The 64,735-nt window shown below is 50.7% G+C and overlaps 2 protein-coding genes and 1 pseudogene across 7 annotated transcripts; all 3 read left to right on the top strand.

The window, feature by feature from the left end:
- Positions 1 to 9,193: 9,193 nt before the first annotated feature.
- Positions 9,194 to 9,657, top strand: LOC139010750 (large ribosomal subunit protein mL42 pseudogene; annotated as a pseudogene).
- A 6,643-nt stretch (positions 9,658 to 16,300) lies between these two features.
- On the top strand, positions 16,301 to 33,790 carry SPMAP2 (sperm microtubule associated protein 2). The gene is made up of 8 exons (XM_070415584.1): positions 16,301 to 16,593; positions 17,648 to 17,764; positions 18,008 to 18,079; positions 18,477 to 18,538; positions 19,695 to 19,764; positions 24,757 to 24,874; positions 29,053 to 29,212; positions 33,552 to 33,790. The coding sequence occupies exons 1-8, from the start codon at positions 16,301 to 16,303 to the stop codon at positions 33,788 to 33,790; spliced, it is 1,131 nt and encodes a 376-aa protein (XP_070271685.1).
- Positions 33,791 to 35,035: 1,245 nt separating this feature from the next.
- Positions 35,036 to 61,914, top strand: MIER2 (MIER family member 2). Of its 6 annotated transcripts, XM_070415563.1 has the most exons (14): positions 35,036 to 35,065; positions 42,336 to 42,426; positions 43,858 to 43,997; positions 47,959 to 48,084; positions 48,706 to 48,829; positions 49,335 to 49,426; positions 49,872 to 49,941; positions 55,192 to 55,343; positions 55,937 to 56,018; positions 56,100 to 56,194; positions 58,063 to 58,187; positions 58,308 to 58,435; positions 60,075 to 60,504; positions 60,905 to 61,914. In XM_070415563.1, the coding sequence occupies exons 1-14, from the start codon at positions 35,057 to 35,059 to the stop codon at positions 60,924 to 60,926; spliced, it is 1,686 nt and encodes a 561-aa protein (XP_070271664.1). In that variant the 5' UTR covers positions 35,036 to 35,056; the 3' UTR covers positions 60,927 to 61,914. The 6 variants fall into 6 exon arrangements, with proteins under 6 accessions (XP_070271664.1, XP_070271669.1, XP_070271665.1 ...); XM_070415564.1 differs by lacking the exon at positions 35,036 to 35,065 and having other exon boundaries at positions 42,419 to 42,482; XM_070415565.1 differs by lacking the exons at positions 35,036 to 35,065; positions 42,336 to 42,426 and adding an exon at positions 42,908 to 42,938.
- The last annotated feature ends 2,821 nt before the right edge of the window (positions 61,915 to 64,735 follow it).

Below are 64,735 nucleotides of genomic sequence, written 5' to 3'. Positions count from 1 at the left end.
TCTCTGACCCTGACCTCCCCACCCCCCTGCTTTCCCTCTGGGGTCTCCCATTTTCATATGCCCTGTGCACTGTTTCATACCTTTGTGTTCGAAGTTGACAGTGGGTAAGCCTTTATGACACCCTTCCCAAGTGTGTTTGTTTATAAATGCTGTTTTTAGTGCAATAAAGGTGTTTCAGGAATGCGGGGGTGGAGATTTGCCTTCTTTGCTGTTTAATAACAAGAGAGGAATCTTGAATTCCGAGGGGGATGGCAGGTGCCTTCACGGACAGTGAAGTCCTCAGCCCTTTCAGACCCTCTGCTTGGGGTGGAGGCAAGGAAGCAAGGTTGCCCAGGGCGATGCCTTGGCCTCCCTCCCCACCCCCAGGCCCTGTTATAACAGCAGCTGACATTTGCTCAGCAGGTGTCTGTGGGCACTGCTCTTACTCTCCATCTACACCAGCAGTTCTCAACCTGTGGGTCGCGACCCCTTTGGGGGTCGAACGACCCTTTCACAGGGGTCGCCTAAGACCATCGGAAAACATATATATAATTACATATTGTTTTTGTGATTAATCACTATGCTTTAATTATGTTCAATTTGTAACAATGAAAATGCATCCTGCATATCAGATATTTACATTACGATTCATGGCAGTAGCAACATTACAGTTATGAAGTAGCAACGAAAATAATTTTATGGTTGGAGGTCACCACAACATGAGGGACTGTATTTAAAGGGTTTCGGCATTAGGAAGGTTGAGAACCACTGTTCTACACGAATGGCCTTCACAGCAGCCCCTGAGAAGGCTGTCCACAACCTCATCTTGCGGGTTTGGTAACCTGTCAAGGCAGCCTCGTCAATGGGAGCCAGGACTCGAACTCGCGCCCCCACTGTGGCCACCACGGAGAGAATTGGCAGGATTTGCCCCTTCCGGGTTCTGTTTCTTGGGGACAGAGACTGGACATGTGGTGCCATCATTAATGGGGACCCTCTTGGATCCCATCAGCTGCCAACACAGGAGCACCCCCACTGACCTAGCCTCATCCTCATCTGGTCTGCCCAAGTCCCTGCGATCAGACAGGAATCAGAAAGCAAGTATGTCAGCCAGGAGGCCAGCCCCTCCCTTCTGTCCCTCTCACACACCCTAGGTCAGGCTGTATCTATCCCCACAGAGCCCCCAGTTCAGGGCCCTGTTTCCTGCCCTGACCCCAGGCCTGCTTCTTCCTCTCTCCAGGGGTCCAGGCTGTCAGGGCTGTCACAAAGCCACCAGGAGCCTTTGTGTGGGGTTGGGGTCCTAAACAGCCCTCCACTGGCTGACAACTGCCAGATGAGCCGCGCTAACAAGGCCTGGTCGGGACCCAGGATGTGTTGCCAGGGCAACCGGGCGCCTTCTCTCCTTTTTCCCACCAGCCACTCATCACTGGGCAGCCTGTGTGTGTGCATGTGGGATTGCGTGTCTCTGTGTGTGTCTGTGTGGACCGTCTGTGTGTGCATGCACACAACAGTGGGCTTCTGCACATGTGTAACTACACGTATACCTTATGCACATGTATGCATGTGCATGTTAGTGTAGTGACGTGCATGTGCGAGTGCAGTTGTGTTTGTGCACAGGTGTCAGTGTGGGCATAATCATGTGAGTGCAGAATGCACATAAGTGTAGCCATGTGTGTCAGCAAGTGTGTGTGTGTGTGTATGTGTGTGTGTGCTTGCATTTCCATGTGGGCTGTGCACATGTTTTTCTGTGTGTACCCGTGTACATGTATGTAACCTTGTGAGTGTGCATAAGTACTACTATGTAACAGCGCACATGTGTGTCACCATGTGTGTGCTTGTGTGTGTGTGCTGTGGCCGCCTTCTGCCTCACAATGTCCAAAAGGACATAATCGGACCAGTGGCTCCAGAAGGCCCCCTCCCTCCTCTCTCCATGCTGGTTCCTCACTGGGGACACCCTCACCTATGTCCTCTTACTCAGACTTCAGGTCTCAACCCACTGCCTCTCCCTCAGGGCAGCCCCCACCCTGACAAAGTCAGACCCTTTCTTAGATTCCTTGTTAGTGTAACACACTGGCTTGTACTATCGATCTGATCAGAATGACCTGTTATTTGCACCTGCAGTGTCCCAGTGCTCAGCCCATGGTGTAAACACGGGTGACATTTGCACTCTCCTTCCAGGCCGGCTGTCATCTGGGGCTTCCTACTGTCAGAAGGGCCATGGGCATCCGGGGCCACCACTAACAGTAGGCACCTCATTTGGTGCAATCACAGAATGGTGCCCCTTTCCCAAAGTGGAGCCAGCACAGTGGACAGGAGAGCCAAAAGATGAGGAGTTAGATGCCTGGAGACCTTGTGGGCACCTGGATCCGGCTGTACCTGAAGTCCATAACTGCTCACCATTTCAGTTCAGAGAAGCAATAAAGTCCTTTTAAAAAATACATATTTTAAAAATTGATTCCAGAGAGGAAGCGAGAGAGATAGATAGAAACATCAATGATGGGAGAGAATCATTGATTGGCTGCCTCCTGCGTGCCCCCTACTGGAGGTGGGAGAAGATCGAGCCTAAAACCCGGGTATGTGCCCTTGGCTGAAATCAAACCTGGGACCCTTTAGTCCGCAGGCCAATACCCTATCCACTGAGCCAAACCGGCCAGGGCTAACGTCCTTTCCTAGCTTGACTTTTTATTTATTTATTTGCAGCCAAGGAGCACTGATACAGAGAGTCTCCAGTACGAGGAAGGAGGAAATGCACCAAGCGAGGTGCCCCAGTCTGATAGGAAGGAAGGCAGTATCCTAGTACCTGGGATTTGTCCTAGAGAGCTGGGGAATGTGGGCCTGGGGAGAGGGAGTGAGCATTAATCAAGGAAGGGTTTGCAGAAGGAACAGAACCTGAAATAGGGAAGAAGCATTAGGGTAGCAGGCACATTCCAGAGGTAAAGGGAAGGGGCTCAGGAGTCCAGCCCACTGGGGCCTCCATCCCACTCCCCCTCAGCCTTGGCCGCAGTGCCTGCCCCAATCTGTCCATTGCCTTCTCCTGCTGTCCAGCTTGGAAACCTCCCATGGCTCATCATGGCCCCCCACCCTGTGCATGCCCCACAGGGAAGCCCACGCACCCTTCCTGGAGCCTTTGCTTGTGTGGTGCCCATCTCCCCAGCACACCTGAACCCTGACCGTGCCCGGTGAGCATTCCATGGTGGAATTCCAGCCCGGGACTTTCCACTCTGCAGCACAGTGTGGCCGTGGGCGAGTCATGTGACTTGTGTGGGTCTCAGGCTCCCCACGAGCAACGCTTCAGCCCTGGTGATGAGGCTCAAGCTCATGTGTGGAAAGAGCTCATGTTCTGTGGAAGCAGGCACAATATAGCAATAACATAATCACATTAGGGTGATAATTATAGGCTGCCAGCAGACCCACTGAGGTCAGTGGCTTCCCTGGTCCTCCTGCGCTGGGGGCCTTTCCCCACTGCACCTGCCCCTCTGTCCAGCTGCTTGCACCCCCTTCCTCCAGTGTGGGATTCAATTAAGCTTTTGTTTTCTTCTCAGCTCTTCTGAGAGTGGGAAGGAGGGGCTGTCTGCAGCTGGGTCTGCTGACAGGAGGAGAAAAAATGACTCCAATAAAAAGGAGCCACTGCAGAGGGAGGCCTGCATGTGCATGCCCTCCCTCCCACCAGGAGGAAGCCCAGGCCCTCACGGAGGTCAGGAGCATGGGGCGGGTGTCCAGTGTTGACCTGGAGAAAGAAGATGCCTACCAAGAAGGGCTCCTGGTGGCTCAAATGTAAAAACAGAGCCTAGCAACCATTGCTAAACCCGGACCTCTCCGACAGGCTGCCCTTCAGGGAGAAGCCTGCATTGGCCTGCCTGCCTGCTGGCTGAGCCCACTCTTATACAGGAGTTGCTGGCATTGTATTTCAACCAGTAGGAGGTTTTCCCCTTCCAATTATAGCTGCACAGCTCTATGTCACTAGCATCTTCACTGACCAGAGTGGCTCTATTCCAACCAATCAGGACAGTGCTTTTAGGACCAATCAAACTGTGAGATTTGAAGTCCTTATTTGCATAAGGATGGACCAATCTGGAACCAGGGGCCAGGCTTCTGTCTATATAAGTCAGCTTCCCGATGGCTAGCCTGGGAGCATACTTTCACTTGAGGGCTGTGTTTCCTTGGTTGAGGCTGAACCACCAAGGGTCTGGATGAAGCAGAGCTGTCTAACTGGACAGCGACCTTGCTGGATGGCCACCGTACTCTGGTGCTGTCCAGCTATTGAGCTGTTACACTACAGAGCTGTTGGCATTGAATAAAGTTTCCTTCAATACACCCCAACGAGGGGGTTCCTGTTGGTATTGAATTGCACCAATGACCATGGGTTGACACCAGTTGCAAAAGCGCCAGCTCTGGGCCCACTGCTCACAGCGGGCTGCCTGGCCTCCCCCTGGTGAATGGAGACATTACAGGCACTTCTCCAGGGTTCTGTAAGGTATGTACACACACTGCAGGACCCGCACTGGTGAGAGGATGACCCACTGCATCTGCGTCAGGACTCTGCAGGTTGTGGGCTCAATCCCCAGCGTGGGGTGTGCCAGAGGCAGCCGATCCATGATTCTCTCCCATCATTGCTGTTTCTCTCTCTCTCTCTCTCTCCCTCTCCCTTCCTCTCTGAAATCAACAAAATATATTGTTAAAAATGTGTATGTATTTTTAAAAAAGAGTGAAGCACTGACACTTGTTACAACATGAATTAACCTCGAAACATATGCTCAGTGGGAGAAGCCAGACGCAAAAGACCACGCGGTGTGCGATTCTGTGACATGTCTGGGACAGGCACGTCCACAGAGACGGGAAGTGGGTTAGTGGTTGTCAGGAGTGGGAGGGAGAAGGGGAGCTACTATTGACGAGGACGGGGCTTCTTTTGGGGATGATGAGCATGTCCTGGAATTAGATAGTGGTGCTGGTTACACATTGTGAATGTGGTAAAGAGCACTTGAGTTACTCACTTTAAAATGTTTAATTTTCTGACTCCTTCAATTTTTTTTTTTTTAAATTAAATCTTTATTGTTCAGATTATTACATTTGTTCCTCTTTTTTCCCCCCATAACTCCCCTCCTTCCAGCTCCCACCCCACCCTCCCCCCTCATTCCCCACCCACTGTGTTCATCCATAGGTGCATGATTTTTGTCCAGTCACTTCCCGCATCTCCCACACCCCTTTTTCCCCCAAGAATAGTCAGTCTATTCCCTTTCTATGTCCCTGATTCTATTATAATCACCAGTTCATTCTGTACATCAGGTTATTTATTCACTTGATTCTTAGATTCATTTGTTGATAGATGCATGTTTGTTGTTCATAATTTGTATCTTTACCTTTTTCTTCTTCTTCCTCTTCTTAAAGGATACCTTTCAGCATTTCATATAATACTGGTTTGGCGGTGATGAACTCCTTTAGCTTTTCCTTATCTGTGAAGCTCTTTATCTGACTTTCAATTCTGAATGATAGCTTTGCTGGATAAAGTAATCTTGGTTGTAGGTTCTTGGTATTCAGCACTTTGAATATTTCTTGCCATTCCCTTCTGGCCTGCAAAGTTTCTGTTGAGAAATCAGCTGACAGTCGTATGGGTATTCCCTTGTAGGTAATTGAGTCTCTTTCTCTTGCTGCTTTTAAGATTTTCTCTTTGTCTTTTGCTCTTGGCATTTTAATGATGATGTGTCTTGGTGTGGTCCTCTTTGGATTCCTTTTGTTTGGGGTTCTCTGCGCTTCTTGGACCTGTAAGTCCATTTCTTTCTCCAGGTGGGGGAAGTTTTCTGCCATTATTTCTTGAAATAGGTTTTCAATATCTTGCTGTCTCTCATCTTCTGGCACTCCAATGACTCTGATATTAGTCCGCTTAAAGCTGTCCCAGAGGCTCCTTACACTATCTTCACACTTTCGGATTCTTTTTTCATTTTGCTTTTCCAATTGGGTGTTTTTTGTCGAATCTTTGGTTTGATTATTGTACTCCTCTGGTCTGCTATTGGGTATAATATTCTTTATTTCAGTCCGTGTATGCTTACTTTCTAATTTCTTTATCGTAGCATCGAGGGTCTCATTAGTTTTCGTGAGGCTCTGCACAAATTTATGGCAAGCCCTCAAAATTGCGATTCTTAGCTCCATATCCTCCATTTCTGTCATGTTTCTTTGTCTCCGCATCTTTTATGCTTTCTTGGTGCACCCCCTTGTGGTCTCTGTGCGCAGTCTTGTTCTAGCCAAGCCTTAATTGTTGTAGTTAACACTAGAGGGATTTGACCCCCAGGCCGGCTGGCTATAGGAATCAGCTGTACGGAAAACGTCTGCCTTCTGGGGAGGCGCTAATCCAGCCTTTGCCTGAGGCGATCGGCAAATGGCTGTGCGCAGGCTTTGGGCGGGGCGGGATCAACAGGGCGGGCGGAGGGAGCAGTTATGGCCACGCTCAGTCCCGTTCCCAGAGGCTCTGCTTCTCAGAACCCCGGCAGCTGCTGCAAACCTCGGAGAGAAAGTTGCCCTCAGGTTCCAACTGATGCCGGATAATCCCGCTTCTCCCGTTTGAGTCTGGGTCCCTAGAGACTCGCCCGGATCTGGAGCCCAGAGTCTGAGACTCACTCCCGACAGAAAACGACAACCGCGCCCTCAGCCACCAGCCCGCTTTGCGCGCACACCTCGGTACCTTTGTATTTTCCACACTGCGCCGCCTCTGAGCCTCGATTTGCTGTTCTCTTTCCTTCTAGTTGTAGAGTCTCTCTTCAGCCAGCCTTCCTGTGGTTCTGGGTGATGTCCGTTCAGTCTTTTAGTTGTATTTTTGAAATGGTTGTTTGCGGCAGCGGTCTCCGGTGTTTACCTACGCCGCCATCTTGGTCTCCTCCCTTGTTTCGACTCCTTCAATTTTTAAAAAAAGTTCACTGTGCTTGATACACTTAAGATTTGTACACTTTACTATAAATTATATATTTTTAAAAAGGATATAAACATTTCCCAGAACCTGCCTGCTTCTCCCCGCTTTTCGGTCCCTGCTGGGATTGGGCCCAACTACCTGCCCCCACCATCCCTCCGGGACCAGCGCAGTACCCTCCACCCCGGTGTCCTGTCCTGGTGCGGTCTACAGTCTGTTCTCCCGGTAGCCACCAGAGGGCGCTGGGAGCACCTAAGTCAGGTTTGGCGTTGGACCCCACTGCCTAGCCTACTGTCAGTAGATACAAGAGGGCGACAGTGAGCACTGAATCCGCCCGGTCCTGCTTTGCCCACTGCCCTCCATGGCTCCCATGTCCCTTGGAGTAAAAGCCCAAGTCGTCTCAAGCCCACGGGACCCTGGACATCCTGCCCTGTCACCTCCTTGCCCTCACCTCCTCCGTCTCTCCCTCACTCATTCCACTCCAGCCACACAGGTTTTCTGCAGTTCCTTCAACACACCCAGCACTGTCCACCTTCATGGCCTTTCCACGGGCTGTATTCTCCTCCGGGTGCTCCCTTCCCCAGACTTCCATAGTACCCTCACCTTCCCTGGGTATCCCTCCAAAATGCCCCTCACACCCCTTTCCTTCCCACCCTTCTTTATTTCCTTCCTAGCACTCCAGGAGAGACATTCTAGTCCCAGGACTAGAACGGTGCTTGGCACATAGCAGGTGCTTGACAAATATTTGCTGAATGAATGACCCAGTGAATGATGATCAAGAAGCTAAGGCGTGCCCTGGCTGATGTAGCTCAGTGGATAGAGCGTCAGCCTGTGGACTAAAGGGTCCCAGGTTCGATTCCGGTCAAGGGCACATGCTTGGGTTGTGGGCTTGATCCCCAGTAGGGGACATGCAGGAGGCAGCCAATCAATCATTCTCTCTCATTACTGATATTTCTATCTCTCTTTCCCTCTCCCTTCTTCTCTGAAATCAACAAAGATATATTTTAAAAAAGAAGAAGAAGCTAAGGTGTGCCCTGGCCGATGTGGCTCAGTGGTAGAGTGGAAGAGTCTCAGGTTCCATTCCCTGTCAAGGGCACATACCTGGGTTGCAGGTCCATCCCCTGCCCCAGTCAGGGTGCGTGTGGGAGGCAACTGATCGATGTGTCTCTCTCACATCGATGTTTCTCCCTCTTTCTCTGTCTCTCTCCCTTCCACTCTCTCTCTCTCAAAAAGAAAAAAAATCAATGGAAAAAATACCTTCGGTCGAGAAGAGTTAACAAAAAAGAAGCTGAGATGATGCCTTTTCCCGAGAAGTCGGTAAGGGTAGGGAGGGGCAGAGGTGGGGCTCCTCCCACCTGCAGAGGCAGCTGCAGACCCTCCACGTACACTCACACTCTCAGGCTCTCTCTCTGGATGACTGGGAAGGGCTATTTTTTACTGCTTGATGGTCCACCTGAGTGTTTTAGCTGCACAATAATAAAGGATGAGCTGATGGGTGAGCCAACAAAAAGTCACACGGCCAAGCAGCAGCTCTGTGGGTGCCTGCTCAGCCCACATGGTCCTTCACATGTTCCCCCTTGTGTCAGCTAGGACTAGGGTCCCAAGGTCAGGGCAGTTCTAAATGTTATTACTCAATGTTATTCTTGCTAAATGTTAGAATGTAGTGCAGTATTTTGCAGACCAGCTGTAAACAGAATGAGCTGACCGGGCCTCACTGGGATGAAAGTAGCCAACTACAAAGAAGAAAGCAACTTGTAATTGACCAAATAGCATCTATAAGCAATGGCTAAGCCTCCCTTCTGGGAGACAGAGCTTTGGATATAAGTCCCTGTCTTCTTTACTCGCTGCAAGTAAATAAAGCGGCAACCCCCCTGAATTCCATAACACTCGCAACGCCCCCTCTGCAGGCCAGGGCAGGTGTCCGCCTGGTAGGGGCATCCACCCACACACGGGGTGGCAGGCGGGTCCTGTAAAATCACAGCTGCAATACAATGGGGTCTCTTATGCCCTCCTCCCCAACCTCCTCACGCCACTCTGGCCTCACTGTTCTCAGGAGGGCCCTCCAGACTTCAACACCCCTCACCTTTGGGCCTTTACTCTGTCTGTGCCTCCTGCCAGTGCTCTGTCCCCCGGACCCCAGAGCTTCCTCCCTCCCTGTCATGGTCAGGCCCCCATGACAGCCTTATGTACCTGCACCCATGCCACCCTTCATCCCTGCTGGCCTTCTCTCCTCCTGTCACGCTCTCCTTGTGTGTGTGTGGTCATCTTCCTGTTAAGAAATCAGCTCCAGGTCCTAGGACCCAGCTGGAGGAAGATGGCGGGCTCGCAGTGAGCAGACATCAAACATCTTGATTCACCATGACCGTATCGGCAGTGAAATGGGCGATATCAAACAGAACTATTTTGAAACATTTATTTCCAATCCAAAAGGGAGCTTTATACTGTGTTTGTCATAAATCCACATACTCTTCTCTTCCAGGTGACTATAATTGCAAAGTAGAACTTGCTTTGACATCTGATGGCAGGACGATCGTTTGCTACCATCCTTCTGTGGATATTCCGTATGAACACACCAAGCTATCCCTCGGCCAGGTCCTGTGCATGATTATGAAGAAACACAGGATCGAATACTGAAAACCAGATTAGAAGTAAAAAATGAACACTTGGAGCAAGGACCCGCGATAGAACAACTTAGCAAGATGTTCTTTACTACTAAGCACCGTTGGTATCTTTATGGACAGTATCATACACTTCCTAGGAAACTGAATCCTCCAAAAGACAGATGATACTGAGGCTTTCAGTAAAATGCTGTCCTGTTCTCACTTGCCATTTGAGAAAATGCAATCAGATATATTCACCACTATGTTATATAGTAAAATAATGATAAAATGTCTTTCATCTAAAGAAAGAAAGGAAGAAAGAAAGAAAGAAAGGAAGAAAGAAAGAAAGAAAGAAAGAAAGAAAGAAAGAAAAAAAGAAAGAAGTCAGCTCCAGGGCAGAGATTTTGATCAGTTTTGTTCACTGCTGTGTCCGCCCTCTGCCAGTGTGCACAGGGTAGGTACCCAGTGTATGCTTAAAGCGGATGGAATGAATGACCCAATGTATGCTTAAAGCGGATGGAATGAATGACTGTCCAGGGCCACGGCCAGCTCTTTCTGGAAGTGTCTGGATCTGGCCAGTGCTCCCCAGTGGGCTGAGTGGGACCCTAGGGGGTGAGGGAGCCCCGCCACTGCCTCCCTGCCCGGAATGTCCTCTGTGCTCAGCTCCCGGGTGGCCGTCCCAAATGCCTGCACCCTGGGTGGCTTAAACAGCAGAAACCCTCACGGCTCTGGAGGCCAGAGGTCTGAGATCAAAGTGTTGGCAGGGCTGTTCCTTCTGGGGGGCGTGGGGGACCATCTATTCCAGGTCCCCTCCGGCTTCTGGCATCTCTCGGCTCCAGTCTCCACCTCTGTCTCCCATGACCTTTTCCTCCGTGTGTGTGTGTGTGTCTGTGTCCATATTTCCCCTTCTTAGGAGGACACCCGTCATTGCATTTAGGGGCCACCTGACTCCAGGATGATCTCACCTTGATTTGATTACATTTGAAAATTTCCTGTTTTCAAATAAGGTCACAGTCACAGAATTGGGACTTGAACATATCTGTTTGGGGAACACAAACACTGCGGTCCTCAGCTGCTGGTTAAATCGGACCCTAGACCTGCTTAGACCTGCAGACTCGAGTCCCTGGGGGTCCAGAAGTCTGCCCTTTGGTTGCTGTTTTCACAACTTTAAATTTTGATATAATTTCAAACACACAGAAAAGTTCACAGTAAGTACCACAAACTCCTGTCAATTCTGTCCAGGTTCCCCCATTGGCTGCGTTACGCCCTATTTGCTTGGGTATATTCTGCATCTACATTTACCTACACCTGGATTTCCATCCATCCGTTAGCTATGTGCGTATACCTATATTGATATGCATTTCCTGAGCCACTTAAGATGATGTTGGAGGTGCTACGTCCCTTCATCCATAAACACAGAACCACATATTTTCTGGGGGAAAAAAGATTTTCTTTTCTAACCTGGTGCAGTTATTAAGATTAGGAAATTTCACATAGAAACAGTATTCATATCTGACCCAATGACTAGAGGGACCTTGGTACAGAGCAGGTTGCCACGACAACAGACGGTGGCAGCCAGGCCAGCAGGCAACAGCTCAGAGGAGGGAGCCCAGCGGGAATGGGGCGAGCACCCCCCACCGAGCTGTGGGAAAGTCAGGGTTAATAGAGCCTTGGAGACCACAAAGAGTGAAGTTCCCCCTGGTCCTCTTAGATCAGTGAGGGGGAGAGGTGTTAGGACTTAAAACATGTGTTTCTGGGGAGAAACAATTCAAGCCAATCCAAGCAGCCTAAATTCCTGGGGCCACGGGGCTTGGATATTAGCCGCGACACTGTAGGGCTCGGCCGTGGGCATCTGGTCTGCAGTTATGCTAGTAATCAGTCCATATCAGGCATCTTCAAGCTGCCCTGCGTCCTGCAGGCCCCCCATGGCTGCTCCACGCACGCGATGACACCTCCCTTTGCTTCATCCCTCGTGCTTCTAGGGTCATTGTCTGCCCACCAGCCTCTGCTTTCCCTGTGGACAGAGCTTGGATACTGTTTGGGTGTCCACTCGCCATCCTGTGTGACTCAGGTTAACCCATCCTACCTGGGTGCTGCTGAGAATCCTCAGTGGGGTCCTACCCCTTTGCTGGAGATTCATTTATGTGTGGACATGTGACTCCCTTCTGGCCAATGAGATGTGAGTGAGGTCAGGGGAGCAGCTGCTAGAGATCACTGCATCCCGATGCATCCTGAGGCTCCTGACCCCTTCAACAACGCGGACTCGTTCCTCGTGCTATTGTCTCTTCTCTTTCTTCTGCATCCTTCCACGTAGAAAGGCCCTCACGTTACACTGAGACCATCTAGATCAGTGGTTCTCAACCTTCTGGCCCTTTAAATACAGTTCCTCATGTTATGACCCCAACATAAAAGTATTTTCGTTGCTACTTCATAACTGTAATGTTGCTACTGTTATGAATCGTAATGTAAATATCTGATATGCAGGATGGTCTTAGGCGACCCCTATGAAAGGGTCGTTCGACCGCCAAAGGGGTCGCGGCCCACAGGTTGAGAACCGCTGGGCTAGATAATCCAGGATCATCTCCCATCTCAAGGTCAGTGGATTAGCAACCTTAATTCCATCTGCAACCTTGATTCCCCTTTGATGTGCAACAGGACAGATTGCCAGGTTCTCGGGAGTTAGGTGTGGACACCTTTGGGGGTTGTTAACCTGCAGGCCACAGAAGGTGTCCTTGGTCCCGAGAGGGAGGCCCAAGAAAGTGGTCCCTTTCTGCCTGTGGCCATTGCAGCTTCGTGAGGAGATGTCTGGAGCAGCTGCAGCCATATTGATGCCCATCTGAGGACGAAGACAATGTAAAAGGAGGCAGAGCCACAACAAGCACAGAGCAGCAGAGTGGAGTCCAGCAGCCTCTTTTAGGAGGAGATAACACGCTGCTTCTCTACTTAAGCCCATCAGAGGCAGGCGTTTTGGTTGCCTGCTGTCAGAGGTATCTACAGAGCAGAATGCCAGCTGCCCTGGAAATAGAACTCCAGCCTGTGTGTGTGTGTGCGTGTGTGTGCATGTGTGTGTGTGTGTGTGTGTGTGTGTGTGTAAAAAAGACTACATTTCCTAGCCTCCTTTGCAACCAAGCATGGCCCTGTGACTAAGTTCCAGCCCATGGGATGTGAGCAAGAGTGGCTGTGCCTTCCAAAGTCAGGAGCTCACAAGACCTGGAAACCCAAGTTCCTCTGAACAGCGAAATGGACAAAAAAGTCATGGTGTAGCCATTCAACTCAGTGGAATGCCCCCTAGCGGTGACAATGAACATGGATGAATCTCACATAGTTTTGAGCTTAAGAAGCCAAAACTTTGATTGCTATCAAGTCAAAATCAGACACAACGAATCAATGCTTTGAGAAGTCAGAACAGTGGATATCCTTTCAGGGAGCAAGAGGGGGAGATAGAGGGTCTGGGGGCGTTGGGGCTGTTACATGGCTGCGGTCTGTTGTGAAAAGGCCTACACTTAGGATACGTGGTATTGGACACCCAAAAGGAAAAATGTTCCCAGAGGACGGGGCCCAGCCTCGTCTCCCCTTCTGTCTTGAGCTGGGCAGGCATGGACTGCAGGTACCCCGACTGTGGGGAGGAAGAAATTCTCCTGGGTCTTTGCTGCAGCCACGAAACCGCCTGCCTCTGTGGGAGAAAAGTAGACTCTCCTCATCAGGGTCCGAGTACTCGAACCCAAGCGTAGTGCCCCTTTTGGAGTGGAAGCTTCTTCAATATGAGTGAGAGATGTTCTGCTATTTTAGACAAGAGCCGATGGAGTGCATTTCATCCCACAGTTACTCAGCGGACGGACCACAGCAGGCCATAACCCTGGTGCATTGTTCTCGCTCAGGGACACTGGGTTACGTCGGGGACATCTGTGCTGTCATGCCTGGGGGTGCTCTTGGCATCCGGTGGGTGGGGCTGGGGGCGCCGCTCCACCTTCCATAGTGCCCAGGATGCCCCCCGCCCCAGAGAACTACACAACCATCCACAATGCCTGTAGGAGGAACCCTGCTATACACTAAGGAACATGTGGCAGCGGGAAAGGCCCCCCGCCGCCTCCAGGGCTCTTCTAAGAAGCAAGGCACCATCCACGCCCCTCGCAGACCCCACGGGCCTTGCTGGGCCCTTCTGTGTCTTCCCTCCCCGAGTGGGGGGCAGGTGACCGTCCCCGGCCCCTTTCCCAGGTCCCCCATGAGGACTCACTCCCAACTCATTTGCCCCTTGCATTTGGGGAGAATGAATTCAGTCTCCAGCGAAGAGCAGGGCCGGGAAGCTTCACAGCGTGGCCTCCACGCCCTGCATCTCCGCAGGAACTGGGCTGGGCTTGACATTCAGCCGGAGGGTTCGGTACTGAGTCCTTGTTTCTGCCTCCGCTGGAGCGTCCCCGCCCCAGAGGCAGGAAGGGCACTGGATCCCTCAGCTTCTGTCACACACACACACAAATGCCCTTTGGTCAAGGGCCTTTCCACCATGACTGCATTTTGCAAATATCGAGATTCGCAAAAGCTGGAAGCCCCGCCAGAGGCAGCCTAAGGCTCCGTGCTGTGCAGTCTTGGGCAATCACTTGGCCTTTCTGGGCAACACAGGGATGACGATACTGACATCCATCTCGGAGGACTGCTGGTGCGGGAGGCTTCTAGGAGCCCACAAACCCTTGAGCGGAGCGCCCTCTGTTGGCCGCCCTGCGGTACTGCTGTTCCTCCCTGGCGCCGGCGGAAGATCAAATTCAAGGCAGTTATTGAAACTCCGCGGGGGGCGCGCCTGTTCCGGGTGTGGGGTGTCCAGGCGGAGGCAAGACAGGCACGGTTCCCGCCCAATTCGAGCCCACATACTCTAGTGGGGGCAAAAAGACAGTCACAAATGCAATACAGAGTAAGCTCATGATAAATGCTGGGAGACACCACCGAAAAGGTAGGAAAACACTCTACTTGAGGGAAGGGTTTTTGGAGGAGGTGATGTTTAAGGTGAACCTCGGAGGACTCAGCCACATGAAAATCGAGGGATGAGCTCACTGCACGGTGATGAGAGATGAGACTGGTGGGCATGTGGGGTTTGAACAGGCCAACAGGAGCGGGGGCCAGGGTAGCAGATGGCAGGTGCTCTCCCTCCCCAGGCAGGAGCCTGTCAGGGACCGTGCAGGGCCCCCGGGCTGCCTTGACACATCACTCAGGACGGGATTGCTGCATAACAGACCGCCCCAAGTTAGTGGCTTAAAACCATGAAGATGCTCTGCTTCCCACGATCCCGCATCCATGGGACACTCATTCCATGTAGTGTCTGTTGAGGCTGGGACCCTGAGGGTGGCCTCTTCCCTCACTGTCTGGGGATCCCCCCCTCCCCCCACTGCACACACACACATAGAAGTCTCCAGGGTTGCCAAGTTCATAGGCTCGGCAATGCCACCAAAGACCCATCCTCAGCTCACGATCCTCAGACTAGCAGGTGTCATGGTCACAAGCGAGCGGCCCGAGCTCTAGCCACCACAGGCAGTCTCAAAAGTAACCACGGAGAAGAGACAAGGCGTTTGCTTCCTGTGCTTCCTTTCACTCCGCAGGAAGCCATCTCTAGAAGCCCCTTGCAGGTTCCCCTCAGGCCTCATTCCTAAGTCAGTCCTGGGAAGAACCCCCGGTCAGCTGTGACCACCAGCATTGGCTTCCTCCATCTGAGCACAAGTGGAGTCTTTTTTTAAAAAAATATATTTTATTGTTTTCTTACAGAGAGGAAGAGAGAGGGATAGAGAGTTAGAAACATCCATGAGAGAGAAACATCAATCAGCTGCCTCCTGCACACCCCCTACTGGGGATATGTCTGCAACCAAGGTACATGCCCTTGACCGGAATCGAACCTGGGACCCTTCAGTCTGCAGGCCGACGCTCTATCCACTGAGCCAAACCGGTTAGGGCACAAGTGGAGTCTCTTATGAAGAAGAAATGTAGGCCGTGGCCAGTGTAGCTCAGTTGGTTGAGCATCATCCCATGCACCAAAGGACCTACAGAGTCGATTCCTGGGCAGGGTACCTGCCCGGGTTGTGGGCTCAATCCCCAGGAGGGGGCTTGCAGGAGGGGGCCAACCAATGTCTCTCTCTCACTCTTTTTCTCTCTCCCCCTCCCTCTTCCTCTCTCTCTCTCATCAATAAAAACACATTTTTTTTTTTTTTTAAAAAAGAGAAGGAATGTAGGATAGAGTCGGATCTGCTCCAGCACTGAGCCAAGCTCCCAATCTAACCATTCATGCAACAGCCCTTTCTGAGAGCCTTCTGTGGGCCCTGCCATTCTAGGTACCAGGATGTGTAGGATGGGGCACTTTCAAGCCATCATCTGAAGAGGTGACTTCTACAAAGCACAGGAGAAAATAAGTGAGTCAACAATGTCATTTTAGGTGATGACAAATGCCTCGGAGAAGTAAAACAAAATGCTGGGATGCAGAGGGACCCAGGACTGGGGCTGCCTTCCCGAGTAGGAGCTGGCCTGGGACTCGTGTGGGCAGGAGATTGCAGGCAGAGGGACCAGCAGTGCAAAGGCCCTGCAGAGGGGTGCACATCTGGCATGTTCATGGAGAAGGAAGGCGGAGTGACAGGAGGGGGCAAATGCGGGGCGGAGGTTGGAGGAGCGAGTGGGCCCCACACAGGACCTAGGGAGGGGCACTGGGAGGAGCTTCAGCAATACCCAGTGATGAGCACCTGTAGAGTGGAATGTGGATGCTGAGAATGTGGGCAGGCCATTCTCCTGTTGCCAGGTGACCATAGATACATTGGGTGTGTTGGGAGTAAGGTTGAAGGGCTGGCGGAGGGCCCCGTTCATGGGGGACTATCGGCAAAGTTTGCTCAACCCTTACCATACCTTGGAGGCTGAGGGAAAGGGACAGAAAGATGATCCTCTGGGCCTCCAGAACCCTGTGTATGAGGGCCTACGACGGTCCACGGACCTCAAATACAAAGACCTAGATGATGGGAAACTGGGGTTCGAAGACCAGGAAGAGGAAACTCCCCCTGAGGAGGTGACCGAGGAAGAACTTACAGATGCCCGGGAGCCAGGAGAGGCGGCGGAGAGGGCCCTGGAGAAAGATGAGGAGGAGGGTGTGACTGAGATGAGGTGGGTATGGGGAGCGGGGCTCAGGCACTGGGGAGAGAGCCGTATCCCCACGTCCACCCTCTGTCCCTGTGGCCTCTGTGTCATTGCTGTTAGTGTGGGTCCACCCCCCGCCCCCCGGCCCATGTAGTCATTCTAGGGAGAGGGTATCAGACAGGGCGGGCAATACCCACACTGGCCTCTGAGGTGAAGTCGGCAAACACAATCTCTGTCGAGGTAGCAGGTGAGTTACAGTGGGAAACCCTACGAAAGCTCCGATTTTGGAGTCAGACAGTGTTTAGATGCCAGAGTTGAGAAGTCAAGACAGGTGGCCCTCGCTTAAGAAAGAAATGGGGACAGTCCTGGCTCAGAAGCTGCCACCATTCCCACCGCTACAAATTGCCAGAAAAGTTGAAGATGGCTGGGAGCACACGAGCTGGTGGAACCGAGAATTGGGGAATGAAGCATTTGGGGGACTGATTTTTGGCAATTGATGGTATCCTGGAAAGAGCCAGGTGCCCCTCACCTGTGGACTCAGTGTGTGCATCCCTCCCTCCCTCCCTCCACTGGGCCATCTTCTGGGCTCTTCCGGACTGTGGCTTTCTAGGCAGGAAGGAGGCCAGTGGGTCAGCAGGAGCTGGCCAGTGTCCTCCTCCATCGGCTGCCCTTTTTGTGGGGGAAAAGGTGCAGGCAGTGACGGGGCCCAGGGAAGACATCTGAGCCCAGGGCCACAGGAAGTGAGGAGAAGGCCCCGTTCCTTCCATAGTCTGGGGGCTGCCCGGGGCCTCTCTGTGGCTCAGTCCCCCTGGGGGCCTGGATACACACGAGATGAGAAAACGTCTTATGTGATAACTGCAGCCATCCGGTGAGGTGGGGCGGGTCTCTATTCCATTTCACAGAGAAGGGAACCAGGCCAGCTGGCCAGGGTCACTCATCTGGCTGCCGCTGGAGTGAAGGTGGCAGTCCACCTCTTTGGATGCCAGAATTCGCCCCCCAGCGAGGCCCCTTCAGAGGGCGAGGAGATTCAGGGGGGCTGGAAGGCCAGAGACTCCGGCCTCACCATCCAACTCTCCCCAAGCCGGCTGTCCATCACCCAGAGGTTCCCCAGCACCTTCATGGGAAGAGGGAAGAAGAAGAAGAGGCGGCTTCTTGAGCTGGCAAAACCCAAGACCAACTGGCAGACCTTGAAAAACAAGTGAGCGGTGCAGGTGGTCTTGCTGGAGGCAGGGATGGGGGTCTGCAAGGAGGAGAGCAGCCCCTGGGGGTCCCATCTGTCACCTGCATGGTAAACTTGGGGTAAAGAGTCAGGGTACCAACCGTGGGGGTTTGGGGGGGCGTGGTGGCCAGCAGTGGCCTCTGGGTGCTGGCCCAGGAGAGTGAGGCGTTTGAGCACATGGGAGCTGCAGAGCAAGGCAGGGGCTGGGCTGTCTCATCGCAGGATGGGGTGCCGCTGTAAGGGCTTTGTCTGGATCTCCCCATGCATGACGAACTTGCGGTTCTGTGTCTACTGGTAAGTCCCAGAGTGTCTCCTGTCTCCACCTCCTGCCCATGTTGGGGGGAACAGCCAGGCCCCAGGCCCCTTTCCTTAGTTACGCCTTTTCCCCAGCTCCCCACTTCTCTGCACATCAGCCTTGCTCACAGTAATCTGCATTGCCCCCTGTGTCTAAGATTCTCCTCCCCATGTCCCTCTCTGACCTGCCCCTCTCTTGTGCCTCCATATTCTCTCCTTCCTTCCCACTGGTCACTCCGCCAGGTGTTCCTCCAGCCACCCTGCCTCTGCCTCGCTGTGTCCCCGTCTGCACGTGTGTCTGTGTTTGTGGGGAGCCCTGAGTTTTGTTTCAGAGCAGGGCTTAGGAAGCCTCTGCCCCGGCTTCCCTCACCCTGAGCCACGACTGGGTGCATTCCAGGCCATCCGTGTACTGGACAGAGAGATTTCTGGAAGACACCACCCTCTCCATCACGGTGCCTGGTAGGTTGAGCCCACTCACACCTCCACTTCCCCATTAGTGGCCACCTGGCTCGGGGTTGGCCACAGGTGGCGCTTGTCCCAGCCATGGCTCTCGGCCACTCTGTCTGACATGCTGCTCCTGGCCGCCTGGGGCTGGGTTGCCCCCATCTCACCCCAACCTGTGCCCTGTTCAGACTGGGGAGACCTTGGAGGCTCCCCTAGCCCTAAGGCTCCTGGGACTCCCTCAGGCTCCTCCCCTCTCCTCCGCATATCTCCCAGGAGTGTCCGTCCTCCACAGCGTTCCAGGGCCTCATCTCTGGACACGATAACCTCAAGAAGCCAGAGCCAGATGGAAGCTGGTCCTGGGGGTGAGGGGTGTGGGGCAAATTCTCCAGGGGAAACCCCAGTTGGCACCATAGCCAAAATGGGGGTTAGTATTTACTTTACAAAAAGGCTTTCTTCCCTCTCACAATAGAGGTTTCTATTCTCTTTGAGAGCAATGGATCCCTTCAAATAAAACATGTGAGGAAAGCTCATTATTGGAGAGAAGTGAAGGGCAGGGTCTCTCTTGGGGTTTAGAATCTCCCTCAGAGGGAACACTAAGCCCCTGGGAACACTAGGCCTGTGCAAACTTCAGACCAAAATCCACTTTCCAAACCAGGGCGCTGTTGGAGCCGCCAGGGCGCTGCTGAGGAATTGACCCAGCCCTGACACTCCCATCTTGTGTGCTCGAGCGAGAGACTGCAGGCTTCTGAGCCTGTTGTCCCTAGAACGGGGACAGCAAAAGTCACCTCTCTGTAAGGAGTCTAATACTAGCTGAACTGTTGGGGCCCATAGTTCCTCACATTTTGCCTCTTGCTCTAGCCCAGCGGTTCTCAACCTGTGGGTCACGACCCCTTTGGGGGTCGAACGACCCTTTCACAGGGGTCGCCTAAGACCATCAGAAAACACATATATAATTACATATTGTTTTTGTGAATAATCACTATGCTTTAATTATGTCCAATTTGTAACAGTGAAATTGGGGGTCACCACAACATGAGGAACTGTATTAAAGGGCCGCGGCATTAGGAAGGTTGAGAACCACTGCTCTAGCCCATGGAAAGCTGAATTCAGTAGGAAGAAAACCCCAGGGGGTGGGCAGGTTTCAAGTTGGGGCTGTTTCCCATTTGTGTAGCAGTGTCCCGCCGAGTGGAGGAACTTGCTCGACCCAAAAAGTTCTACACGGATTATTGCGACAGCATTCGGTAAGGATAGGAGGGATGGGTAGGCACTCTGAGGGCAGAGTTTGGCAGAACACCGTTCTCTTCCCTTGACAGGCTGCAACATGGGGGGAGGGGGGATTCAGGTTCTAGGCTAGATAACCCAAGTCTAAACTGGATGCCTGCAGGCAGGCACATGACCCTTGGGATCTCAGTTCTCCACCTGCAGAGCAGGCGGTAGTAGAGATCACACACAAAAGCTACTTAGTACAGTGCCTGTCACAGTAAGTGCTCAGTAATGTTACTTACCACTATCATGGGTTTTGTTGGCTCTGAAAAGCTGGCAAGTGTAAGACATTTTTTATTTTATGTACAATGAATGACACAATTCTTTGTTATCACTTAGAACTTTTATGCTTCTCAAAAGTTATCTTTAAAGTTATTTAGACACAAATTTTAATTACCTATATTAATGTATTCATAAAAAGGAAAATACAATGGAACTAAATTAACTGAAGTGTGTTTGAATCACTTTTTAAAAATATATATATTTTATTGGTCTTTTTTACAGAAAGGAAGGGAGAGGGATAGAGAGTTAGAAACATCGATGAGAGAGAAACATTGATGAGCTGCCTCCTGCACACCCCCAACTGGGGATGTGGCCGCAACCAAGGTATATGCCCTTGACCAGAATCGAACCTGGGACCCTTCAGTCTGCAGACCGACGCTCTATCCACTAAGCCAAACCGGTTAGGGCTGAATCACTTTTTTAAAAAATCATTTTTTATTTTTCAGTTACACTTGGCATACATTATTATATTAGTTTCAGGTGTACACCCTAGTGATTGGACATTACATAACTAGGTGTTCATCCTGATAAATCTTGCACCTATTTGACACCATCCATAATTATTAGGATATTATTGACTACATTCTCTATGCTGTACTTTACATCCCCATGACTAATTTGTAACAGCCAATTTGTATTTCTTAATCCCTTCACCCTTTTCACCCTTTCTCCAAACCCCTCCCATCTGGCAACCATCAAAATGTTCTCTGTGTCTGTGAGTCTGTTTCTATTCTGCTTGTTTGTTTATTTTGGTGGGTTTTTTTAGTTCAATTGTTGGTAGATATATATTTATTGCCATTCTATTGTTCATGTTTTTGATCATTTCTTTTCTTCTTTTTCTTAAAGAAGACCTTTTAACATTTCATGTAATACTAGTTTGGTGGTGATGAACTCCTTTAGCTTTTTCTTGTCTGGGAAGCTCTTTATCTGTCCTTCAATTCTAAATGACAACTTCGTTGGGTGGAATAATCTTGGTTGTAGGTCCTTGTTTTTCATCACTTGGAATATTTCTTGCCAATCCCTTCTGACCTGCAAAGTTTCTGTTAAGAAATTGTTGAATCTTATGGGAGCTCCCTTTAGGTAACCAACTGCTGCTTTTATTTTAAAATTTTTAAAGATATTTTATTGATTATTTTACAGAGAGGAAGGAAGAGGGATAGAGAGTTAGAAACATTGATGAGAGAGAAACATTGACCAGCTGCCTCCTGCACACCCCCTACTGGGGATGTGCCCGCAACCAAGGTACATGCCCTTGACCGGAATTGAACCTGGGACCCTTCCGTCTGCAGGCTGACACTCTATCCACTGAGCCAAACCGGTTAGGGCCCAACTGCTGCTTTTAAGATTCTCTCTTTGTTTTTAAACTTTTGCATTTTAATTATGATGGGTCTTCGTGTGGGCCGCTTTGGGCTCACCTTGTTTGGACTGTCTGTGCTTCCTGGACTTGTATGTCTATTTTCTTTATCAGGTTAGGGAAGTTTTCTGTCATTTTTTCAAATAGGTTTTCAATTTCTTGCTCTCTCTCTTCTCCTGATGCAAATGTTGGTACACTTGAAGTATCCCAGAGGCTCCTGACACTCTCCTCATTAATTTTTGAAATCTTTTTTTCTTTTTGCTGTTCTGATTGGGTGTTTTTGCTTCCTTATATTCCAAATTACTGATTCGATTCTCAGCTTCATCTATTCTACTATTGATTCCCTGTAAATTATTCTTCATTTCAGTTAGGGTATGCTCCATTTCTGACTGGTTCTTTTTTATGCTGTTGAAGCTCTCACTAATTCATTGAGCCTCCTTATAACCAGTGTTTTGAACTCAGCATCTAGTAGATTGCTTGTCTCCATTTTGTTTTGTTCTTTTACTGGAATTTTATTCTGTTCTCTCATTTGGGACATGTTTCTTTGTCTCCTCATTTTGGCAGGCTCCCTGTGCTTGTTTCTGTGTATTAGGTAGAGCTGCTGTGTCTCCGGGGCTTGGTAGAGTGCCCTAATGCAGTAGGTGTTCTGTATGGCCCAGTGGCACAGTCTCCATGATCACCCAGGCTGGACACTTGAGTTGTGTCTCCCTCCATGTGGGCTGTTTTCACCCTCCTGTTGTAGTTGAGCCTTGACTGCTGTTGGCATGTCAAAGGGAGGGATTTAACCCCAGGCTGATCAGCTGCAAGGACTGACTGTGACCAAAGACCTTTGACCATCCATGGAGGATGAGCTGTGCAGGGGCCCACCCGACAGAGCAGGACTCAATTCAGCAGAGCACTGATGCCCACTGAGTCCACCCCTGGAGTGTGTCACTTGTGGGAGTGGCTGGGTGGTGATGCTTTGATGCGGTCTGAAACTATCCACTTTGTGTGTGGGCTCTGGGACCTCTTGGAGAGTGCAGGCCAAGGTCAGCCACCACCTGTGTTCTGCCTGGGGCCACTCTGCATGAGCTACAAAGCGATCTGAAGACGGCTGCTACTTGTGCTGGGCTTGGAGGTGGCCAGGCGAGGCAAAGCTTTGAACCAAGGCCGGCTGCTGCTAGTGCCGGGCCTTGGGCCACTTAACAAAAGGTATGGGATTGCTGAGGCCAAATGCTGCTTTTTTGAGATATTTTAGGAAAATGTGAAGCATGAGCCAAGACAGGACATACATATGGAAAAGCCACTGGAAATAGCTTGGATGGGCTCAAAAGTTGGGTGGGTGAGGCCTCAGGGTATCACGAGAGCAGGGCAACACAGAGGAGGCAGGTTGATGGTCTCAGGTATGGTACCCGCCTCAGGGTATCACGAGAGCAGGGCAACACAGAGGAGGCAGGTTGATGGTCTCAGGTATGGTACCCGCATACTGGCTCTGTCGGGGGAGAGCTCATCAAAGGAACATGGCCTCCGCCAGCATGTCTGTCTGGGAAAAAGCAGCCACGGCAGCTCTTGTGCTGATGCTGGACAATTCAGTTTCTTCCTGTATGTCTTTGGTGCCATTCAAGCTGCTGTCCCAGTGCTGGAGCTCTGAGGGAGTGAGCCTGAGTAAGTCTGTATGTGAGCCCTTATTTTAAAAATTCTCAGCTAAGGATATGTTTCCTCTGATTTTGGAGAGAGAGGAAGGGAGAGGGAGAGAGAGAGAAACATCAGTGTGAGAGAGAAACATCGATTGGTTGCCTACTGCATGCATCCTAACCAGGGATCGAACCTGCAACCCGGTATGTGTCCCAAATGGGAATTGAACCATGACCTTTTCGTATAAGGGACAATGCTCTAACCAATCGAGTCACACCATCCAGGGCCACGTGTGGGCCCTATAAGAGGAACTGCCTGGGACTCAAGCAGCCCTCTGTCTCCCTTAGTCTCAATCCCCATTGGTTTCTACATTCCGAAGTTATGGGGAGTTCTCTTCTTGGCACTGGAACCCTGGGCTGAGGGGCTTGGTGTGAGGCTGGGACCTCTTGCTCCTCCGGGGAGACTTCTGCAGCCAAGATGTCCCCCCCAACTTTTTTTTTTAATCCTCACCTGAGGATATTTTTCTATTGATTTTTAGAGAGAGTAGAAGGGAGGGAGACAGACACACAGAGAGAAACATCCATGTGCGAGAGACACATCAATTGGTTGCCTCCTGCACGTGCCCTGACTAGGGCCAGGGATCGAGTCTGCAACTGAAGTATGTGCCCTTGACTGGAATCAAACCTGGGACCCTCCATGCCAGGGGCCAACACTCCATACACTGAGACAAACCAGCTAGGGCTCCCTCCCAGTTTTTATCCGCCACACGTGGGTGTGCGACCAGCCTGTTTTGTGTCTCCGCCCCTCCCACCAGTCTCGATGTGTCTCCTTCTTGAATTCCCTAGTTGTGGGACTTCCATTCAACCAGATTTCAGGTGTCTCTGCATGATGTTTGTTCTGCAGTTGAGTTGTAATTTTGATGTGGTTGTGGGAGGAGGCCAGTATTGCATTGACCTATGCTGCCATCTTGACAGGACGTCTGAATCATTTTTGATTCAGAGATGTTGACATGTTTCACACACTGTTTTTAAGCCTGTTTTTGGTGAAAATAACTTTTTTATTTTCATGCTGAATGATAACATAATCTGAAGATAATTTAAACTGCAATTAGACCACATCCGTAGAACCAAGAACACATATAACTCGACTTAGGCTATTTCAGTGAGAACAGCTACATCCACACACCAGCGAGGATGACTGTGGAGCTCCTGACGTCCGGCTGGCATGTACAAGCTGCATCCTGACCTCAGAGACGTGAAAATATAAAAAGTCTGCCTGAGATCAATGAAGCGGGGTTTTATTTCTAGAGCAGAGGCATAGCTGAGACCTGATTTTAGGAGGCGTGGGCTCAGCAAACCCAGTGGAAATTCACTTTCCCAGCTTTCTGTGACAACTGCTGGACACACTGTTATCTCTTGTGTTCAAGTCCGGACCCTGGCGATGATGTGGGAGTGGACAGAAGGCCCTGGGGGAGGGGGAATGACCTCAGGACAGCATATCTCCAGCCTTGAGAATACATAGGGGCTCCTGTTATGATTCTTTTATGAATCCCTTCTTGGAGGTGTTTTCTAAACCCTCCACTTTCCCTCCCTTATCCCAGGGGACAGAGAAGAGCTGAGAAAGAGATTACACTCTCTCTCTCTCTCTCTCTCTCCCTCTCTCTCTAACAGATATCTCCCCCTTTGGCTGAGCTAGTGTCTCAAATGTTGATGTCCCCTAGGACTGCCCACAACGTGCCCACTTCTCAGTGTACCTTTGACTACCAACCATCTAACCGCCTGAGGGAACTGGCCACCCCGAAGGTCCGGAATAACATTTGGAACATAGACATGTCTGAGGTAGGTGACTGGCTCTCCTGAGAGCCCCACCCCAATGGTAGGGGCACTGCCTGCCCTCAATGGGCTGGGATCAGGGACCTAGACAGACAAGCGGGAACGGACTCCAGAGCAATAGACGAGTGGCTTTGGCCAGCTGTCTTATTTTCATCAATCTATACTTTATTTCACACACAGGCCCATAAACCATAATCATTGTGTTTTTAATATACATATACTAGAGGTCTAGTGCACGAAATTCGTGCACTCGGGGGGAGGGGGGAGTTCCCTCAGCCTGGCCTGCGCCCTCTTGCAGTCTGGGAGCAGTCAGTCGGACATCCTTAGCGCTGCCATGGAGGTGGGAGAGGCTCCTGCCACCACCACTGCGCTCACCAACCATGAGCCCGGCTTCTGGCTGAGTGGCGCTCCCCCGTGGGAGCGCACTGACCACCAGGGGGCAGCTCCTGCATTGAGCGTCTGCCCCTGGTGGTCAGTGCGTGTCATAGAGACAGATCATTCCCGTGTTCGGTTGATTTGCATATTAGCCTTTTATTATATGGGACTAGAGGCCCGGTGCACAAAAATTTGTGCACTGGGTGGGGGGAAGGGGGGGTCCCTCAGCCCAGCCTGTGCCCTCTCGAAGCCTGGGACCCCTTGGGAGATAACAATCTGCTGGCTTAGGCCTGCTCCCGGGTGGCAGAGGGCACACCCAATCCCTAGGTGCAGCCCCTGGTCGGGCTCAGAGCAAGGCTGATTGGGGGGTTGGGGCACCGCCCCCTGTCACACTCAAGGCAGGGTCGATGGGGAGGTTGCAGTGCCACCCCCTGTCACGCACAGAGCAGGGCCAATCAGGGGGTTGGGGCGCTGCCCCCTGTCACGCACAGAGCAGGGCCCGTCAGGGGGGTTGGGGCTCCGTACCCTGTCATGCACAGAGCAGGGCCAATCAGGGGGTTGGGGCACTGCCCCCTGTCATGCACAGAGCAGGGCCCATCAGGGGGTTGGGGAGCTCCCCCCTGTCATGCACAGAGCAGGGCTGATCAGGGGGTTGAGGAGCTCCCCCCTGTCATGCACAGAGCAGGGCCCATCAGGGGGTTGGGGAGCTCCCCCCTGTCATGCACAGAGTAGGGCCGATAGGGGAGTTAGGGCACCGCCCCCTGTCACACACAGAGCAGGGCGGATCAGGGGGTTGGGGCGCTGCCTTCTATCACCCACAGAGCAGGGCTGATCAGGGGGTTGAGGCGCCGCCACTGTCACACTTAGGGCAGGGCCGATGGGGAGGTTATGGCTCTACCCCATCACACACAGAGCAGGGCCCGTGGGGGGGGGGGGTTGGGGTGCCACACCCTGTCACACACAGAGCAGGGCCGATCAGGGGGTTGGGGTGCCACCACTCTCAAACTCAGGGCAGGGCCGATGGGGAGGTTATGGCTCTTCCCTGTCACACACAGAGCAGGGCTGATCAGGGGGTTGGGACGCCGCACCCTGTTATACACAGAGCCGCAGGGCGATCAGGGGGTTTGGGCACTGCCCCCTGTCATGCTGATCCGGTGCCAGGAGGCCTTGCAGCTCCGCTGATCTCAGTGCTGGGAGGCATATTACCCTTTTACTATATAGGATAGAGGCCTGGGGGCCGGCTGGTTTGCCCTGAAGGGTGTCCTGGATCAGGGTGGGGGTCCCCACTGGGCTGCCTGGCCAGCCTGGATGAGGGGATGATGGCTGTTTGCAGCTGGTCACACACCCTTCAGGATGGGGGTCCCCACTGGGGTGCCTGGCCAGTCTGGGTGAGGGGCTGAGGGCTGCTTTCAGGGTGGCAGTTGTTGACTGAAGCTCCCAACCACTCTTTTTTTTCTTTTCTTTTTTTTTATTCTGGGCCAGCTTTAGCTCTGGCTCTAACTCTGAGGCTTCCGCTGCTGAGTGTTCTATAATCAAAACAATGTATAACTCCAGCTCTGAGATCCCAGGCCGGCTGAAAGCTGGTTTCTGGGGTTTTGTTTAGCTTCTATATTTGTTAGAATGTTTCAAACTGCCAGCTCAGAGGCCGGCAAGTCAGGCGGGGAACGTTGGAGTCTGCAGTCACTGAAGCAAGCAAGCCTCATGTTCGCTTCCAGCTGCCTGGCTGCCGGCCGCCATCTTGGCTGGCAGTTAATTTGCATAAGGATATGTTGATTAGCCAATGGGAAGGGTAGTGGTCGTACGCTAATTACCATGTTTCTCTTTTATTAGTGTAGATGGCATCTTCCTTCTTGCTTTTCCCCTCAATATTTGTTTTCGAGAGCACATCATGCTGATTTATATAGAAGCGACATTTTAACTGCTTGGTCATGTCCTATCCTACGAACATACCATAGATAGTTTACTCAGTCCCCTATCAATGGCCAAGTAGGTTGTTTCCAGCTGCAATGAATACCACTGCCCTCAAATCCTTGTACCCCCACTAGGTTTTTCTCTATACGATGCTTATCTGTTGGGGTCCAGCCCCAGCAGGTCCAGGGGTTCCCCAAGGTGTGGACGGAGTCGGCGAAGAAGGAATGACATGAAGGCAGTGTTCAGTTCATCAGCAGAGTTGGGTTCTCTAGTTTGGATCTCCAGCCAAGTTCTGTAGCCATGTTCTCTTGCTAGGTTCTCCAGCCAGGGTTTCCAAATTCTCCAGCCAGGTTCGGTCGCCAGGTTCTCCTGCCATGTTCTGTCTAGGTTCTTCAGCAAAGTTCTGTAGCCAGGTTCTGTCCAGGATCTTTTGCCATGTTCTCTCCCTAGGTTCTCTCTCTAGGTTCTGTATAGGATCTCCAGCCAAGTCCTATCTCTAGGTTCTGTGTGGGATCTCCAGCCAAGTCTTGTCTCTAGGTTCTGTGTCTAGGTTTTGAGTCTAGGTTCTGTAGCCAGGTCCTGTCTCTAGGTTCTTTGTCTAGGTTCTGTCTAGGATCTCCAGCCAAGTCCTGTCTCTAGGTTCTGTGTAGGATCTCCAGCCAAGTCTTGTCTCTAGGTTCTGTGTAGGATCTCCAGCCAAGTCCTGTTTAGGTTCTGTCTCTCTCTAGGTTCTGTGTCTAGGTTCTGAGTCTAGGTTCTGTATAGGATCTCAGGCCAAGTCCTGTCTCTAGGCTCTGTCGCTAGGTTCTGTGTCTTGTTGTCTTGTTACATCTGTATTTATACCAGTTGATTTTAATCCTGTCAATTTCTATTGCAAAGGTTAGGGCGTTTCTTATCTCCATTCCAGGGAGTAAAGATTATGTAGCTTAAGGGTGATTGTTTGTAGTTAAAGTGATTAACTACCCACCTGGCACTTCGTTAAGAGGTTTTATCCTCTCCTTAACTTCAGGGAAAAATCCCTACCTGAGAAAACAACCTTTCTCGGAGAGGTGACCTTGGTTAAAACACATAGTGCTAAAGGGAGCAAACATATTAAGAACAGTATGCCATATACGCCAGGTCCCTTGAAACATATGCTGTGCAGACGTTTCTTCTCTGCAGCGACTGTGTCAAGCAGCAAGGATGGACCGGCTCCCGGCACTTATCGAGTGTGCACATACTCAGCTCTGCCTGAGATGGACAAATGGCTCTTCAAAGTGCTTGTACTAATTTACTCTCCCACCAGCAATGCATGAGGACATCTCTGCTCCCACATTCTTTTTAAAAAAATTGATTTCAGAGAGAAAGGAAGAGGGAGAGAGAGATAGAAACACCAATGAGAGGGAACCATTGATGGGCTGCCTCCTGCATGCCCCACCCTGGGGATCGAACCTGCAACCCGCCATGTGCTGACCGGGAATTGAACCATGAACTCCTGATTCATAGGTTGACACTCAACCACCAAGCCATGCCAGCTGGGTTCCTCCCACATTCTTGCCAGGGCTTGACAATATCAAACATTTTCATTTTTGCCTCATTTGTTTGCATTCAGGGATACTTTGTTGTTTTAATTTACATTTCCCTGGTCAACAGAGAGCATTATTGACCATTTAGGTTTACTGTCCTATATGATTAGCCTAGTCCCCTATGGATTCTTTTGGGTTATTGACTTAGAGGAGCTCTTTACATATGATAGCTACTAAGCCTTTTGTTGAACACATTGCAAACTCATTTCCAGCCAGTCATCTGTCCATTGGTATTGCTTATGGTTTGTTTATTTGTTTGTTTTTGTTTTTTATCCAGGGGCCTCTGAGGCATTATGGACTGTTTCACTCTTTCCCCTCTCACTCTGTTTCCAGGTGTCCAAGGTGTCCAAGGCAGCCCAGATGGCCATCCCCAGTTCAAGGATCGTGCAGTTGGCAAAGCCCAAGCCTCCGGCCACCCTTTTGGAAGAATGGGACCCTGTGCCAAAACCTAAGCGACATGCATTAAACTATAACCGGCTCCTTTACTTGGCCAGTAAGTAGGTCCTTGTGTCCGTCCCCAATGGACATAGGCAGGGGCGGGGAACAGTCAGAGATTTGGACTTTAGGCCTGCTTCTGCCAGATGTGTGTTTCCCTCTTCATCTCCTCCCTTAGCTGCAGACCAGTTGTTGGATTCCTGTGGATAAGTCGTACTGTGCAGGCTCCCAGGGGAAGAGAGGCAACCGTCAGAGGGGGCCATGGTCCTGAAGCTGAGTGCTGTCTGAGTGGGTCTCCTAGCAGGACAAAGGGGTGCAGAAGAGAAAGTTGGGGGGACAGGGCCAAGAATGAGGGAGCCAAGCTGAGGCGACGGGCAGCATTGTTTTCTAAGCCTTATCCAAGGACATGCTGGAGAAAGAGAGAGAGAGAGAGAGACAGAGAGAGAGACAGAGAGAGACAGAGACAGAGAGATATCAGAGAGAAACATAATTTGGTTGCCTCCAGTATGAGCCCCGACTGGGGATTGAACTGCAACTTAAGTGTGTGCCCTGACCAGGAATCAAACCAGCAACCCTTTGGTGCATGGGACGGCACTCAATCAACTGAACCACTCTGGCCAGGCATGAAGGGCAGCTTTGAAGGGGTGTTGGCCTGATTCTCTTCTGTCCTTTAAAACAAATGAGATACCCAGTCTCGCCATGACAACAGTAATGTGTACCAGCTGTAGAGAACTGGAAAAATGCAGGCTAGCCTAGAGAAGAAAGGAACCCACCCAAACATAAAGCAGTTTTGTGTGTTTCCTTCTGGGTGTGACACTTGCAGTCACAAATGCCTGCCGTTGAGTGTGTGCCCGTGAGTGTGCACGCTACAAGCGCTCTCCTGCCAGTCCCCTCCCGTCACACACTACATCCAATGCACTGACAACTCCTGTGGGCTTGGTCTTCTGAGCACATGAAGAACACGCCCACAGCTCCCCCTGCCCTCCGCATGGCCCCCTAAGGTGTCCCTGGACCAGAGCAGTCGCCTCCACCCTTATCCCTGGTGCTACCCTTGCCCGCTTCCCGTGTGGCAGCCACAGAGGTCTTGCTAAATTTAAGTTGGATTCCCCCCTTCTCTGCTCATGACCCTCCCAGGGCCCTGTCTCACTCTGTGTGCCCACAGGCCCTTGTGATCTGTTTGACCCTTGCCCACCCCCTCTACGTGGTTCCCCTCCTGCTGCCTAGAACACTGACCACAGACACCTGCATGGCTCACTCCTCTGCCCCCCATGGGGCGGAGCTCCAATCTGTCCTCTAGGTGAGACTCCTCTGAGTGCCCTGCTTGACCCATGAACTATGCCCACCTCTGGACACCTGTGTGCACCGTGAATGCTCTGAGCTCTCTTTCTGTAGCATCTGCTGCATTCTAACACACATATTTACAATATATTGATGTGTCTCTTCATTCTCTGCAGTCTGTTATATGCCAGGCCTGCAATGCCAGAGGCTTTGGAGATGCTGTGTGTCGCCTACTCCTGACAGATAATCACCAGAGGTGGTGACTGGCCATTCTGGTTTACTCTGCTCTTCCATCTCCCCAGTTTTCTATTTCCTGTGTTTTTTGGTTATTGATTTAGAGCAGCTTTTTATATAAGGTGATCCCTCATCCTTTGTTGAGCACATTGCAAAATACCTTCTCCCCAAATCCATATTCTCTTTTAACTCTGCTTACAGGATCTTTTGTTTGTTTGTTTAATTCATTCATTCATTTATCCTTTCCCTTAATACTTATTAAATGATTGGTTAAATGAACAAAAACATGAGTACATACGCACTGCTTCATAAGACCATTTTGTTTCTCTCACATATTCCTGGAATATAAATATATACACATTTGTACCTACACATTCATCTATATATTGATCTGTATTTCAGATGTACCTGTAAATACACATCCGTGTGTGTGTGTGTGTGTGTGTGTGTGTGTATGTGTGTGTAAGAATGTGTTGGGTTGTGCTTTTCAAACAGCAAACTTCCACCCACTAATGGGTGTGACCAGCATTTAAAAAATTGAAATGATGACAAACGAAGAGCATGAACTATGTGGGTATGAGTCCATTATTCTCTGTGTGTCCACATGTGTGCTGTGTGGTGGTGGATTTCATCAACAGAGTTTAATATTCCAGAGATTACAACAGTGGAAATACTCCAGAATTCTCACACAGGAGGGCAGAGAAGTCTGGGTTCTGGCCATGGTCTTCCCAGCCCCACAAGGGGCCACTGAGGCCCAACTGCTTGGGCCTCTTCCCTTTGGAAGGAATGGTCATCTGCCCAGCAAAGCCCTGGTACAGCCTGGATGGCCTTGCCCAGCAGTGGGCCTGTGTGGGCTTGTGACTGCCTGGGGGAAGGAACCCCACTCTCTTTCATCAAGGGCCCCTCCACCAAGCCAGGGCCTGTCTGCTGAGAAGGGGGGAGATGGCCTTTTCCATTTGCACAGAGGCTCTAAACCAGTGGTTCTCAACCTTCCTAACGCCGCGACCCTTTAATACAGTTCCTCATGTTGTGGTGACCCCCAACCATAAAGTTATTTTCATTGCTACTTCATAACTGTAATTTTGCTACTGTTATGAATCGTAATGTAAATATCTGATATGCAGGATGTATTTTCATTGTTACAAATTGAACATAATTAAAGCATAGTGATTAATCACAAAAACAACATGTAATTATATATGTGTTTTCCGATGGTCTTAGGCGACCCCTGTGAAAGGGTCGTTCGACCCCCAAAGGGGTCTCGACCCACAGGCTCTAAACAAAGGGGTTAGAAAGGAGCCTGAGCACCCCTCAAAGCCAAGGATCCTGAGGCTTTCAGACACTGAAGACTAAGTGACCAGTGGTGATCACCTCCCTTCTAGTCCCTAAAGGAGGGTTTGGCAGAGAGGTGGTGAGAGGGACCCTGGCCTAGCCACAGGTCTCTGCACCTGAGAGCTGTCTGTCATGACAGCAGCCACTGGCCATGATTTCAATGCAATTAAAATCAATCTATCAGTTGATGTAAATCAATTAATTGGTTTCATTAAAACTAAATAGAAGAAAACTCCAGCCCGTATCAGGTGCTGCCGCATGTGGTTGGCAGGAGCCATGTTGCCAGCACTCCTGAGAGGGCCTGGCTGAGGCTGCAGTCGTGTTGGACAGTGAGGGCAGGAACCCAGAACGAGGTGGGAGACTGAATCCTGAAAGGGCCTGTGCACCCAGGAGCTGCCCTGGATCCACGCAGCAGGCCTGCAGGGCCAGCCAAGGAGAGCTGCCTCCTGTGCCATTACTCGCCACTTCTCCCCACCATGACATCAGAGGACGGAGGAGAGAGTGTGAAAGGCCTACTGAGCCCCCAGGACACTTTTGGCTGGCCCCTTTGAGTCCCTTGTCCAGGATGTGACCATTTGAAATATTTTTTTCCTTACAATTTACCCTTTTATTATTTTTATTTTGTAAATACATTTTTATTGATTTCAGAGAGGAAGGGAAGGGGGGAGAGAGAAACATTAGTGATGAGAGAATCACTGATCAGCTGCCTCCTGTACGCCCCCTACTGGGGATTGAGCCCACAACCCCGGCATGTGCCCTGACCGGGAATTGAACCCAGTCCACAGGCCGACGCTTTATCCACTGAGCTAAACCGGCTAGGGCCAATTTATCCTTTTAAAGTGTAATTCATTATACCTCCATAAAAAAGAAAGAGTACATTTCAATGCTTTTTAGTACACTCAGAGTTGTGTACTCATCACCACAATACATTTTAGAACATTTTTAAAAATATATTTTATTGATTTTTTACAGAGAGGAAGGGAGAGAGATAGAGAGTTAGAAACATCGATGAGAGAGAAACATCGATCAGCTGCCTCCTGCACATCTCCTACTGGGGATGTGCCGGCAACCCAGGTACATGCCCTTGACCGGAATCGAACCTGGGACCCTTCAGTCTGCAGGCCGACGCTCTATCCACTGAGCCAAACCGGTTTTGGCAATTTTAGAACATTTTTATCACCCCAAAGAGAAACCCCCTATTAGCAGTCACTTTCCACCCTGTCCCCAGCCCCTGGCACCCATGAACCCACTTCCTGTCTCTGTGGGTGTGCCTGTTCTGGGCATTTTCATTGATGGACTCACACACTGTGTGGCCTTTTGTGTCTGGCTTCTCTCACTGAGCATCATGTGTTCAAGGTCCATCCAGGTTGTAGTGAGTGTCAGCGCTCCGCTCCTTTTCATGGCCGAGTGTTATTCCAGTGTGTGGATGGGACGTGTTGTGTTTTTCCATTCCTTCATCACTGGAGAGGCCCTTGAACCTGGGAACTTTGACCTTGCAGGTTGCTCTCCCTCGGGGGAGTGCCTGATGCTGTCACTCTCTCCTGCCCCTGTAGTGCCCAAGGCCCAGTCAGATCAGTGTGTTCCTGACCGAGATCCACGCTGGGAGGTGCTGGACGTCACCAAGAAGGCAGTGGCCAGTCCCCGGATCCGCTTGCTGGCCAAGCCCAAAGTGCGGAAGGAGCTCAATGAGGGCTACGACCCCTACTACATTTCCCCGGCTTCCCTGAAGGCTCGGGCATCCCCTCGCCTATATGAGCTCGCCACCCCCAAAAGCATCACCAAGAAAGTGTGACTGAACCCAGGCCGGGCCTCTGAGGCCTTATTCCCAGTAAACACCCAAGTGCATCCTAACCTTGTATGTGTGGCTGGCTCTGAGAATTTTGGCCTGGAGGGGGGAGGGCAAGCTGGAAGGCCAAAAGGATGAGAAGAGGAAAAATAATAATATTTATGTTCGCATCACCTGTGATTTGTACAGTCCTTTATTTCCACAATCACTTTTCCCCCGCTGTCTTGACTTTCTCAGATGTCACACATCGGCTTTCCACAACTGCACAATTTTCCCCCGGATCTATGTCCAGACTTGCTTATCCAGCTACGTCCTAGGAACTACCAACCACTCATTTGTGCAAGACATCTTGGCCGAGCTTCATGCCCTTCCCGCCTGCCTGCCATCAGGGACCTCGTGGCTGTACCTTCCCAGCTCGCTCCACGTGTCTGCTCCCGGCCACCACCTGAGTCCCGCCGGACGCCTCCGCCTACTCACTGCCCCGTCCTCTCTCGCTCTCCATAAACCACCTGTCCGATGCTCACAGCACCTGTAAGTCTGAAATTTAAAATGTAGCGAACCCAGGACTGCCAGGACCGGGTCCCCAGCCCCTGGCACCCACGCTCCCCCCCAGCGCCCACCACAGGTTCAGAACCTGCAGACGGTCCATGATGAATTCAGAGCCGAACGGCCGGTCAAGGGTGTGAATCCACCTCTCCATCCTCAGTCGGCACTCGCGCTCCTTGGTATAGACAGGGTCGCAGTGCCCGCTAAAACTCGCCCGACGGTGCATCTCGCAAGCTCCCCGATCGGTTCTTCGGAACACGGGATGGACCATCACTGATGAAAAACTGGGGAAAGTTCCAGAACCAGGCTACCGACGTCGGTCCTGGCATTACCACTTGTGCATTGGGTGCCCCATCATTCTAGGCCTCAGTTTCCTCACCTGTAACACCCGGGTACTTACAGTATTTAGCGAAGCTATTGGCAGGGGCAACTAGGACCAAAGCTCCCGACACAGGTGTTGTTATCAGGAATCAATGTTTTTATTAACAGCATCCTCCACGTCCCACGCCGAGGCCGAGACCCCAAACCCTCGCTTCCCGAGCCCGCCCCGCCCCCGCACACATTCCGCGCAACCCCGTCCGCGCACCTACTACGCCCCGCCCGCGCCCCGCCCTCACAGGCCACGCCCCCATCAGGCCCCGCCTTCCAAGGCGCCGCAGCCAATGAGCCCGCGGCTCCGTATCCGGGGATCCCGGTGCGGCCACCGCCTCCCGCGCACACACGGCCATGGCGGAGGTGAGTGAGCGGGCCGGGGGAGCCGGCCCCCCACCTCCGCGCACCCGTGCTCCCCGCCGCCGGACCTCAGCCACGTCGGGGCCCTGGGCGCGGAGACCCGCCCCGCCCCCGGCTCTGAGGATGGGAGGCGTTACCCAGGGCGCTGCGTCCGTTGGGACCCGAGGGGCGCGGGGCTCCGTCGATAGCCGCCCCCGGCCCTTGCCCCCCCTTCCCCGGCTGCCACATCGCGGGCTGCAGTGCGCATGTGCAGGAGCCGTGGCGCTGGCGGGGGCTGCGGAGTGGGGAGGGGGCGAGGAGGGGGCGCCCGACGGGGGCGTGGGAGGTGCGCCGGGGTCTCCCCTCCCTCCGCTGGCCCGGCGGTGCGCGTGCCGCCCCTCCCCTGCCTTGACCAACTTTGCAGAGCACTCTCTGGTCGCGCGGTCGCGCTCTCCCCGCCCAGACCCTGCTTGGGACCCAGCGCCGCATCCCGCTCTCGAGCGCCCAGGTGCGGGGCACCGCCGAGTCGCCCTCCCGCCAGATGCCGGGCGGGATTCGAACTCGGCACGCGGGGTGGGGTGGGATGCATAGGTTTCTTGAGGGCGGGTAGAGTTAGACCAGCCTTTCCCGGAGACTCGAAGTTACTTCTAGGAGCCTCTTCTCTCCGTCCGGGAAAGCAGGCCCAAGACCCTTACCCCAAATCCTTGAGGCCTGATAGGATTTGGAATTCCGAGCTTTTCCGGTTTATGGATCTGTCTGAGGAGTTTGGAACTGTGATGCTTGACCAAACTCACCTAGGCTGTCTGGGATAAAGAACGACACCTAAGAGCTTCTTGCCAGGTCAAAAAACTTTCACTTTTGGGGGGTTTCTTGACTTGGGAATATTGAGTAAGACAGTGTGGACCTGCTCTCACCGTCTAGGACACTAGTGAGGATGAAATGAGGTAATGCACCTGCTAGGGGCTCAGTAAATGTGACTTTTAGTGCATGGTGATTCCTTCTGGGGATGCAGCAGTTAAGGCCCCTGCCAGACAGGTCCACAGACTCTGCAAGTGGTCCTCACCGAATGGGTGGGTGGTGCCACTGAGGCCAACAGGGAGGAAGGTACTCACCCGATGAGGTGCAGCAGTTTCTCGGGATATTCGGCCTGGTCATGGCCCCACATCTTAGCAGAACATGGGCAGGTGTTGTGGAGGGCAGGGATGGCCATTCTTTCCCACCAGGGACTTTCTCAGGGGCAGCAACAGGCTCTGCATTGGTGCCAAAGAGGGTGTGGGCAATTGGGTGCAAGGCTAGGCCTCTCCAGCCAGTTGTGGCCTTGTGCTGGGTGCCTGAATCCAAAGGGGTCTTAGAGAGTTAATCCTCCTTTCTTAAGGGGCATTTAGGGAAACAGGCCTCATGGGGGCAGTGGCTGGCCTTACCGTTTGGAGGGAAGCGGGTGGTTGAGAGTGTGTGTGTGTGTGTGTGTGTGTATATGTATGTATGTATGTATGTGTGTGTGTCTGTGCTCTTGGCTCAGGGGCATGGGTGGTGGTCTTCCTGGGCACCAGGTGTCATTGGGGCAGCACTCTTGGCCTGGAAGATTGCTGTGTGTCATGGATGGAAGGACAGATTCCCCAGCCAGCCTGCCTGGATTGCTGCTGGGTTTGGCTGTTGACTTTGCCTTGCCCAATGTTGAGGCTCTGGAACCCTCACAGCAGCCAGCTGCCCTGGGTGCTCCTGTTACCCCTGTTGACAGTTTGGGGAGGTGCCCCTTTGAGTGAATTTGAGTTGGTTTCCTTGGAGAAAGCCTACATGTGGGGTCCCCTATATGCCTGGCTCTGTGGGAGGCCCTGAGGGCCTGGTTGTGAGTAGAAACCCAACAGTGACGGTCCTAACGGGCCTTAGGGGCTGCTGGTCAATAAAGAAACAAGTGTGCAAATGTCAGACATGGTGAGCCAGGGCCAGCCTCTGCCTAGGAGACTTGTGGCTCTGGAGCCTCTTATTCTTTGTGACTTGGGGCAGGTTACTGAACGTCTCAGCCATGATTTCCTAATCTCTGAAATGGGAAGAGCCGAGAGCAAGAGGTTACATGAGGTCTGGGCGCAGGGGCTTGCACAGAGAAGCTGAGCCTCATAAAATCACTGATAACCAGCTATGTAACCGATGAAAATGGTGATGTGTTACCTAGCAGTAAGCACTTGATCAGGATTCACTGCTTTTTGTCATCTCTAAAGTAGCCATCAGTACCCTGTCAGCACTGTGAGAGGACAGGCAGTGCTTGAGAGTAGATGGTGCTTCGACCGCTTTCCTCATACCTAAGTACAGTACATGGTCATTGTCTTGTGCTTAAACACCCCCATGGCTTTCGTTATCCCCTCCCTGTGGTCTCCGCCTGGTGGTGTGGTCCCCACAGATCTCTGTCACCCACACCAACCCCCTGGCTCCTTCCTTTTTCTTGTGTACTCTGCACCTGGAGGGACTCGGCTACCACAGTGCTGTTCCCGTGCTCCACAGGCCCTGCCTAGAAATGCCCTCGGGGGCTTTCCCTGATCCCAGCTGTGCAGGCCCCCACCCTGTTTTCTCCTTTAATACTGTGTATATCCACTTGTTTGTATCTGTGTCACCAACTAGACTAGGAACTCATGTGGGTGGAGATGGGCAGAACCTGTTTCTGGATTGACCTCCATGCACCCATTGCCTACTGCCTTTCCTGGCCCAGAGGAAGCACTCAGTAAACGCTGGTCTAATGGAGCAGTGCAGTGCTGCCCAGTGGGACCGACCACCTTTGCTGGTGTGGGTGAAGGATGTTTCATTTAACTATTGCTGTGAAATGAGCCACTTGGAAACTGAGTTTTTCTAACAATCATTTTATTATTATGTTTCATAGTCCTGAGGGTTGACTGGGCTCAGCTAGGCAGTTTTCATTCAGAGTTAGTCATGTGGTTGGAGTCAGGTGATGGCTGGGCTGGAAGGAAAGCTTCCTTGCTCAGGTGTGGCTGCTGGTGCAGGCCACCTACTTGTGGCCTGTGTGGCTTGGGCTTCCTCACAGCATGGCAGCTGGGTTCCAACAGTGACTGTCTCAGAAGGTACCAGGTGGAATCTGAGTTGCATTTTACCGCCTAACCTAAAAAGCCACATAGCACCCCTCCCACCAAAGTCACAGGCCCACCCCTGCGGACAGCGAGGGGGTGCAGAACCCCACCTCTTGAAGGGAGGCAAGCATATTAGCATCACGTGGGAAGAGCGTGTGGGGTGCACCAGCTTGGAGAATTGGATCTGCCACAATGTCCCTGGGGGTTAAACTGGGAGGGGCTAAGTAGCAATTAGCTGCAGCCCTGGAAGAAGGGGCCTGAGGAGTCAAGGCTGTCCCCCTCCAGACAGGGCAGTCTTCCTGCTGATGAGCTTGCACCTCCTTCGTGCGCAAAAGACCTGGCCTGGACACCAGGTTATGCGGCCCCCTCTTGTTGGGGACTAAGTCTCTGGAATGCTGTCTTTCTTCCTTCTCCCCCCCTCCACTGTTTTTACCCAGAATGCCCTTAGCCACCTACCCATCCTCTTTCTTTTTCCATCTTGGCAAAAGGAGCAGTGTGTGTGTGTGTGTGTGTGTGTGTGTGTGTGTGGGAGGCCAGGTCAAAGCAGGGACGAGAAACTTTCACTTTGAGGGGGGTGTTTCTTGACTTGGGAATATTGATAGATATTTGGAAATTCTTTCTAAACTTTTTTTTCTAAATTTTAAAACTTTATCTTGGTAAATATTCTAATCTTTTTCCTTTTTTCTTTTTGCAAACTGCTTTATTGATGTATGATATACTTGTTTTAATGTGTACAATCCAGTAGTTTTTAGTGGTTCAAAGAATTGTGCAACTATCATGAATTGATTTTAAAACATTTTCATTGCCCCAAAAGAAGCCTTGTATTCCTTGCTTGTCACTCCCCATCCTCCTCCCCCGTCCCTGGCACCCATGAACCCACTCTCTGTCTCTGTGGATTGCCTCTTCTGGACATGTCACATGACCTCCATGTGTTCAAGGTCCATATGTGGTAGCAAGTGTCAGTGCCTCGTTCCTTTTCCTGGCTGAGTAATATTTTATTGTTTTGTTTGGTATTTCTGTTCATCAGCGGATGGACATAGGGTTCTTTCCACCTTTGGCTGGTGTGAGAAATCCTGCTATGAATGTTTATATGCAAGTTTCAGTGTAGATAGATGTACAGTTTTCTCTTGGATATCACAGGGGAGGAGGAACCTAACTTTGTCCCTTTACTCTCCTAGGTTCTCCTTGGGGTTCCTGTGATTTAAACTGGCGAAAGGCAGCCTAACTAATAAGAGTGAAACAAGTAGTGCCCATCACACGGGAGAACTAGGTGATGGGTAACTGGGGTGGTGAGGAGTTGGGCTTCAGTAGCATCTGAACAAAAGAACAGTAAATCTTAGAGGAGTGACGACAAAGGAAAAGGACTGAGTTTCTAAGGGCATCAAGTTGTGGGAAGGTAAACATGGGGGAACTAGTGGAAATTCAGGCGAGTTAGTAAGGTCTTTGTGTGCAGATTCTCTCTTGGTGCCATCTTGTCCCCAGTGATGAGGGGGCTCTCTTCCTGGTTTGGGGGGCACCCTCACAGGAGTTTATGTTCTGCTTTCAGCTCATCCTGTGTCTGGTTTTCTCAGTTGTCTTCTGTTTGAAATAATCCTTATGCCAGAGTGGTGTATTTTGGGGTGGCATACTCTGAACCCCTGGGAGTGAAATTGCCAGTTAACACTGTGGTAAACTTTTGGAGGAACTGTAGATTGTTTCCCAAAGTGGCTGCTCCATTTTACATTCCCTCCTCAATGGTCTGCATTCTTCCTGACACAACTTGTTCTGTCTTTTTAGTCATAGTCATTCTGTGGTTATGAAGTGGTATCTTACTGTGTTTTTTATTTGATTTCCCCTGATGTTGAATATTTTTTCACATGCTTATTGGCTGGCCATTTGTGCATCTCTGGAGAAATGTCTTTTCAGACCCTTAACCCATTTTAAAATAGGTTATCTTGTTATTAATGCATTGTAAGAATTCTTTATATATTCTAGATGCAAGTCCTTTTTCAGCTATATGATTTACAAGTATCTTTTCCCATTCTGTGAGCTGTCTTTTCACTTTCTTGATAATGTCCTTTGAAGCACAAAAGCCTTTTATTTTTATGAAGTCCAGTTTATCAATTTTTTTCTTTTGTTGCTTGTGCTTTTGGTGTCTTATCTCAGAAACCGTTGCCTAGTCCAATGTAACAAAGATTTATCCCTGTGTTTCTTTCTAAGAGTTTGATAGCTTTAGCTCTCATCTTTAAGGTCTTCGACCTATTTTGAGTTAATTTTTGTATATGGTGTAAGATAGGTGTTCATTTCTGTTCTTTTGCATGTGAACATCCTAGTTGTCCTAGCATCATTGTTGAAAAGGCTGTTCATTCCCCATTGAATTGTTTTGTCACCTTTGTAAAAATTCAATTGATTGTAAATATGTGGGTTTATTTTTGGATTCTCATTTCTATTCCTTTGATTTAAATGCCCAGCCTTATGCCAGTACCACATTGTTCTGATTGCTGTAGCTTTGTAGTAATTTTGAAATCAGGAGTGTTCTCTTTCAAGATTGTTTTGGCTACTCTGGGCCCCTGGAGTTTGCATACTATTTTTGGAATCTGTTTGTCAGTAGACAGGTAAAAGCCAGCTGAGATTCTGATAGGCACCACATTGAATCTGTAGATCAGCTGGGGAATATTGACAACTTAACCGTATTAAGTCTTCTGAGCCATGAATATAAGTTGTCTTTCCACTTATTTAGCTCTTTAATTTCTTTCAACATGTTTTGCACTTTTTAGAGTATAAGTTTCTAACTTCTTTTGCTAAATTTATTCCTAAGTATTTTATTCCTGTTGAGGCTGTTGTAAATGAAATTGTTTTCTTAATTTTATTTTTGGCTTGTTAATTGTTAATATATGGGAATAAAATTGATTTTTATATATTGATCTTGTAATCTGCTACCTTGCTGTACTTATTTATTAGTTCAGATAAGTTTTTAGTGGATTCTTAGTACCTTCTATGCAAGATTATTTTGTCTGCAAAAAGAAATAGCTTTACTTTTTGCTTTCCATTTTGGATTCCTTTTATTCCATTTTCTTGCCCCGACTAGAACCTCCAGTGCTACTTTGAACAGACATGGTGAAGGCGGGCATTCCTGTCTTGTGCCTTTCACCACGAAGGGGTCTTATTGGATTTCATCAGGGGGTTCTTTATGAGTAGTTTCCATTCTTTCCCTAGTTTGTTGACCTTTTAAAAAAATTTGAGGTTTTTATTATACCACAAAATATACCCATTTAAAATGTGTAATCTGGTGGTTTATAATATGCTCATAAAGTTTTAAAACTGTCACCTCTGTCTAGTTCTGGGACATTTTCATCGCCCCAAAAGGATGCCCAACCCCATTAGCAGTCACCCTACCCCCTCTCCAGTCCCGGGCAACCATGAATCCACTTTCTGTCTCTGGGTTTGCTTGTTCTGGACATTTCACATAAATGGAATCACATACTGTATCACCTTTTGTGTTTTCAAGGTTTATCTATTAATGTTTCACTTCTTTTCATGGCTGAGTCATATTCCAGTGTGTGTATAGACAACATCTTGTTTATCCATTCGTATGCTGTAGGACTTTTGGGTTGCTTTATCTTTTGGCCTTTGTGAATCATGCTAATGTGTGAACATGTGTGTTTAGTATGGATGCATGTTTTTAGTCTTCTTGGGTAAGTACTGGGAGTAGAATTAAATGCTGGGTCATTTGATAACTCTATGCTTACTTTTGGAGGAATTTCCAGGTGTCCTAAAAGTGACTATTTTGCCTTTTGAAGGCTGGGACCCTTGTGTAATGGGCATGGCTGTCAGTGAATGCCTATTGGGTGTGTGCAATAGGACTGTGTGTGGGCCTAGGTTACCTGGTCCCTGTGTCCTGGGTGGGTGATAACCACTATTAGCTACTGGCTGTGTCAGGCTCCTCACAGTCCCCTGTGGGTGTTGTTTTCCCACTTGGAGATGAGGACATTGAGGTTCTGATGTTTAGAGCTGCTGTATAAGCCTACTTCAGTGCAGCCTCTGTGTGCTTGACTTAGGAGCAGGGGAGTAACTTCTAGCGGCTGCATGCCTAGTTCCACTATCAGTGTTCCCTCCTCAGCTCCTGGAAGCAGCTCGCATGTGTTAACCCCCAGAGTCTAGATGAGGTCACTCAGAGAGCCAGGCTTGCTTTTGGTGGGTTCTAGGCTGGTTGAACTAACCCTGTTTCTCTTTCTTTGCAGGCCTCCTCGCTGGAGAGGCAGAGCCCTCAAGTGGTCTCCTGCCTTACTCACAGTTTGTGCCCCAGGGAGCCCGGATTACCGACAACAGCAGGTGCCTCCTTTGCCCCTACCTTGCTCCTGCTCGGGGCCACCAGGGCCACTGTCATTGTAAGAGACAGAACCTTGCTCAGCCTGGCAAGACAGAGACAGTGTGCAGACGGAGTCCAGGGACAGGGGTACAGACAGAGTGGCCAGGACTCTGTTTCCTATTCTATATATTGGGGGCCAGGCTACCCAGGGGAGGATCAGAGCGCCTGTGTCATGGCTGAAGGAAAATGGAGGGGCTGAGGGAGGTAGAATGGGTGCTGAGTGGGCACCACCCTTGGGTGCCCTGCACCTTCCCTGAGCTGGCCACCTGCCCCCACCCGCCTAGCCCCTGTACTCCTCCTACTGCTGCTATGTGCTTTGGACTCACTTGGAGGACCAGCCTTGGCCTTCATGGCTCCATGACTTGGGTTGATTGAGACTTCGTTATTTTGTTTGTAAAATTCAACTTACTGAAGACCAATCATGGAGAGATAGCAGTGGACACATCCTGGCTCTTTTGGGAAAACTCAAAATCTGGTAACATCTACCACCCATTGGGCCGTGCATGGGACACTGCTGTGGTGAAGAGGGAGAAGAAGGGACTGGCATTTGTTGGGCCTATTGCATGCTATTCATTGGCATTCTCCCTGTACTGTGCCTGCAATGACTCCCAGAAGTGGGTGTACAGCGTCACCCTTGTGTTTCCTGTGCTGAAGGCCTTGCCCAAGCCTTGCAGGTACCAGGAACCAGGTGTGGAGCCAGCTTTGTTGGGTCCCTGTGCTCTATTGATGCTGACTCATCTGGGGCTCATCTCTTCCTTGTCCACTTGCTCTCTCCCCAGACCCTTGCAAGCATCTGTGGTCAGGAAAACACATCCCTAAAATGCCTAGAATTTGTGTGCAGTTAGCCAGGTGTGCTCTTGTCAGAAGTCCTTCTGTTGGAAGTTCCCACATTGTAGACTGACATTGCTGACTACATGCATGTATAGACACAGACGCACAGACACACACACACACGCACACACACAGCCTCACATATGCACACAGCCTCATAATGCACACACGTATACATGCACACATATAGCCTTACACGTACTTGTGCACACACATCCACACACTGCATTCAGATGAGCACATGTCATGCATGTAGGTATACACAGCTGCATGCACACAGCCCCACCAGGAGCACACATGCAGGCACATGTGCCTACACACATGCGTGCATGTGTATAAATGCACATGTACAGCCTAACACAGCTGCATTGATGCACATGTATGCACAGGCATGGCCTTTCATATATGCATGTACACACATGTGCACTGGCCCCCCACTGTGGGCTTTGTCCCTGGTGGCAGTTGGGCCACTGTTGCTTTTTCTACCTCAGCCATCTTCAGTCTCAGTGCGATGATGGAGATGGGTGGGGTGAGGAGCTGATGCAGGTGGTGTCCCTCTATAGGTGTGTCAATGGGCTCTGCAGACCAGCAATTCAACCTTGCAGAGATCCTCTCGCAGAACTACGGCATCCGGGAGGAGTGCGAAGGGACCACAAGACGCCCAGCACAGCCTGAGGAGCTGGACAAGGACTTCATTTCCCAGGTACTCGGCTCAGCTGAGCCCTGTACCCCATGTGGGTGGAGCCCTACTGGGCAAACTCCACAGTTTCTTTTGGGTGAATTGGTCTGCAAGCTGCTCAGATTCTGCATTGACAAGTTCTACTTGCACATTTGTTTGCAAAGCTGCAGGCCCTGTGCTAGAAGCCGAGGTCACAAGGGACAGGGCAGCTTGTCTTGCCTTCAAGGGGCTCTAGGGTTATAGAGTAGTGGGGTGGCTGGACATTAAACATACCATTCTCAAACTTTTTGGCCTCAGAACTCCCCACCCTCTTAAAAATTATTGAGGATCTCAAGCAACTTTGATGATGCAGTAAGCCCATTGTTAATAGAAATAACAGATTTTTATGAAAATGAAAAAATAACTTTTCCAAAACAAAAATAAAATCAAGGAAGAGTGGAATAGTTTTACATTTTTGTAAATCTCTGAATGCAGGAACAGTGTAAGAGAATCCAGCTGCTGTCCTGGCAGATGTGTCTGTTGTGATGTGTTCTGGTTGAAGTGTGAAGCTGACCTCATGCAGATGATCATGAAAAAAGGGTGGAGAATTTAACAACCTTTCAGAAGTTATGGTTATTTTTTGATGCTGGACCAAAATTCAGCAACTAGTCATTTTGTAAAGGGTGATTGCAAAGTAGATTCTGTATCCATATCTAGCGAGCTTCCTGAACTTGGTTATGTCACAATCCAATAATCTTGAACTTGGTCTGGATCTTAACCCAGGTGTAACCTTGTCATCTCTGCACTGGTGACATGTTTGCAAAACCCTGGCTTTCTAACAAGTAGATCTTCCACATGTTGACAGTTTACAATATAAAATCTAAAAACATACATTTGTTAATACCAGAGACCTGGGGGCTTAAACACCAGACATTTATTTTCTCATAGTTCTGCAGGCCAGAAGTCCCAGACCAAGGTCTTACAGGACTGTTTGTGGGGAGGCCCTTCCTGGTGTGCAGACACTGTTCTTACCAGGTCCTCACATGGAGGGGAGAGAGTTTGCCTATCAGATCAGAAGTCAGGGTCCCACACTCATGATCCCGTTTAACTTTAAGTATTCCCATAAAGGCCCATCTCCAAATATAGTCAGTCAGGTTGGGGATTAGGGACCCAACATATGAATGGGGTGAGCAAACACAAACATTTAGTCCATAACAGTACCAGTACTGATTTTATGAGATGTCTTTAAGTATTGGGAATTTTTTTTTAAGGACTAACCATCGGGCATTTGTTTAGCTTGGTGTCATGGATCACTTGGTGCCAATTTGCTCTTATAACCAAAACAAATGTCTTCTCTTCAAAAAAGAAAAAAAAAAGTTCAACATAAATTTAAAATTTCTCAGAACTCTTATACCTAAATCAGCTATTAGCTAAATACTTAGGTCTAGATTTTCTTAAAAACGAAGTTAAAAGCAGAAACCCTTTCATTTCGTATTACCTATTACCAGAGGCTGTGGTAATTATCAAGTTCACATTGTCAGATCCATGTTTCCTCAAATTAGAATTTTTTGCTTAAAAGCTCATTTTACTCTCACAGCAATCACAGCAGTCATTTCTTTGGAAGTAGCCTTCCACTTAGTTTGTGTCTGAGATGATGTCTGCCTGGTACCAGGTGACAGACTGTTGTCTGCCCGCCATTTTTTTTTTTTTAATCCTAACCCATTGTTTTTTTTTTTTTAGAGAGAGTGCAAGGCGGGAAGGGAAAGAGAGAGACAGAGAAAAACACTCATGTGAGAGAGACATCAATTGATTGCCTCCTGCATGTGGCCCAACTGGGACCGGGGATTGAACCTGCAACCCAGGTACATGCCCTTGACCAGGAATCAAACCTGTGACCCTTCAGTGCTCGGACCAACGCTCTAACCACTGAACCACGGGATATTCGTAATTGAAACTAGCATCTTTTTAAAACTGAGTGGGTGGCAGTAAGGAACATGCATTGGCGACTCACACACTTTGTGCTCCTGCCTCCACTGCAGGATGCTGTCCACGGACCATTGACTGCTCCATCAGCACAAGTGATGGAAGTATTGGCATAATAGTGTTGTGAAGGTCCCAGGGAACCTGGGCATCTTTGGGCCACTGTGTGAACCCCTCCAACCAATGCATAATTAGAAACTGTGCTGCGTCATACAAGAACTTGGTTTAGAGGAAGGGCTGGGAGGGAGCTGGGTGGTCTTCCACAGCAATGGAAGTCCTAGCACAAGAGCAGGGCAGAAGTTGGTAGGGGTGGCAGATGTTGACCCCCAGAAAGAATGAGAAGGAATGCTCAGGAGGCTGGAGGCTGACAGTGACCCCTGGGGTCAGGACAGAGTGTGGTCAGAAGGAGTAGAGATTTACAGGAGGGTGAGAAACCATTTGAAACCAATACTGGAGAGGAAGGTGGTAATAGTTTTTGTTTCTTTCTTTCTAATAATTAAATGTCTTATTTCTGGCCCTAGCTGGTTTGGCTTAGTGGATAGAGTGTCGGCCTGCAGACCGAAGGCTCCCGGGTTTGATTCTGGTCAAGGGCATGTACTTTGGTTGCAGGCTCCTCCCCTGTCCAGACCCTGGTCAGGGTTCATCCAGGAGGCAACCAATCAATGTGTTTCTCTCACATCGATGTTTCTCTCACTTTCCCTCGCTCTTCCACTCTAAAAATCAATAGAAAAATATCCTCGGTGAGGATTAAAAAAACAAAAATCCTATATAATAAAAGGCTAATATGCAAATCAACCAAATAGCAGAACGACTGGTTGATATGACATGCACTGACCACCAGGGGGCAGATGCTCAACACAGGAGCTGCCCCCTGGTGGTCAGTGGGCTCCCATGGGGGAGTGCTGCTCAGCCAGAAGCTGGGCTCATGGCAGGCGAGCGCAGTGGCGGTGGTGGGAGCCTCTCCTGCCTCTTTGGCAGCACTAAGGTTGTCTGACTGCCGGCTTAGGCAGTTGGACATCCCCTGAGGGCTCCCGGACTGCACAGGCCGGGTTGAGGGACCCCTCCAAGTGCATGAATTTCGTGCACCAGGCCTCTAGTAAATAAATGAATGTCTTATTTTTGTTTCTTTTCTATTGGATGGGCTTTGAGTATGCCCTGGCTGGTGAGTTCAGTGGTTAGAGCATCGACCCATGGACCAAAGGGTCGCAGGTTCGATTCCTGGTCATGTACCTGGGTTGCAGGTTTGATCCCAGGCCCCAGTCGGGGCATGTGTGGAGGCAACCAGTCAATGTGTCTCTCACATCGATGTCTCTCCCTACCTCTCTTTCTCTTCCTCCCTCTCTTCCACTCTCTCCGAAAAAGCAATGAAAAGTATATTCTTAGCTGAGGATTTAAAGAAAAGAAAAAGAAAACAGTGTGAGTAGTTCTGGTGTTCCCAATCCTGCCTTTCTGTTCTGACTGTGATGGGGTTGTTCTGGCTGTGCATTGTTGCCCAATGAGGGCTGACAGCACCTCTGTCACACTGATTGGGCATCTATCTCTTTACTTAGTGTACTGAGTGCTTTATAAAATCAGGTGGATGTTGGATTTTACCAGATGCATTTTCCATATTTGTCCAGACATTTATATGTCTTTGCCCTCCTGACTTATTGATGTCATGAGTTCTGATAGATTTCCAGATAGCATGCCATCCTTGCTTTCCTGGAATCAAGTCTGAACGCTTTTGAGCAGGGAACTTTTCTGGGCAGTGCAGTGTGGACTGAGAGGCCAGTCCTGGCTCCACCCTTTAAGGCTGGTGACCTGGAGCACATACCTGACCTCTCTGGGCTCTGGTGTCTTATCTGTGCTATCCTGGGGGTTGTAAGGGAGTCCTTGGGTAAAGGTCTGGATCTGGGGTCTGCCTGGGGTGAGTTGCCAGAATGTGACAAATTGGCCCTGGTTGTGGTGGCTGAAGGGGCTCAGACAGGAGGAGGGGAAGCCGAACGCCTAGAACAGCCCCTCCTGACAGAGCCCTATTCCCCCTCAGAGCAGTGACATGCCCCTTGATGAGCTGCTTGCCCTCTATGGCTATGAGACATCAGGCCCCATCTCGGAGCGGGAGAGTGAGGGCAGCGATGCCACAGCCACCCTCCCAGACATGACCCTGGACAAGGTGAGTGGGGTCTCTTCCTGGAACTTGTGGGAAGATTTAGGGAGGGCAGGCACGAAGGCCTCAGAAAAGAAGTGCGAGGCCTAGATTACTTCTTAGAGGGGACTCTTGCTCCCCAGGGTTATAGCTGGTGCATTCAGGGTTAGAGTGGCCACAGAGAGGGAGCTGAGATGAAAAGACTCTGAGCACTGGCCAAAGAGGGGCAGAGTGGAGACTGGGCTGGAGGCACGCAGCTGGGAGGGAAGAGAATGAGTGAGGTCCTGACTCTCCAGTCCTCACAGGTCAGGGGTGTTGCCAGGAGGAGGGCTTTATTACCAAAGCTGAAAAACAAATGCACAAGGAGAGAGCAGTGGCTGGGGCTCTAACCGTCCCAAGGCAGGCATAGGTGGTATCCCTTTCTGGACTGCAGGGTCTGGGCTCAGGGACACAAGCATCCATGCTGGCCCCCTGGCTGCCCTGCCCTGGCCCCTAGTCTCATCTGCAAAGTGGGAAGAGCAGCCCCACGTGAGCCCTTGCTGTTCCCAGAGGGAGGACCATCAAGTTAGTGTCACCGTTGTTGTTATTAGTGTTATCTTAAGATTGTTGAAACAAACTGCAAAAATGTTCTTTACTTTTTGTTAAAAGGAACAAATAGCGAAGGATTTGCTTTCAGGGGAAGAAGAGGAAGAGACACAGTCCTCGGCCGATGATCTCACCCCATCTGTTACCTCCCACGAGGCTTCTGACCTTTTCCCTAGCCAGAGTGGACGTAGGTGTCCTGCCTGCTCCTCCGCTTGGGCTGGGGCGAGCAAGGCTCTAGTGATGCAGACGGGGGGCTCTGGGCTACTCTGGGGAAATAACTCAGACGCAGATGTGTGGTGCCTCTGGGGTGCCCTGTCTCTATCTGAGTCTCTGGGGTTTTCGTCTCCCTGGCCAGTGAGCCGAGACTGACGGGCTGTAGTTTACAGGAGGGAATGTGTTGATTCCTATAGCTTTTGGAATCAAAAGGCCTGTCAGATGTGGGGGCAGTGTCCCAGCAGCACGAGGTGCTGGGGGCTCACAGCTGGCAGTTAGCAAATCCCCACACCTTTGCCCATTGCGCACCTGTCACCTGGTCAGGGCTTGGGACATGCCTCTTCTCAGGAGTGGCATGGTGTGGGGGTCAAGTGGATGGAGAGAGGGGTGGAGGCTGCAGCAGGGAAGACCTGGGATCCACTAGCTGGGGAGCTACCCAGTGCCACAGATGTGTCTCACCTGCATCCCCTTTCCCAAAGCCCGCTTCCTGACTGGCACAGAGAAAGAGCTGGGTTCTTCCACCTCATCTGACACTGAGGAGGACCCTCTTCCTGCCAACAAATGTAAGAAGGTACGTGGCCCTGACCCTGCAGTACCTTCAGCATGGGTCTCTGCCTGGTCCTGGGGTGAAGCGAAATGCACAGTCTCTGAGAAGTGGGCTGCTCTGGGACTTGGCCATGGTGTTGGGACCTTGAGCCCGTGCTGCTGTGGCTTTGGCTGGCCTGGGGATGTGGCCCCAAGGTCCTGTCCTGAGTTCTCTGAGCTGGGCATCAGGACACCTGGGTCCTTGGACCTCATCCCCTTGATACATGACTGGCTATACTGGACAGATGGACAAGTAGATGGAGACACATGGTCACTCACACACCCACACACACCCAGGTCTCTGCCTCCCATTCTCAGACCATAGGACTTGGCATCTGTGGAAAGATTGCATGGACCAACACAGCCCTGGGCTCTGAAAAGTGGCTGGGCCTCCCACCTGCCCTGACTCTCCTGGGTCTTTGCCTTTGCAGGAGATCATGGTTGGGCCTCAGTTCCAAGCCGACCTCAGCAACCTGCACTTGAACCGCCATGGTGAGAAGAGTAAGTGGGGCCTGGATCATGGTGGGGACGGGGAAAAGAAGATGAAAACCCCACTCCAGTCAAGAAGGAACTTGCACATCCAGTCAGACTTAGTTCCCAAATCCTCTGAGGGCTCAGGCTGGCTCAGGTGCCTGCCCTGTGCCAGCTATGGCAGCAGGTTTGCAGAGTGCTCGCTCAGTGGGCAGGAGGAAGTAAGGGAGACTTGCCTCCTGCCCAGGGCCTTGCACTTTCCTCTGGGCACTCAGGCTCTTCCCCACTTAGCCCACAGGCCTCCTTTACCTTGTCTGTGTCCTGTCTCAGTATCCTCCAGAAACCAGTGTCCCTCTGTCCTGCCTTGTCTTTCAGGGTACTCCCTAACTTGGACTTGATATTTGTATGTCTGTCTGTAGAGGCTTTTGTTTTTTAAGGTAGGAATTGTTGCCTCCATTTATAGGTGAAGAAAACCGGATGTGAAGTCATTTACCTACTGAGTCTTGTTTTTCTTGCCCCACAGCCTCTACAGGCTCGGGACTGGCACTCTTTTTTCAGGAGGCTTTTCTAGATAATTCAGCAGCCAGGATTGGAGGTAGGGTGGGACAGACAAGGGAGACAGAGACCCTTAGTAAAGGGTAAGGCCTCCCAGGGCAGAGGCTGGGATATGGGTGTGATGTGATGTGCTTGCTTTGTTGAAGGCAGTTTGGGCAAAGGATGGCAGACAGGAAGGTGAAGTTAAGCTGGGTCACAGGGGACACTGCAAGTGAATCTCTGCATCTGACCACACCTGGGACCCTCCCCCAGAGAAACGCACTTGTACACACCTTAGCCACACCCTTAGAGGGGCCAGAGCTGTGCCAACCCTGGTCTGGAGCCTAGCCGTGGAGTATGTTTTGCCCTTGCTCTGACCCCCAAGCTTGCCTACAGGGAACAGGTCTTTGGTACTGTGGGGATGGGAGCTGGCCTCTCACTCATGTTACACTGTGAGGTTAGGTCCATGTGTGTGGCATGTGCATCTTGTGTGTCATGTTCCCTGTATGGATGTACTACATTGGTCAGCTCTTCTCCTATTGGCTGATCCTGTGGTTGTCTGCAGCTGTGGTTATGAACATCCTCAGGTGTGTCTTAGTGGACACACTCATTCCTGGATAGATGACTGAGGGGGCATATGGGGGCCTACATTAGGTCTGTGGATACTGCTTAGGAGGTTCTACCTGCAGCATGCGCGTCTCCAGTGCTCCACGTCCTCATCAACACTTGATAGTATCTTTCTTGTTGCTTTTAGCCCTTTGGGTGGGTTGAGTCATGTCTCTTGGTAGCTTTCATTTGCATTTCTCTGATGAGTAATACTTGGTCTACTGTCTCATGCGAAGAGCCTGCTCCAGGCCTTTCCCATTTTTAAATGGGTTGTCTTCCTCTTTCTTATTTGCGGGGCTCCTCCTGCGTTCTGGATGCAGGTCCTGTGTGGGCGCTGTGCACTGCACGTTTTCTCCCAGAGTCCAGCTTCCCGTCAGGATTTTAGCCACTGTGTGTGCTGTTGAGGGAGTCTCCGAAGGTCTGGCAGAGAGTCTCCTTTATTGACTTAATTTGATTTTTGTTTTATGATTGGAGGTTGGATTCTGGGTCCATTTTACTCCCCATATGAATATTCAGTTGCTCTGGCACCACATATTGAAAAGGTAATTTTTCCTCCACTGAATCGAAGTGGTGCCTGTGTCGAAAACTAACTGTTGGTGGTGTGTGCGCTGTTTCTGTGTTTCTGCTTCCACATTGGGGTGATGCAGGTCTAGCTATGAAGTATTGTTGCCTGTTCATGTAAGTTTGTAAATTAGCTTGTCTGTTGCCGTGACACTGCCTGTCATTTTATTTTGTGTTTGTCCTTGGTAGGCTTTGGGGTCAGGTATGCTGGAAGTGCCTTTTACTAACATCAGGGAGAATTTGTGTGAGATTGTTACTATTTCTTCTTTATATGTTTGGAAGAATTCCTCAGTGCAGCTGTCTGGGCCTGGGTTTTACTTTAGTTTCATGTTTGTGGAAGAAGATTTTTAGTTACAAATTCAATATATTTAATAATATAGCTCTATCTAGAGTTTTTGTTTGTTTTGATATGTTGCATTTTTGAGGCATTTATCCCACTAGTAAGTTATTAACTTTATTATAAAAAAGATTGTAATATCCTATCTTCTTAATGTCTGTAGGATCTATAGTGATGTCCCCTTTTTGAGTCCTGATATTGGTATTTTGCATTTTCTCCTTTTCAGTCCCCCTTGATCAGTCTTACTAGGAGTTTGTTACTTTTATTGCCCTTTACCAGGATTTTCCTCTGTTGTCTGATGGCTACTTAATTCATTTTTATTTTTATCTGTATTTCTTCCCTCATAGTTTATTTCATTTTAGTTTGTTATTCTGTAGTTCACATTGTGATAACTTCTCCCACTCAGGGGTATTTTAAAAGCATTCTGTTTAATTTCCAAACATTGGGGAATTCCTAGTTATCCTACTGTTACTGATTTCTAGTAGAAGTCCAATGAACATACTCTGTGATTTCAGTCCTTTGAAATGAGGTGAGCCTTGTTTTATGGCCAGTATTTGTCTATTTTGTAAATGCTGCTTTCTGTTTTTATATTTGAAGTGTATGGCATATTTTTGGATCTAATTTTTTTTTTAATCCAGTTTGATTCTCTCTTGCCTTTTAATAGAGAGTATGTAGTCCAGTTACATTTTGGACTGTTTTTCATGCAATTGTGAAAATAATTGGGATAAGTTACCATCTTCTGTGTGTTTTTTCTTTGTTCCATCTGTTCCCCCCCCCCTTTATTTTTTTTGTCTTCTTTTTGATTAGTCAAGTAGTTTTATTCTATTTTTTCCTCCTCTTTGATATGATAAGTTTTCATTTTTATATTACCTTTTCAGTGATTATCCTACCTTATGCTGCAAGAATTTTTAAAACATCAATACTTGACTATTTAGTCAGGGGCACTGACCTCATTTCCCTTACATTGTCAAATAAAAAAATGGCAACAGCCAACACAAATAATAGCTGTCTGGTGTGAATAAATCACAATTATACAGTATACTTTATTTTAGTCAGATTGGCAAAACATATATTTTTTGGTGTGCTGCAGAATTTTAGTAACTAGTTTCTGTGCACCATGAGATGAGAAAGGTTGAAAATTGCTGCTTTAAATAAGTGCATTCTAATCCCCTCATCTGTCCTGCCCGTTGTGCAGCTGCTGCTTCTGCATGTGCCACAGCGACAACGTTGTGGTTTTCATGCCTGATGTTCCTTACACTTATTCACAACTGCCTGGATAGTACTGTTCACTCCCTCCAGCTTCCATTTGGGATAATTTCCTTCTACCTAAAGAACTTGCTCTTTAATATTTCTTATGATGTTGATGAATTCTTTCAGCTTTTGTTTATCTGGAAAGTCTTAATCTTGATTTCACTTTTTAAAAAATATGTTTTTATTGATTTTAAAGAGAAAGGAAGAGAGAGGGATATAGCGATAGAAACATCGATGAGAGAAACATCAATGTTTCCTGCACGCCCCCTACTGGGGATAGAGCCCGAAAGTTGGGCATGTGCTCTGACCGGGAATTGAACCAGTGCAGTGACCTCTTGGTTCATGGGTCAATGCGCAACCGCTGAGCCACACTGTTGGGCTGATTTCACTTTTGAAGAGTATTGTCATGAGTCTAGCTTTCTAGATTTGCCAGCTTTTTCTTCTCACTTGTGAACCGTTTTGTTCATTGTCTTTGGTATCTGTTGTTTCTGTGTAAGTCAGATGTCTGTCTTACTGTTTGTGTTGGAAACCTTGTTCATTGTTTCCCTGCAGGTTGATTACATTTTCTTTTGTCTTCTAGCATTTTTACCAGATGAGCCCAGATGTGGTTTTCTTTGACTTTGTCCCGACTTTTTGTGATCTGGAGTTTGGTGTCATGCATCAGTTTCGGAGAATTCTTGGCCATTGTCTCTTCAGATTTTCTTCTGTCCCATTTTTTGTCCATGTCTTCCATGACTCAATTATACATATGACTGTCTTCTTCATCCCCTAACTATGTTCTCTTCAAATTCAGTTTAATTCCTTCTCTTTAATTTTTATTGAATTCTTTCGATTTAATTGATCATGTCTTCTGCTCTGTCCAAGCTGCTATTAGAGCTGATCAGTGGGTTCGTAAACTCACAGATTGTATTTTCCAGTCCTGGAAAGTCCATGTGATTCTTTAAAGTCCTGTCTGCTAACTCTGATTTCCAGCCATTTGTGGATTTACTTATGCTCCATGGATTTTCTCTCACATTCACATGCTAGGCAGGTGGAGGGCTAAGGTTGCAGGATGATGTTATTTTATTTTTTCCAGAGAGTGGCCTGTGGTCCTCTTGGGCCAACCACCCTGGCCAGGCTGGGACTTGAATCAATATGGAGGGGCTCTTGCATTGGGAGAGGTCACAGCTTCTGTGGTTCTCAGCACCAACCCAGGAGTTGTTGGTTCCCAGTCAATTTCCCAACCAGAGACATTCCAACACAGGAGCCATTTTTCTTAGTGTGTTTTTCACTTTCTGGCCACTGTACTGGGCAGTTTGGTTTGTGGTCCCTGTGACTCTTCCCTAGTTAATTAAGAAGTGCTGGCACTGGGGTCTTTCCAGACTCAGCCCTGAGATCTCCCTTCTGTCTCCCCATCGGGTCCCTCCCCAGCTAGAGGTTGCCACCCACTGCCTGCATGGGACAGGACTCCCCTTCCCTGGGCAAAGTACACTCAAATGTGGCTTGTAGGATGCAGTGGTTAGAGTGGTTGTTGCCTAAGCGAGACCACTGGGACCCAAGTTCTCACTGCCATTGAGTCCAGGCTCTTCCCTCAGCTTCCTTGGGATTCTGTTGTTCAAGACTTGCAAACTGTGCAAATGGCTTTACCCTCCCTGACCCGTTACCTACAACTCCCTCCCCTAAGGCCATGCTCAGAAGTCCCCCCTTCCTCAACCCACACTATCTCCTGCCTCCTCCAGGAGGCTGCCTTGGATTTCCCAGCTGGGAAGCACCCAGTTGGCCTCCCACAGCTTCCACCTTTTGTTGTTCCCCTGACCACCTCTGGCCTGGAGGGGTGTGTAAGGGATGGGCCCAGGTCACAAGAACCGGACATACAAATTAAATTAGCAACTGTCCTTTGGAGGTGCTGTGACAGCCAACCTGGTGGATGCTGTGGGGAGGGAGTGTGTACTCTTCGAGGTGTGGGCATGGAATTTGTGCCCACTGCTGACCCTGGCACTCCCTCTAAACAGTTTATGAGAATGATGACCAGCTGTTGTGGGACCCCAACATCCTCCCTGAGAGGGAGGTGGAGGAGTTCCTGTACCGGGCAGTCAAGCGGAGATGGCACGAGACGACTGGGTCTCAGCTCCCAGAGGGAGAAATGGTGAAAGATAGTGAGCAGGTAGGCAGCATGCTGGGTGGTGTGAACACCCCCATATCCTTGTCCCGGTGGTGGTGTAAATTCCCCCTGCATGCTCCCACCTTGATGGTGAGGTAAATGCGCTCTGATAGCCCCACCCCAGTAGTGATGTGAATGCCCTCATTATCCCTACCCTGATGGTGTGAACACCCTGGATATCCCTGCCCTGATGATAATGTATATATATTCCTCAAACATCCCTGCCCTGATGGGGTAAATGCCCCAGTATATCCATCTTGATTGTCATTTGAACACCCCCATATCACTTCCCTGATGGTGTTATAAACACTCCCCATATCCACAGCTGATGGTGGGGTGAACACCCCCATATAACCACCTGGATGATGAATTAAATCCCCCCCCAATACTCCTGTCCAAATGGTGTGTGTACCCCTATATGCCTGCCCTGATGGTGCATGATTGCCCTTATTTCCCCTCTCTGATGGTAGGGTAAACCCCAATATCCTCACCCTGATGGTGGTGTGAATGCCCCCATATGCCTGCCCCAATGGTGGGGTAAATGCTCCTGCTGTTGCTGCTGGTGAGCAGGTGGGACGAGGCTTTCCCTTCCCCAGGCGCTGTATGAGCTGGTGAAATGCAGTTTCAATGTGGAGGAGGCTCTGCGGAGACTGCGGTTTAACGTGAAGGTGATCCGAGGTGAGTGCCCTGCCCACCCCCACCCTTACTAGCTGTCCTGGTCTGGGCACTGCTGACGCCACTGCCTCCTCCTGGTTGTAGATGGGCTCTGTGCTTGGAGTGAGGAGGAGTGTAGGAACTTTGAGCATGGCTTCCGCGTGCACGGGAAAAACTTCCACCTAATCCAGGCCAACAAGGTGAGGACACAGCCCATCCCGCTCCCATTGGGCTGCACCATGGCCTCCTTGGGGCTGGAAAGAACCTGGGAGCCTGGGCACATGGCACCCTACACCCCACAGCATGAGGTTGTGACTCCCTTTACCAGGCTCTTGAGGCTCCTCTGAGCTGAGGGCGAAAGCCCTGGTGTCCGCCTCTCACTCCTACATGCCTGCTCTCATATTCTGGTCTCCTCTGTCAGGGCACTTCCTTCCCCCAAAGAAGGCTCCAATATGGGAAATGAATATGATGGCATCTCAGTCTCAGAGAGCTCCGCCACCTGTGCCCAGAGCCTGTGCTGCTGTACTGACTGCCAGCCTGGACCCCACTCTCAGCCTCCAGCCATAGGGAACAAGGGTCTCTTAGTTTGATCGAACCAAGGAAATAGGTCTCTCCTGCCACCTGTGACAAATGCTCATGACCAGAGGGGCTGCTGAGTACCAAGGCCCTGCCCTCCCCTGGACCTGAGTCCACCTGTTTTTCTTAGACCTGAGCTACTTTTCTTCCCCTGGACCTGAGTCCCCATGTCCTTCCTAGACGTAGGTCCCTCTCCCTGGATTCTGGCTGGATATGCTCCTATGACACTGTCTCAGAGTCTGAATTTCCCTTCGTCTTGCCATGGCTCTCTCTCCTCACCCATCTCCTAGTGGGTTTTTGCCCTTCTAGGGAAGCAGCCCTGGCCCCTTCCTCCTATTCATGGTGACACAGCTCGTGGAGACGCAGGGCCTGGCTGAAACCTAGCTCACATTCGGGGCCTCTGTCCTCTCTTGGGAGGTTGGAGTAAGTGAGACATCTATGCTGGGACAGAGGATGCTCAGCTGGCCTGCCCAGTGTCGTTTCAGGTGGCACTAGATTCTCTAGGCAGATCAGCTCCTGGGTGGCCTGATGCAGTGCGCTGTTCCCTGCATTTCCACTGCAACCGAGGCTGCTTCTGTGAGCAAAACTTCACATGCATCGCCTTCCACATGCCTGCCCCATGGTTACCACACACGTTTTAAGTTTGCACCTACCCTGGCCCCACGGAGGCTGTGACGCTCTCACTATCAGTCAGGCCCCCTGATGCACAAGGGTGTCATTGGGAAGAGGGGACAGCTCGTGTGTGCCCTGCCTGCCCCCCTGGTTCCCAGGCCTCCCTGGGCTCTGTTGTCTATCCCTCATCCTGGGGACCAGCAGGTTTCTCACATGTACCTGTAACAGCCCTGGCCTTGCTGTGGGGCTCATCCAAAGTGAGGATGCCCCAAGAGGTTTTGCCAGGTGGCATCCAGCTCCATGCTGGACTGTCCCTTATCTTTCTAGGGTGCTGTGTATGTGACCTGAGTCGAGGTTTATGAAGCCCCAATGTGTCCTTTAATGGCATTTCATGTGCTCATAGACAGCTCTCCTTTGGGGTGTTAGTGATGTTCCATAGGAAAAGCAAGCTTGGCCAGGTTGCATGTTGTCCTTTCTGGGTAGAGTCTCTGTCCCTGGTGTCTGCACGAGGGCTCGTTTTCCCCCTCTCCTGGGCCTGCGATGAGCAGGGGATGAGGTGGACACTTTTGGGAGCTTGGCGAGGTCTGAGGAAAGGGAAGCGGACACTGGACACATGGACCCAGAGTGAAGAAGAATGGGGTCCCGTGTCAGCAGGTGGTGGAGCTCTCTGAGATTGAGGTGCCATGTTCAAGGCAAAGGGATGAGCCCTGGACACAGGGGTGGCCTGTGAGCCTTAGATGGGGGCTGGAGGTGGGTTCAGAGGACACTGGGGGTGTGGCAGGTCTTTGAGAGCGCTGGTTGCTGTAACCTGTTCCCGCTGCCCTGGGAAGCGGAGGGAGCTGGGCGTGTGGGGCCCAGATGACACCACACTGTCCCTCAGGTGCGTACAAGGTCTGTGGGCGAGTGTGTGGAATACTACTACCTGTGGAAGAAGTCTGAGCGCTATGACTACTTCTCCCAGCAGACGCGGCTGGGCCGGAGGAAGTACGGCCCATCAGGAACTACGTATGTGTGGCGGGCTTCCAGCAGGACCTGGGGTCAGGGGACGACTGGGAGTCCCAGGGAACACCTCCCACCTGAGGCAGCTGTCTGTTTGCAGTCCCCCATGGTGCCATCTTTCCACAGGGATACAGACCAGGACCTAGATGGCAGTGACCCCGATGGCCTCGCCCGTCCCCGCTCCTCACCGCCCCTGCCCCCTGCCGCTGATGGCCTAAGCCCTGAGCAGGACCCCCTGGCACGGATGCACATTGGTAAGAATGTGGGTGGGCCCCTACCTTTGGGGGAGCACCCTTGTAACGCACTCTGACCTGTGCCAGTGAACACTAAGGACCAGGTGTCTGGGAACCATTGTCACTTCACCCCATGAGGTGTCACACATGTGCGTTGTCATAGGAGCTTGTTGGTTTCCCATATGGAGAACTGTGTGTGCCCTGCAGCCCAAAGTAGGGTCTCCTCTCGGCCCCAGGTGGTTGGGCTGGGATGTGGGACTCCTCTCTGGACCCCAGGTAGTTGCAGGGGCTCCTCTCTGGTCTAGGTGATTGGGGCTCTCCTTTCTGGGCCCCAGGTTTGAGGTCTTCTCTCTGCATCCCCGATGGTTGAGGGGGCTCCTTTCCGACTCCAGGTCAGAGGGCTCCTCTCTGGGTCTCTGGTGGTTGGGTGGGCTCCTTCTTGGCCTCATGTTGGGGGGCTTTTCTCCAGGCCCTGGGTGGTTGAGGAGGCTAATTTCTGGTCCCAGGTCGGGGGCTGTTCTCTGGGCACCGAGTGATTGTGGGTGGGGGGGCTCTTCTCTGGGCCCCTGGTTAGGGGGCTCCTTTCCAGGTCCCAGGTTGGGGATGGTTCTCTCTGGGCCCTTAGTGGGGAGGGCTCCTCTCTCGGTGCCAGGTGGTTGGGGGGCTTCTCTCTGAGCCCCAGGTTGAGGGGGCTCCTTTCTGGGTTCCAGGTTGGAGATTCCTCCCTGAGTCCCAGGTCAGGGAGCTTCTTTCTGGGCCTCAGGTGAGGGTTGCTTAGCCTGAGCCGCATGTGGGAGGTTTGGGATATCTGAGCCCTCCCAGCATCCTGGGCCCAGGGCTACACCAGAGCAAGACAAGGCCCAGTTAGTAACTTCAGTTTCTGAAGGTGAACACAGGGAAGGACAAGGACCTTTTCTCTCTAAGTCTACTGGGCTCGGGTTTAGATTGTCCCCTGGTTCCAGAATCTGGTTGGTCCCATATTTGTCTGGGAGGGCATCCACGTCTACCCATCCCGGCGTTGCCTGTCACGCCCCTGTGTACAGAGCTCACAAATTGCACGTTTACCTTGACTTGGCAGTGTGCTCAAGCATTGTGTTGTTGTTTTGAATCTGTTGTGTTCTGTTCTGTTTGAAAAACAGGAGTCACAACCTTCCAAGGCAGGGCCTTAGCCTGGGTACAGTTTAGTATAACTGGTTTCTTTTTTTTAAAATATATTTTATTGATTTTTTACAGAGAGAAAGGGAGAGAGATAGAGAGTTAGAAACATCAATGAGAGAGAAACATCGATCAGCTGCCTCCTGCACACCTCCTACTGGGGATGTGCCCGCAACCCAGGTACATGCCCTTGACCGGAATCGAACCTGGGACCTTTCAGTCTGCAGGCCAACGCTCTATCCACTGAGCCAAACCGGTTTCGGCTAACTGGTTTCTTTTGTGGTCATGTGTATTTCATGTATTTGTGTGAAGACATCAGTGACGGGGGTCTATAGGCTTTGCTTTCCCTGGCAGAGATTTGGCTGGAGCCTGCATAGGTTGCATCCTGAGGGCAAAAAGTGTGATTTTTAAGCTAATGCACCTTAGCCAGGATGGTTGTGGATCCTGGGAGGGCTGGGCGTGGCTGCTGCTGGGGCCTGGCCTCAGCCGTGTTCTCCCCTTCTAGAGCCGCTGAGCATGGACGGCATGACTGGCAGTGTTGGTGAACCCGAGGAAGGCTCCAACAGCCTCCCATCCTTGGAGCAAGGGCCCTGTCTGTTCCAGCAACTGGACACCCCGCCAACTGTGCCCGTGCCCCAGCAGCCCCCAGCCCTGGCCGAGCCGGCCTTCTGCCCCTCCGCTGCAGCTGCTCCAGAGCCCAGCACCAGCTCGAGACTGGCTGTGGACTTGGCCCTGCCAGAGGCCCTTCCTGAGGAGCTGCCCCAGGTCTCCAGCCACGTGGATATGGATGGAGAGCCCGAGGAAGCTGTGGCCCCTGCACAGGTGGCCTTGTCCGTCACTGAGTTTGGACTCATTGGCATTGGGGATGTGAATCCTTTCCTGGCTGCCCACCCAGCGTGCCCGGGCCCTGGGCTGCACTCGGAGCCCCTGTCACAGTGAGTGCAGCCCCCACCCTAGGGGCCCCCAGCCTCAGGCTGAACTGAGGAGAGCGGGAGGGGTCTGCCCTGAGGGTCCGAGGGTGGTGTGGCCCATGGAGCAGGCTGTTTGTTTCTTTAGTTTTATTCTCTTCTTTTAATTTGGCTTAATTTATTTTTTTGACTAGGTAATAACATTCATATGGTTCAAAACCCAAAAAGGTACAAATGGGGCCAGTGCTAGTCTCCTCCCACCCCTGCCCCAACCACCAGCTCTCCCCAGGCACATGTGAAAACACGGTCTGCTGGCGGGGGCAAGGTTGGGAGCCACGTGTTTTGCCCACAGCGCTCAAGCCGTGCAGTCTGTGGGACTGGACTGACCCTTTCTTGGTCTCTCTCTCGGTCTCTCCCCTCACTGCAGCTGTAACGTGATGACCTGTTGATTCCTGGCCACAGGCAGGTGTGTGTGTGGCCTAGACTGGACTTGGGGCCACTGTGGGTCCTGCCTCTGTCAGTCTTCCCGACCCTTTTCCTCGTGGGCCTCGGGTAACGCCATCTCTGCTTCAGAACACTTCAAGGACTAGGGTGAGCAGTGGCAGGGCTATCAGCCCTGCCCCTCGCCACACAGCCCGGCACCCTCGGCACCTGGCACCACTGCCTGGCTGCAGGCTGCCTCCGTGGGACCTGTTGGGCAGCTGGGTGCAGAGGGCCCGGCCCCCTCTGGCCAGCAGAGGCAAAGAAAGGCATCCCTGCCCGTCAGGGAGATGGGGAGACAGGGCAGGACGCCGCCCCCCCACCAGCAGCCTCTGCCCAGGAAGCCCCCCAGCACCTGCTTGGCTCTGTCTCACCGCACCTGGCAGGGCCATGGGCTGCCCCAGCCCAGGGGTCAGTGGGCAGCTGCTACTCGGTGCCAAACCCCACGGGGCACAGAGCCATATACCTCGACGTTGGCCCCGCCCCACCTTTGACCTCACCCACTCTGTCCACTTCAGGAAAAGCCGCACTTTACGCCCACCTGCCTCCTCTCTATCTGCCCCAGGGCTTCTCAGCAGCCTCCTGGGTTCCAAGAGACAGGTGACTGACACCCCCTGTTGCCTGCAATGCCGAGGGGCCAGGCTCCAGCCTGTTTTTCTGACCCTGCGGGTCATATTTCTGTTGAAGCTCCCCAGCAAGATGGTTTGGGGTCCTGGTCCGTTTCTTCCCCCACCTCCCTCTTTTTATTTATGTTTCTGTTTACAAATTGGAGTGGGGTCCTCCGGGGGGGCAGGGCAGCACCCCCAGCCCTTGGGTGTCATCAGGAGAGTTTTGGCTCGAGCCCATCTGCAGAGTTGGACTCAACCTTCCCTGTCACCCCACCAAGGACCACACTGTGAAGTGAAAACTGCCTTGAATCTCTTGCTGTTTTATTTATTAAACTTTATTTGAAGCCCCGTGGGTGCCTCGTGATGGACTGGGCAGGGTGTGAGGAGGTGCCGGGGAACCACAGGTCATCCTCGCCACGTAGTCACTTGGTGGGCTATGTACCAGGCATCGTTGAAGGATGGGGCCATGGTCCATGTCATGATGACCGATGTGAGGGAGGTGGTCAGTTAAACGGAGGGGACATTTAATCTGGAACCTGAAGGAGAATCATCCTGTTTTGGTGAGGGCTGGTGTGAGCCAGGCGGAGGTCACCACCAACGCAGAGGTAGGCAGGGACCGGAGTCCCAGGAAGGAGGTGCAGGCGGGGAAGGAGGGAGAGCAGCTGAGGGTCTGGGTGGGCCAGCCAGCAGGTTTTGTCCTGAATCCCCTGTAGGGGTAAGCGGGGGCTGGGTCAAGATGTGGTTTTCAGAGCTTCTCCAGAGGTAGTGCAAACAGGCTGGGCAAAGGCAGGGGACATGCTAGGAGGGTCAGCCTGGACCCAGGGTATGAAGACCAAGGGCAGATGGATCCGGGGCTGGTTGTGCCCAGGTGTGTGGGAAAGTCTGGTGTCTCCTGGAATTCGGGGCTTAGTCCTTCAGAGCTGGTTGTGCCAGCTCTAGGAGCAGGAGCACTTGGGGGTGGGATGCCACGGACTTGAGAGTGATTTTCACTGGCATTTTTAGTCTGTTTTCATTTTCTTGAAGTCTTTTAGAGGTATTGCTCGACTATATTCTGGTTTGCTCTGCTTTTGAGAAAATTGCCCTTGTCCTTCCTTACCTTTGTGTGTGTACTTACTTGGACAGCTAAGATTTGTATCTTTCTCCCTGTTTTATTTATTTATTTTTCAGTTACAGCTCACATTTAATATTATTTTGTGTTAGTTTTAGGTGTACAATATAGGTGGTTTTCTCCCTGGTATTGAACAGTCTGAGGGATGGCCTTTCAGGCTGGTTTCTTTCACTCGGTGATGTGCACCTAAGGTTCCTCCGTGTCTTCTCGTGGCTGCATAGCTCATTCTTTTTATCGCCGAGGAGCATTTCATTGTCAGATGGACCACAGTTTTTCACCCACTCACCTCCTGAAGGAAGTCTCGGTTGCTTTCAGGTTTGGGCACTTATGGGTGAAGCTTCTGTGGACACTTGTGCAGATATTTGTTAGGACACAAGCTTTCAACTCATTTGGGTAAATACTGGGGAGCTGAATCTTACGGTAAGAGTGTGTTTAGTGTAGTCAGAAACCCCCAAACTGTCTTCCAAAGGGGCTGCACCATTTGCACTTGCATCAGTGATCAAGGAGAGTTCCTGCAGCAGCTCCAGGGCCTGGCGGCACGTGTGCTGTCCTCAGTTTGGATTTCAGCTGTTCGGATAGGAGTGTGGTGGTAGCTCATCGTTTTCTGTAGCTTTTAAAGATGGGCTCTCATTGCTTCCCACAAATGCTCTTCACTCCCTCTCACTGGCCAGGAAGATCCTTGAGGATTCCTCCTTCATTTCTGAAACTTATTTTTCTTTTTTGGCAGGATCAGCATTTTAAAGATGTTCCCTTGACTCTTGGTTTCTAATGAGAAATAGGTCATTCTTGTGTTTTCCTACATGAGACCCATCTTCCTTCTTTGTGATTTCCTTTTTTGTCTGGACTCCAGCATTTGAGTGTGATGTGCCAGGGGGAGATTTCCACACGGAACTTGTTGGGCCTAAGGACTGCCTTGCATTGGTGTTGGGCATCTTGGCTGTTTCTTCCGATATGTCTGCTGCTATGTTCTCTCTTCTCCATTTGGGCCTCTAGTTACACAGGAGAGCACTGGGTATTGTCCCACAGATTTCTGTGTGTTTTCTTCTTTCTGGGTTTCTATTTGGATAGTTGCTATGGACTGGTCTTTGAGGTTCCTGGTCCTCTTTTCTGCAGTTTCATACTGCCATGCAGCCTATCCCAAATCCCCACTGTTGGTTTTTCTATTTCTCTGCTGAAATTCTCCACGTTTTTCATCTTTTCCTCTACATTCTTTAACCTCTTATAATACCCTGTGGCAACATTACTCCTGGGCTGCTCCTCCTGAGCACATTGAGGTAGTGGGTGCCTGGCAGATGAGTGCTCCTTGAGTGTCTGGAGGTCAGGGCCAGGCTGTGCTTTGCCTCACTGTCCAGCAGAGGCGGCTCCTGCCGCACTACCCTGTAGGTAGACTGGAGTCTGCAGCCTCTCCTGATCTTGGGACCCAGTGGTGGGGGCTCAGAGTAAAATACCCCAAAATACCCCCCCCCCAAACCCTGAGTCAGGGAAGGTGGGGTGGGGTAGGGGTGGCTCAGGGGCTGGACTCTCCATGAAGAAATAAGCTCTTGTAGAAGGAAAAGCTGCTCACGGCCTCATCCTGTGAAAGCCCAGCCCGCACCGAGCCCCTGGAGTAGCAGTCACTCTGGTGATCTCCCGCCCCAGGACTAAGTCATTCATTATTCACTAGGTCAGTGGTCAGCAAACTCGTAAGTCAACAGAGCCAAATATCAACAGTACAATGATTGAAATTTCTTTTGAGAGCCAAATTTTTTAAACTTAAACTATATAGGTAGGGACATTGTTATTAACTTAGGGTACTCCTAAGGCTTAGGAAGAGCCACACTCAAGGGGTCAAAGAGCCGCATGTGGCTCGCGAGCTGCAGTTTGCCGACCCGGGCACTAGGTCACTTTCATTCAGGAAGGTTTGATTGATCATCTACTCTGTGGAGGTCCCTGGCCTCCTGGAGCTGACTCCGGGAAGGATTCTGACTCTGATAAGTGGATAAACAGACACACAAGCTGAGATGATGCCAGAGCTTAGAGGAAGGAGGTGGCAGGCTAGGGTATAGGGCAGGGAGGGCGCTAC

Source organism: Myotis yumanensis, unplaced genomic scaffold, assembly GCF_028538775.1.
Source record: "Myotis yumanensis isolate MYYU_CA2020_CCGP unplaced genomic scaffold, mMyoYum1.0.hap1 SCAF_5, whole genome shotgun sequence".
In the NCBI taxonomy this organism is placed as follows: Eukaryota; Metazoa; Chordata; class Mammalia; order Chiroptera; family Vespertilionidae; genus Myotis; species Myotis yumanensis.
The sequence above is the reverse complement of the archived record's forward strand: the minus strand, read 5'-3'. Positions and strand labels throughout refer to the sequence as shown.

Coding starts and splice junctions, on each gene's coding strand:
- SPMAP2 (XM_070415584.1), top strand. CDS start 16,301: ATGGGGGACTATCGGCAAAGTTTGCTCAACCCTTACCATACCTTGGAG. Junction 24,875..29,052: donor GGAACATAGACATGTCTGAG/GTAGGTGACTGG, acceptor CTCTGTTTCCAG/GTGTCCAAGGTGTCCAAGGC. Junction 29,213..33,551: donor CCGGCTCCTTTACTTGGCCA/GTAAGTAGGTCC, acceptor CTGCCCCTGTAG/TGCCCAAGGCCCAGTCAGAT.
- MIER2 (XM_070415563.1), top strand. Junction 42,427..43,857: donor CGGATTACCGACAACAGCAG/GTGCCTCCTTTG, acceptor GTCCCTCTATAG/GTGTGTCAATGGGCTCTGCA. Junction 49,427..49,871: donor CTGCCAACAAATGTAAGAAG/GTACGTGGCCCT, acceptor TTGCCTTTGCAG/GAGATCATGGTTGGGCCTCA.